The following is a 72,089-nucleotide window of genomic DNA, read 5'->3' on the forward strand; positions in this document are numbered from 1 at the left end:
TTTTTCCCCAGGTTAGGGGAGTCCAAAACTAAAGGGCAGAGGTTGAAGGTGAGAGGAGAAAGATTTAAAAGGGACCTGAGGGTTTTTACGTAGTGTGTGGCGCATGTATGGAATGAGCTGCCTGAAGAAGTGGTAGAGGCTGGCATAATTAAAACATTTAAAAGGCAACTGTATGCATATATGAACAGGATGGATTGGAGGGATATGGGCCAAATGCTGGCAAATGGGACTAGTTTAATTTAGGAAATCTGGTGGTCATGGACGAGTTAGACTGAAGGGTTTGTTTCTGTGCTTGCGTTTCTATTACTGTATGACTCTAAGTTCCTTACTGCTGGAAGCATGCTTGCTAATATGCCTATGCATCCTTCGTAAAGTGTAGTACCCTTCAGCTGAGGCTGAACTAATGTCTTATAGTTGTTACATACTCAGAGAGTGGGAGAAATTGAGGCACGATAGCATTGATAGAAGAGAAATATTCACCAGTTTTAGAGCTGGGTGTAAGCAGCAGAAGTGGGAAATAACTGATTAGAAATATGCTGTCGTAGATCAAGGAATTCCCTTTAAACAAGGATACTTTTCTGAAGAAGGGTCTAGGCCCAAAACGTCAGCCTTCCTGCTCCTCTGAGCTGCTTGGCCTGCTGTGTTCATCCATCTCTACAACCTTGTTATCTCTACTTATTCACACGATTGCTAAGGAAGAAGACAAGGAACCTCTCTTTGTGCGTCATTTTCTGCCGTGAGTACTGGATCAGTAATCACCTCGTGTTCCTTCTCTGAGTTTTAAAGTGTTGCTGGATCAAAATCATGGAGCACCCTTCAGCACATAGATGGCACAGATTTGAGGAGATCACCTGCTTAAGGATTGGTAAACCAATCCCTGGGTGAGGTTTCCCAATTTTCTCAGGATAACGCAAAGTTATTATTCACCTGTCCCCCTCATATGCTTGCAACAAGTTTAATTAAAAAGAATCACTGTGGATACATTTCTCCCTCATCCAAGCCAACATGCGTTTTCAAAACAGTTAACTTAACTAGGCACTTCTTGAGTTAAAGAAAGAATTGGTTTATTAATTACCAAATACAGTAAATAGTAATAATGCTACAAGCATGCACGCAGATTTAAAATGAGAGGTGCATCCAAAATAAATAAAAGTCAAAGGATATACAGTTGTTCATGGAAAGTACATTTTGGAATGCAGTAGCCGTATTATTGGGTGATATCAGTTACACTGCTATTGGTAGTTGAGCAGCCTATATTGAGATCCTCATCTTTGTAGGTTGACTGAGGACTTTTGTCCTGCACCTTTCGATGGTGACTGGTCTATAGCACTAAGCGTAATCTTAAACCTTTCTCTTTTTATCTGTAGTGTAGGGATTTTGAAGAGTCATCCTGAAAGCATAGCACCTTCATAGCACAATAGCACACACACACACACGCATACACCCCCCCCCCCCCCCCCCCCCGCCGAAGGGGTTATAGCTCAAGTTTGTTCTATATATCTAGACTGGTAAGGCAATAAGTACACAGTCTGGAATATAAGCATTAGGATATGCTTTCCTGCTGAGATGAGGTACTTAGATTGCCTTGTGCTTCTGCCTTTTGAAGTTTTGCTCTTTGCAGTTTTTTTGGCACCTTTCTTTATGCAATGGGAGTTTTCCAGGAAATCTTAGCTGCCAACGAATTTCAAACTTAGAGATTACTTTATTGGCTAGACTTAACTTGAGCTCTTTGTCTTGAGAACAACACGTCTTGTCCAAAACTTAAGTATGACTGTAAGCACTTCAGAGGCTCTGATCCATTGTCTCAAAACAACATATGCCACTTTTACCATTTTATGAGCTTTCTTTTAATGACAGTTTCAAAGAAAATGACATGAAATATAACAATATTGCTTGTAACAATAACTTATGTCAAATTCTTTTAAAGGTTAATTATCCTCTTTCTTATGTTAGTTTCTTGTTTGAAAGATTTGGTTAAACCAGCTATGTAGCAGTCGGCAAGAACACACATGGCCATAGATAGAAATGTGCAGAGGTATTGCATACTGATGTACGATTGTGATGAACACATTGCTTCAATTCAATCCAATCTACAGAATGAACAGAGTGCGATCTGTAGGAGTCCATCCTGGCTGTACTTGATAACCTGGCTTTGCGCTCCTCTATTGCACTGCGATCCACATAGAGATGGAGCTACCATACTTCAGATTCAGGAATTTAAGTTGAACCGGCAAATGACACCACAACAGTGTTGGAAGGAAGAATATTGATGGTGCTCTGGCCAAATGTCCTTTCTCAAGTCTAACAGGAGCAGATAGTATTTTAGAATCTTGATCACAAGCCACAGAGGTCTTCATTATTCCTTTCTGAATATCAACCACTTTTATTGAAAAAACTCTTTAGTCTGGAAAAAGATAAACAGCCATCTGTCATGCAATTTAACAACAACATAAATTCATTGATTACCATCAACCCAGACAAATATTCAAACTTTAAAGGGAAGTTAGATGAGGGAGAGAGGAATACAAAGATGGTAATTTGTAAAATAAGATGAGAGAAGGCTTATGAGGGCACATCAACACTGACATAGATCAGTTCAGCCAAACAGCTATTTTTTATGGTGTAATCACCAAGAGAAGATAAATAAAAGGAGTATTCTGTTCAAAACCTTGAACATCCTTTGTCATTCAATTAGATCATTGCTGATCTAATGCGCCCCTAACTTCACTTTTTTGTCTGTTCCCCATAGCCTTTGATTCATTGTCAGTCAAAACATGGCTCACTTGGCCTTGAATATATTCCTTACCCAAACCTGTTCTGCTTCTGGGGAGGGATTGCATTCTAAACACTAATAATTTGCTAAACCATGACGGTTTTAGATACGCTGCATGGCACTTGCCTATTCCCTAGAATAGGGGATTTCAAGATTAGAGGGTATATTTTTAAGGTGAGAAGAGAAAGATTTAAAAAGAGGTGAAGGGCAATATTTTTACAGCAAGTGTTTCATGTGTGGAATGAACTTCCAGAGGAAGTGGTGGATGCAGCAAAGTTATAAGGTTTAAAATATGTTTGGATAAGCTCATTAATAGGAAATGTTTGGGGGAAATTGGCCAAACACACTCAAGTGGGACAAGATGACTCTCCTCATCTCTGAATTAAATGGGAGACCCTTTATTTTGAAACTGTGCTTCCTCCTTTATGAGGAGAAGTACCCTATCCACATTCACCTCGTCATGCTCCCTCTGATTCTTGAATCTATCCAAACTCCAATGAGTAATGGAGAAAAATACTAAATCTTGCCCTCATAAAACGACACCTTTACCTCCTCAGAAGCCAGCCATTGAATTTTTGGAACTGCCTTCAGCATAAATAAACCCCTCCTTAAGGTGATCCAATTATACTTTGTTCTCAGAATGCAGCCTCACTAATACTCCACACAATGTCCCTACTTTTAGACTCCAATTCTTTTACAATAAAAGCCAATATTCTATTTGTCTTCCTCATTTTTGCAGGGCTTTGCATGCAATTGATGCACAAGGACATGTTACAGCTGTATTATTTCATTACAGCTGTATAAGAATTTGGTGAGGCCACATTTGGAGTACTGTGTACTATTCTGGTTGCCCTGTTATAGGAGAGTTGCTATTATACTGGAAAGAATGCAAAAAATAAAAAAAATTACAAGGGTGTTACTAAGATTGGAGGGTATGAGTTATAAGGAGAGGATAGATAGGCTGGAACATTTTTCCCAGAATATTGGAGGCTGAGTTATGAACTTATGGAGATTAGAAAAACCATGATGGACACAGACATTTGGACAGGTCCATGAATAGGAAAGGATGAGAGGAATATGGACCAATTGCAGGCAAATGGGACTAGTTCAGTCTGGGAAACATAATCGGCATGGAGGATTTGGGCTGAGGGGCCTGTTTCCATGCTGTAAACCTGTACCACTCTATGACATTCAGATCTCTCTATATTGCCACATCCTCCCACCATGTGATTTTATGATAGATCATGTTGACGATAATTCACAGTGACATTGATAACTTTTGAACAACGTTTAAATCCAGGTTTGGATCTTGGTCTCCTGCACATGTATAAAATACACACCTGCTCAGGACCACCAGGAGATTTGACATGAAACAATTGATTCATGCCAATGAATGCATTAACTTAAAATAAAATATCTGTCAATATTAATTGTCAGTCATTGCAGGCAGGTTAATCATTAATTTTATACGGAACTCACACTGAGACCAATGTCGTTGAAGCCCAAGTCAGGAAAGGTTATTCTTCCATTACAAAACAACAAAATAAAGATGCTGGACCTATCTGGGGGCTCAGAAATTATCAGTAACCCTTATCACTTGCTTTGGTTTCCTTGACATTACTTTAAACTGGGTTTGAATCAAAGCCAATTTGGAGAAGGTTCATAGCCATCCGAAGCAAACAAAATATTCCCCTCAGCGTCCACTCTCTCTGATCCTTCTCCCCTCCTTCATTATCAGCCCTCATCCTTCCCTGATTCTCTTCCCTCCACTTATCCCCATCCATCAACAAGCTGCATACACCTAGCAGTTTTAAACGAGGATAAAGTACCCAAGGTTCTTTGCACCATTGTAATAAGACCAGAAATAAACTGCCTTCAATTTTAAAGAGGGGGTGGATAAAAATCTGGATGGGTGCAGCTCCAACAAAGCTCAAGCAATTTAAAGCCATCCATCACCATCCACTATCTACATCCTGCAGGTTACCATTGAGCAGAACTCAACTGGCCTTGCCGCATAAACTCAGTGACTACAAGAGTAGGTCAAACACTAGAAAAACTGTGGCAAGTAACTCACTTTCTGCCTCCCAAAAACCTGTCCATAATCTACAAAGCACAAGTCAGGATTGTGATGGCATACTCCCCACTTGCATAGATGAATGTGCCTCCACCAAAACTCAAGAAGATGGACACCAATCCAGGGCACAGTAGCCCTTGTTTGCTTGACACCACATCCACAAGCATCTGCTCCTTTCACCACTGATGCTCAGTAGCGGCAGTGTGTATCGTCTACAAGATGCACTGCAGAAATTCACCAAAGACTCTTGGGCAGCACCTTCCAAACCGACAACCACTTGGAAATGTTTTACTATTCCTTCACTGTAGCTGGATCAAAATCCTGGAATTCCCTCCCTGAGGGCATTGTGGGTCAACCTACACCACATGGACAGCAGCGGTTCAAGAAGGCAGCTCACCACCACCTTCTCAAGGGCAACTGGAGTCAGACACAAAATGCCTATGTCCATGAGTAACTAAAGAAAGTTTGGGTTTTAGGTCTTCAGGTGGATGTTCAGAGGAATTTAGAAAGTTAGAGAGTCAGCAAGGTTCAGCGGCAAGATTGCAAAGCTACAGTCTGAGATAGCAGAAGGGAGGGCAGCCAGTTGTGAGGCAAATGGCTCAAAGGGTCAGATTTGGAGAAACAGAGAGCTCCTGGGAGAGTAGACAATGTCAAGGGATGGGGTGTGTTAAAGCAAGGAGAGTTTTATGTGTGAAATCGGGAATTTTATAATGGAAATGGTGATGGGAGCCCAGGTAGGTCAACAAGCATAGAGCGAACACAGGATTTGGTACAGCTGGGATAATGGTGGCAGAGTTTTGTTAAAAATAAGGTACTAGGGACCCATGTTCAAATCCCACCAAGGCTGACAGTGGAATTTGAATTCAATAAAAATCTGGAAATAAAAGTCTAATGAAAACCATGAAACCATTGTCAACTGTTGGAATAACCTGTCTGGTGAATTATTGTCCCTTAGGGAAGGAAACCATTATCTTTACCTGGTCTGGACTACATGAGAGTCCAGACTCACAGCAATATGTTTGACGATTAACTGCCCTCTGGGCAATTAAGGATGGACAATAAATGCTGGTCTAGCCAGTAATGCCCTCATCCCATGAATGAATTATAAAAAAATGCAAAAAATCTTGTGTTGTATGTTTCACCAGGTTGGGTACCTAATATTTAGCTATGCCCACTGCCCCTGGCATGCCCTACTGCACACTTTATTGAAGCAGGGTTGATCTCCTGGTTTGACCATAATGCCAGAGCCAGGGCAGCTAACCACAAATATGAAAGTCAGGGGACGGTACCCAGAGAGAAGGAATATTTTACAACGCTAACTAGTATTGGAGGTGGGAAGGGAAACTGCCTTGTCTGCAGTTTACTGAGGAAAGGGTCAACAAAGCAAGAAATAAGTCTCAGATGGTGAGAGTCTGGTGAGGGGGCACAGTGGCTCAGTGTTCAGCACTGCTGCCTCCTTGCGCCAAGGACCCAGGTTTGAATCCAGCCTCGAGTGACTATTCGTATAAAGTTTGCACATTCTCCCCGTGTCTGTGTGGGTTTCCTTCATGGTCTCCAGTTTCCTCCAACAGTCCAAAGATGTGCCAGTTCATGGGGAATGGCCACGCTAAACTGCCCCATAGTGTCCAAGGATATGCTGGGTAGGAGGATGAGCCACTGGGAAATGCAGCTTTACAAGGGGTGGGTGAGATGCTGTTTGGAGGTTTGATGTTGGACTTGATGGGCCAAATAGCCTGCTCCTGCACTGTAGGGATTCTCAAAATAGGTGATAAAGGAAGAAAAAGAGATGGGCACTCATGGCTTGGGCAAGAACATAGCAGAGACAGTTGAATGAATTCCAATGATATCCATGTATCAGAAATTGTCCTGGAGTACTGTGCAGATTCCAAAGTGAAAGTTGTAACAGAGATAATTCACAACAGCAACTGATGAACATATCCTGGTGGTTACAGTTTCAGAGAAGCATAATGACGTGCACTTCTGGTGGAAATTATGGTGATAGTTTTGGAGCCAGTGTCTGGATGTTGTAGGTCAGCCTAATGACAAGGAGGTTCACTCAGCTGTAAAGCAAATAGATTAGCGTCACTTGGACTCTTGTAAAAGATCCAGCATTCAATCCAAAATCCAGTTGATGCTGTTCTACCACACTCGATAGCAGTGTATACATTTTGTTTTAAAACAGGCAGTGTGAAATAAGTCAATTGGAGCTGGTTCAGTACTGGAGTTCAGGCACTACACTCAAGTCCATTGTTGCAGAACATATCAGCTACCACACTGAGTTCACTTGGATGATTTCTGGTGTGGAGAGATTGCCTTGTGAGCAAATGTTAAACAGGTTGGGGCTACACTCATTGGAATTTGGAAGAATGAGAGGCGATCTTATTGAAACATACAGGATTCTTAAGGATATTTTAAAGGGTGAATGCCGTTTCCACACATGAGAGAGTCTAGGACCAGAAAGCACAGTTGCAGGATGAATGAATGCAAATTTAAGACTGGGATGAGCAGTAATTTCCTCTCTCAAAGGGTTGTGAGTCTTTGGAACTCCTTAAGGCAGAGAGCTGTGCAGCAGAGTCTTTGTGTATATTTAAGATTGAGACTTATATTTATTCATTTGTGGGATGAGGGCATTGTTGACTAGGCCAGTATTTATTACCCATCCCAAATTGGCCAGAGGGTAGTGAAGAGGCAACCATGTTGCAGTGGATCTGGACTCACATGTAGACCAGGATAACAAAGTGTGAAGCTGGATGAACACAACAGGCCAAGCAGCATCTCAGGAGCACAAAAGCTGATGTTTCGGGCCTAGACCCTTCATCAGAGAGGGGGATGGGGAGAGGGAACTGGAATAAATAGGGAGAGAGGGGGAGGCGGACCGAAGATGGAGAGAAAAGAAGATAGGTGGAGAGGAGAGTATAGGTGGGGAGGTAGGGAGGGGATAGGTCAGTCCAGGGAAGATGGACAGGTCAAGGAGGTGGGATGAGGTAGTCGGTAGGAAATGGAGGTGTGGCTTGAAGTGGGAGGAAGGGATGGGCGAGAGGAAGAAAAGGTTAGGGAGGCAGAGACAGGCTGGGCTGGTTTTGGGATGCAGTTGGGGGAGGGGATGAGCTGGGCTGGTTGTGTGATGCAGTGGGGGGAGGGGAAGAACTGGGCTGGTTTGGGGATGCAGTGGGGGCAAGGGGAGATTTTGAAGCTTGTGAAGTCCACATTGATACCATTAGGCTGCAGGGTTCCCTAGCGAAATATAAGTTGCTGTTCCTGCAACCTTCGGGTGGCATCATTGTGGCACTGCAGGAGGCCCACGATGGACATGTTGTCTGAGGAATAGGAGGGGGAGTTGAAATGGTTCGCGACTGGGAGGTGCAGTTGTTTGTTGCAAACCGAGCGGAGGTGTTCTGCAAAGCGGTCCCCAAGCCGCTGCTTGGTTTCCCCAATGTAGAGGAAGCCACACCGGGTACAGTGGATACAGTATACCACATTGGCAGATCCGGTTGTGATAGACCCACTGCCAGGGGGCTCCTGTTTGTGTTAGGCATGGAGTTGGGGGATCCTAGTTGTTGTAGGCCTGGAGCCTGGGAGCTCCTGGTTGTGATCGGCCCATAGCCAGGGGGCTGCTGTTTGTAGTAGGCATGGAACTGGTGGATTCTAGTTGTTGTAGGCCTGGAGCCTGGGAGCTCCTGGTTGTGATAAACAGGAGCCCCCTGACAGTGGGTCTGTGTTAGGCATGGAGTCGGGGAATCCTAGTTGTTGTAGACCTGGAGCCTGGGAGCTCCTGGTTGGGATAGGCCCATAGCCAGGGGGCTGCTGTTTGTGTTAGACATGGAGTCATGGGATCCTAGTTGTTGAGGGCCTGGAGCCTGGAGCCTGGGAGCTCCTGGTTGTGATAGACCCATAGCCAGGGGGCTGCTGTTTGTGTTCGGAATGGAGTCATGGGATCCTAGTTGTTGAGGGCCTGGAGCCTGGAGCCTGGGAGCTCCTGGTTGTGGTAGACCCACTGCCAGGGGGCTCCTGTTTGTGTTAGGTATGGAGTTGGGGATTCCTAGTTGTTGTAGGCCTGGAGCCTGGGAGCTCCTGGTTGTGATAGGCCCGTAGCCAGGGGGCTGCTGTTTGTGATAGGCATGGAGTCGGGGATCCTAGTTGTTGTAGGCCTGGAGCCTGGGAGCTCCTGGTTGTGATAGGCCCATAGCCAGGGGGCTGCTGTTTGTGGTAGGCATGGAACTGGTGGATTCTAGTTGTTGTAGGCCTGGAGCCTGGGAGCTCCTGGTTGTGGTAGACCCACTACCAGGGGGCTCCTGTTTGTGTTAGGCATGGAGTCGGGGAATCCTAGTTGTCGTAGGCCTGGAGCCTGGGAGCTCCTGGTTGTGATAGGTCCATAGCCAGGGGGCTGCTGTTTGTGTTAGGCGTGGAGTCATGGGATCCTAGTTGTTGAGGGCCTGGAGCCTGGAGCCTGGGAGCTCCTGGTTGTGATCGGCCCATAGCCAAGGGGCTCCTGTTTGTGTCAGGCATGGAACTGGTGGATTCTAGTTGTTGTAGGCCTGGAGCCTGGGAGCTCCTGGTTGTGTGAGGCACAGAGCAGGGGGATCCTCGTTATTGTAGGCTTGGTCGGGGTGCTCCTGGTTGCGGAGTGAATGTGAATCCAGCACAGGACCTGCCCTTCACGCCCCCATCAGCGATGGGGGCTCAGCGACGAAGAAATGGCAGCTAAGACGTTGGTGAGTCCAGCACAGGTGGCAGTGGGAGTGCCGTTGTTCAGCTGCCTCAGGGCTCAGGATCATCGTGGAGGTGGTGGGGCAAAGTCAAACTTTCTTTCGCCTTTATCCTTTTATTCTTGGTGTATTTGAATGGTGCCAGGCTGTGTTGCTCGTTGTAAAGTACAAGCGACAAGAAACCATCACTCATTCAACAACATGGGTTCCATTGCCACATCGGCTGAGAGATTACTGTGAGACTTGTTAATCATCACGAGTCATTTCTCTCTCTCTCTAATGGGACAGTACTTTCTGGGACTGTCGTCTCTTGCAGAATCATTAAACTCCAGCTCTTAGATGTGAGTGCGTTCTTATTTCACAGCATGGCCTGTGAGCCTGAATTAAGAAATTGTTTTTATGGTCTGCATTAATTGCATGGTATCATTTAGTCTATCAACAAGGATCGTACAACGTGGGTAAAGGTAACTAGATTTGCTGTAAAAATAGACTGACAGCACGCCAGTTATCAGGTACATCGTAAGCCGTGTTATTTTCCAACTTCAAATGTCCTCAGTAGTTTACTTCAAAATTTTAAGCTCCTACCTTCGAGGCTGGTGGGAGCTTTCCATGGCTAACGGTTTCTGCAACACAAAGACTACACGTTAAAGTGGCAGGCTGGGTCCGAAAATAATGGCATCATCAAAAACGTAGCGACATTTATTGTACTTTCCCCCCGCCCTCTCCTGGAGGATTTTGCAGCACAGCTTCGTTATATTCAGTGGGAAGGACCTGTCCTGGTTTTCACACTTCATCCAAGTGTTCTTCCACTGTCACTCATCTCACTCTCGTTCCATAACCTTTCATTCTTTCTCCCTTACTTCCCTTTCATGGAAGGTGATGGCCTAGTGGTATTATCGCTAGACGTAATAATCCAAACACTCAGCTCATGCCCTGAGGACCTGGGTTCAAATCCTGTCATAGCAGATGGTGAAATTTGAATCTAATTGAAAATGTGCAGATGACCATGAAGCCATAACCAATTGTTGGAAGAACCCATCTGGCTCACTAATGTCATCCTCACGCTGTCTGGCCCACATGTGACTCCCAACCCACAGCAATGTCATTGACTCTCAGTTACCCTATGAAATGGCCCAGCAAGCTACTTGATTGTTTCAAAGTTGTGAGAAGGAAATGGTTATGGGTCAATGTGCAGCAGTTCTAAAAGGCAGCTCACCTCCACCTTCTCAAGGGGCAATTAGGGATGGGCAATAAATGCCTGGTCAGCCAGTGATTTCTTGCTAGTGAATTTAAAACAAAATTATCCATCTTCCCTTAGGCATCAAAGCTTTTCTTGTGGTAGCAAGATCTATAATCTAAACACACCCTGGATTATCCTTTGTTCGTTTATCGAAACATAGTAAATGGGAACAGAGGTAGGCCATTTGACACTTTGAGCCTTCCTCCTCTATTCAGTATGATCAAGGCTGATCATCTAACTCAGTCCCCTGTTTCCCTCTCTTCCCATTACCTTTGATCTTTTAGCTCCAGGAAATATATCTAACTCCTTCTTGAAAATGTTTAATTATTTGACCCCGAATGCTTTCTGTGGCAGAGAATTCCACAGGCTCCCCACTTCCTGGGTGAAGACATTTCTCCATATCTAAATCCAAAATGGCCTATACCATAATAAAAACTGAAAGAACTGCAGATGCTGTGAATCAGGTAGAAAAACAAAGTTGCTGGAAAAGCCCGACAGCATCTGTGAAGGAGAAAACCGAGTTAACATTTGAGATCTGGTGACCCTTCCTCAGGAGTTTCAGAGGTAGGGTCATTTCTGAGGAAGGGTCACCTGGCCTAAAACGTTAACTCTGTTTTTTCCTTCACAGATGCTGCCAGATCTGCTGAGCTTTTCCAGTAACTTTGTTTTATGGCCTATGCCATACCCTTCAACTGCGACCCCTGGCTCTGACCTCTCCAGTCATTGGGAACATTCTTCCTGTATTTGCCCTGTCTTGTCCTGTCAGGACTTTATAGGTCTCACTAAGATTCCCCCTCCCTCATTCTGTACAGTCCAGGGAAAATAATCCTCGCCAGTCCAGTCTCTCACCATAAGGCAGCCTTGCCATCTATATGAATCTGTCGTTGCTCTCCCTCCATCACCAGAACATCTTTCTTCAGATAAGGAGACCAAAATAGCTCATGATACTCCAGGTGTGGTCTCACCAAGGCCCTGTACAGTTGCAGCAAGACATCCCTGCTCCTGTATTCCAATCCTGTCATTATTAAGGACAACATACCGTTTGCCTTTCTTACCGCCTGCTGCTCCTGCAAAGTTTATCTTCAGCAACTGGGGTGGGAGGCCAGCCAAGCCTCATTGCACCTCTCGCTTTTCCACTCAGAATATAATCTGCCATGCTGCTTTTGCTCCCAAAGTTAGAAAACATTACATTGATCCACACCAGCTATAGCTTTGAACACTCACTCAACTTGCGCAAATGGGATGCAGACATCAATGGCTTGGTCAGCATTTACTACCCAACACTAATTGTTCTGTGAAATGCGTTACTTGAAACGCATCATCCTCCGACACTTCCGCCATCTACAATCCGACCCCACCACCCAAGACATTTTTCCATCCCCACCCTTGTCGGCTTTCCGGAGAGACCACTCTCTCCGTGACTCCCTTGTCCGCTCCACACTGCCCTCCAACCCCACCACACCCGGCACCATCCCCTGCAACCGCAGGAAGTGCTACACTTGCCCCCACACCTCCTCCCTCACCCCCATCTCAGGCCACAAGATGACTTTCCATATTAAGCAGAGGTTCACCTGCACATCTGCCAATGTGGTATACTGTATCCACTGTAACCGGTGTGGCTCCCTCTACATTGGGGAAACCAAGCGGAGGCTTGGGGACCGCTTTGCAGAACACCTCCGCTCGGTTCGCAATAAACAACTGCACCTCCCAGTCATGAACCATTTCAACTCCCCCTCCCATTCTTTAGATGACATGTCCATCATGGGCCTCCTGCAGTGCCACAATGATGCCACCCGAAGGTTGCAGGAACAGCAAATCATATTCCGTTTGGGAACCCTGCAGCCCAATGGTATCAATGTGGACTTCATCAGTTTCAAAATCTCCCCTTCCCCCTGCATCCCAAAACCAGCCCAGCTCGTCCCCTCCCCCCACTGCATCCCAAAACCAGCCCAGCCTGTCTCTGCCTCCCTAACCTGTTCTTCCTCTCACCCATACCTTCCTCCCATCTCAAGCCGCACCTCCATTTCCTACCTACTAACCTCATCCCACCTCCTTGACCTGTCCGTCTTCCCTGGACTGACCTATCCCCTCCCTACCTCCCCACCTATACTGTCCTCTCCAGCTATCTTCTTTTCTCTCCATCTTCGGTCCGCCTCCCCCTCTCTCCCTATTTATTCCAGAACCCTCTCCCCATCCCCCTCTCTGATGAAGGGTCTTGGCCCGAAACTTCTGCTTTTGTGCTCCTGAGATGCTGCTTGGCCTGCTGTGTTCATCCAGCTCCACACTTTGTTTACTTGAAAATCAAGTTTGGAGGGCAGTCAAACACCAACAGCATTAGTCTTGGCCTGGAATCACACCTAAGCTTGACCATGATTTCCTTCACTCAGGGAATTAACTGAACCAGCGGGGTTTTTGTAGTGCTTATGAACTGAATTTAAATTTGTCCGGGTGCCAATGTTGAACCAAAATGTCTGCAGCTATTGACTGGGATGCTAGATTACGAACCCAGTGAGTGATCGAATCCTTACAGTGTGGAAGCAGGCCATTCAGCCCATTGAGCCCCTCTGAAGACCACCCTACCCAATCGAAGCCCCTACCCTATTCCTGTAGCCCTACATTTCCCATTGCGTATCTATTTAGACTACACATCCCTGGATACTATGGGCAGTTTAGCATGGCCAATCCACCCGATCCGGGATATCTCTGCACTGTGGAAGTAAATCAGAGCAAACCCAAAAGGAGAATATGCAAAATCCACACAAACAGTTGCCTGAGGCTCAGATCAAGCTTCGGCCCCTGGTGCAGTGCTTACCATTGACCCACTGTGAAGCCAATGATATCACTGGCTTTTCCCAAACATCCCCCAAACTATTTATTACACTTATTCAAAAGTACCTTATCCTTTTGCACTTCCTCACATTGGAAACCTTATTTTTGCTCCAACCTTATTAAATCCCTTTTTTTTAATCAGAAAGGCCTCTTTCAGTTCACTATTCAGGTGCATCGTTTCGAGAGAAAACAGCAGCAGCCCGTTCAATCCTTCTGGTTAGGGAAACGTTTCAGTTCTGGTATCATTCTTGTAAAGCTTTATTATGTTTCCTTCAGCTTTACTCACTGTCCCTGGAGTACGAGCATCTGAACTGCACACAATACTGAAGAGAGCTCAAGCAGCAGTGCTCTACTTTATAAACCATCAAGTTGATCTGGCATGGCAGTGGGGTCAACAGTTAGGTTTTACAAGTGTCAAGAAGGTCAAGGAGTCTTTGAGCAACTTTTAAACCTGGTGAGATCTCACATTGGATTTACATTCCCTGCTGTGTCAAATCCAAATTCAGCAAATCTTTTATCAATTGGTACCTATTGGACCAGGATTTCTCAAGAAGGGTCTAGGCTCGAAACGTCAGCCTTCCTGCTCCTCTGATGTTGCTTGGCCTGCTGTGTTCATCCAGCTCTATACCTTGTTATCTCAGATTCTCAAACATCTGCAGTTCCTACTGTCTCTAGACCAGGATTGTGCTAGTTTATCAAATATTTCAGTTCCTCAAGAGGTCCACATAATCAATGTAAAAACAGGCACTAAGGATACAAACAAAGGAAGACACATCACTGTATTTACACATTTATACATAAATCACTTAAAAATAATGCAACTTTTAAGAGACTGCTGGACATGTATATGGTCACAGAAATTTGAGGGTGCATACATGAGGATCAATGGTCGGCACAACATTGTGGGCTGAAGGGCCTGTTCTGTGCTGTACTGTTCTATGTTCTATGTTCTATGTTCTATTTGCCTAAAGTTAAGCTTGGCAATAGAAAGCCTTCACACTTGCACCCTCTGAGAGACCGTGGTATTTGAGGAATTACAAAGTCGTACAGCACAGGAAGGGAAACAGACCCTTCCGTCTAACTTGTCCATGCCAACCAGATGTATTAAATTAACCTAGTCCCAATTAACAGCATTTGGCCCATTTCCCTCTAAACTCTGTCTATTCATGTACCTATCCAGATGCCTTTTCAATACTGTAATTGTACCAGGCTCCAACACTTCCTTCGGCAGTTCATTCCACATACGCTCTACCTCCTGCGTGAATAAGTTGCTCCTTACGTCCCTTTCAAATCTTCCCCGCTCACCTTGAACCTCTAGTTTTGCACTCCTCTACTCTGGGGGAAAGACCTTGTCTATTTACTCTACCCATGCTCCTCATCAGTTAATAAACCTTTCCAAGGACACCCCTCAGCCGCCAGCACTGCAGGGAAAATAGCCCCAGCCTATTCAGCTTATCGCAATAGCTCAAACCCTCCAACCCAGGAAACATTCTTGTAAATCTTTGCTGCACCCTTTCAAGTTTCACAACATCCTTCCTCTAGCAGGGAGACCAGAATTGAATGCAGTATGCAAGGCAGACTGGAGATTGAATCAACTGTTGATATTTCATGTGGCCATTCATTGAACAACAAGCATATTTATATTTGTATAAATAAATAAAAATCTATGGTAATTGGACAGAATAATACAGTAAATGCCGCGGTATATATTTTTTGCTGGTTGAATCACGAGTGCTAGTTCATAAGGTTAAAACGAAGTTTGCAGTAATACTACATTTCCCACCAACTTGTGCTGTCAGCTGAGTAATACTGAAAATTTTTGATTACCGTAATGGGAAAGTCACTTCGAATGAGCATTGAAATTACAGTTTAATGATTGCCAGTCAACACCTTGTAGTAACAGAAAGACACAGAAGAACAGAAATCCTACAGCATTTGACCTGGTTAAATCAGACAGAACCCAATGTTAAACAAGGATGTTCTGCACTTAACAATAATCACCAGTTGCTACAGGGGTATTGTTGTTTCTAGTAGAATAGATAACACCTTAAATGCCACAGCAAAGTGAGAGCAGTTCTTTATTAGTGAAATCCTGAAATAGAACATCCACCACTATGATTCCCTTGCAACACTTGCAAACAATTTCACAGAGCCACTATTTTCTACTCTGAAGCTTGATATGATTGAGAGGGCAGTGCCCAACTCTGATTTGGAATCTCAAAGGACACCCAGGTTTTTCGAAAAGGTGATGTGTGGAATTGTTCACTTTCCCCTTTCCAGTCTAGAGCTCAGTTAATAACGGAGTCAAAAACCTGAAATGAGATATCACTCCTTCCAATTCTACGCTGAAGTGACTGCCTGTATGGAGTCTGCATGTTGTCCCTGTGACTGTGTGCTTTTTCTCCCACAGCCCAAAGGTGTGTAAGCTCAGTGGATTAGCCATGGGAAATGCCAGCCTACACGGATGGATGGGTCTGCATGGGATGCTCATCAGAGGGTTGCTGTGGGCTCGATGGACTGAATGGCCTGCTTCCCACACTGTAAAGATGGTACATGCACTGCACCTCCCGATCGTGGGAAATCCTATCCTGTCGAGTGATGGCTGTCAAATTCCAGGTGTGCAGTAGAACAGTGATTTGGATCATATGCTGAAAGGGACAAAAGGGAAATTGCGACACATACCAGCCCTGAATGTAGGCAAGGCTTTTCAGAGTGGCTCTGATTGTTTTCCACACTAGATATCAATAACACACCAGCTCCACACAGGCTGCTCTGATGCGAGTAGAGAATCACAAGTTGTGGGATGTGCCAGAGTGTTAATAAACTTGCAATATAAACTGTACATGGATTACAGTTTTTCAAGAAGGCAGATCACCACTACCTTCTCTAGGAATGGTAAATAAATGCTAGCCTAGCCAGTGACACACACATAAAAATAATATTTTTGAGCATAACCTGATATGGATCAGGTAATTAGTTGACTACTGGAAAAAGCTATATTTATTTTATGCTTTGACCTCCGGATTAAGGTGACTAGAATGACAGTGCACTCCCCTCTGCTTGATTCTAATGATGGCCTCGATAACGGATCCTGCTTTTGTCGATAACACTCCTTTCCTGGCTCTATGCTCTCTTAAATTGTACTCCAGTGCTCATTTACCAGAATAACTCCAACTCTTCAGCAACAGCAAGCTTTTCCGAGCACATATGCGGGTGAAACAAACCTCAGTGTTTCAGAATGTCTACAGTGTGGGGAGCAGGCCATTCAGTCTATTGAGCCGACACCAATCCTCTGAAGAGCATCCCATGCAGCAAAGGCACACAGTCACAGGGAGAACATGCAGACTCCATACAGACAGTCACTTCAGGGTAGAATTGAACGCTGGGATCCTGATGTGAGGTAGCAGTGCTAACCACTGAGTCGCTGTGTCACCTGCGGGAATTCTGAGTGGCTAAGTCGGGACTGAGCGCAGCCATTGGCTCATCAGGAAAGACAAATACACAGGCTTTGATTTATTCCGTGCTAACACTGGGCACATTCTAAGCTATATATTTAATTTCCTGAGACAGGATATAAATATATAAATGAGAGAGAGAGAGAGAGTGAGAGAGAGAAATGATCCTTGAAAGATAATATAAATGCAATTCCCTTGTCCTCTGTTACAATGTAATAATATTGAAATGAATTAATGTCTATCAGAAAAGCTGTAAAACACATTGCATATTGCTAGCTTTGTGGTGGCAGAGAGAAGTTTCAAAATCTATGCATTAGTGCAAGAATAAACAAGGCTGTACTTACAATTTCCCTTATGCTTCTTCTTATTAACTGCAGCATAAAGTGGGAATTCCTTTGATGGCGCTGCAGAGATAATGGAGGTTAAGCTGGAAATACAAACGTGAAAATCTAAAGTACACAGAAGTGCCATTAGAAAACAGTATTCAAAGGACTGTTTCAGGAATTCCAATCATTAGAGTAAAAGAAATAGATCTCTTGGCTCATTGTGTCATGCATGTTATCATGCACCTATTACTCTAGTCCCCTTATCCAGAACTTGGTCCATAGCCTTGTGTACTATGGTGCTTCAAGTGATCATCTAAGGACTTCTTAAATGTTACAATAGCTCTGGCATCTACTACCCTTTCAGAATATTAGTTCCAGACATCCACAGCCCCTCTACTACACTATCCACCAACAGCATTAGCAAACCCCATTGCAAGGATAGGTTGGCCCCACTTCAGCTTCGGGTGTAGGCTACCAGACTTGTACAGATCCCACCTCCCTTGGAAATGAGTAAGGAATAAGCCAGCCATCACTATTAAATATTCAATAACATTGCCATCACTGAATCACCCACTATCAAAATCTTGGGACTAACACTGACCAGAAATTGAACTGCAGCTGCAAAAGCAGGGAGTGGTATAGGAATTCTGGGGCCATTGACTCATTTTCCTTTAGGCCAGTGCCTGTCTATTGCATACAAGGCACACAACAGGAGCATGGTGGAATACATTCTACTTGACTGGGTGACTGTAACTCCAAAAACACTCAAGAAGCTTGACACTACTCAAGACAAAGCCATCCACTTGAGTGGCATCACATCTGCCACTTTAAACATTCACTGCTAATTCACAGTGTGCACTATCTGGAAGATGTACTGCAATCACTCATCAAAACTCCAAACTTTCAACCTCTACTAGCCAGAAGGACAGGGGGTAGCTGATGCATAGGAACACCATTTAGGTGCAAGACCTCCTTCTACGAAACATCCTGATTTGGAAGTCTATTGCCATTCCTTCACTGCTGTGGGTCAAAACCCTGCAACTCTCTTCCTAGCAGCATTATGGGTATCATGATACTCCAAGGACTACAGTGTTTCAAAAACAAAGTTCACCACCTTCACCAGGGCTGGTAGAAATGTTTAATTAATACTGGTGTGGCCAGTTGTCACACAGCACATGAACAAATAAAAATATATATTTTTTGATCATAATCTGATATAAATTAGGCATTTAATTGCCAGTTAGAAATAAACTATGTTTATTCTATGTTCTGACCCATGGATTAGTGTGACTAGAATAACTCCCCTCTCCTTGACTCTAATGACTGCCTCAGCAACAAATCCTGTTCTGGTCTATAACATTCCTTTCCAGGGTTTGAACTCCAAAACTGCACTCTGGTGCTCATTTTCAAGGATAACTCCAACTTTTCAACAAGCTTCACTGAGCCAGTCCCTTCTCTGGTTCTCACTCCTATCCCCACATCCAATGATCTAATTGCCAAAGTTGCTCAGTTATATCCAGCAAATTTGGCTTGCAAGCCCCCACTCTCTCAGTTGCGCTGAAGTATCAATGCTCACAGGCACTTTCCACTTTCTCAGCTCCATAAGAATGCATTTGAGTCCTAACTGCAACTCTTAGCTGCCTGCCAACTCCTAAAACTTCTTCCTGAGTTTGTTCTAACAATAGAGATGTCCAACTGCTCTTCACGTCCAGTAGGATACCAGCCACATGGATTCAGAGTAGGTCAGCTGTTTGTTTTGTTTCAACAATGGAGCTCAGCAATTCATTACGGCATGGAGATTGCTGCTCTTTCTGCTTGAGGTACTTAAAAACCTTCAGTCTTTTCAATTCCTGATCAGTGAACATTGAACTGTCCTGAACAATCTACTGAAAACCGCACAAGTAGCCTACAGCTGGGCAGAATTGAACATTGCCACCAAATAACTCTTTGAAGTGAATGTGAAATGAATGTTGCATTTCACATTTCTTTTCTCCAAGTTATTAATACATAGTTTGAGTAATTCTGTCCCCAGCACTGATTCCTGTGGCATCCATTGCCGTCCTGAAAATGTCTCCTTTATTCTCTGCCTCCTATTAGTTCGGTCAATCCTCTACCCATGCTATTATACAGCATAAAACACCTTAGCCCGATCAAATTAAGAGCAAACTATTGCGTGTGCTGTAATTCTGAAACAAACATGAAGAATGCTGGAGAAACTCAGCAGTTTAATCTTGAAAGGTTCAGAAAAGAATTACAAGGATGTTGTTAGGTTTAGATGGTTTGAGCTGTAGGGAGAGGGTGAATAGGCTGGGGCTATGTTCCCTGGAGTGTTGGGGGCTGAGGCGCAACCTTGTATTGGTTTATAAACTCATGAGGAGTGTGGATAGGATGAAGAGCAAAGGCTTTTCTCCAGGATAGGTAAAGGATATAGGTGTAAAGTGAGAGGGGGAAGATTTAAAAGGAATCTAAGGGACAACTTTTTCATACAGAGGGTGGCGCATGTATGGAATGAAGTGCCAGAGGAAGTGGTGGATGCTGATATAATTACAAGATTTAAAAGGCATCCAGGTGCACAAATAGGAAGGATTTGGACAGATATGGGCCAAATGCTGGCAAATGGGACTGGATTAATTTAGGATATCTAGTCAGCATAGACGAGATAGACCAAAGGGTCTGTTTCCATGCTGTACAGCTCTATGACTCAATGAGGTCTGGAAGCACCTTCTCAAACAATCACAGAAGATTTAACACTTGCCTATTCACCTCCTAGCTACTCATTGTCCAAGGTCCCAAACGCACCTTTCAGGTGACGTAACATTTCCCTTGTATTTCCTTCAATTTAGCCTACTGCACCCGCCACTCACAATGCAGCCTCCTTTACAATGGTGAGACCAAACGCAGAGTGGGGGGTGGGGGGAGGGGTGACCACTTTGTCGAACACCTCTGCACTGTCTGTAGGAATGACCGCCAACTTCGCAGTTGCTTGACATGTTAATAAGCCACCTCACCTTCAAGTTGACATTTCAGTCCTGGGCTTGCTGCAGTATTCGAACCCAAGTTCAAAACACAGCATGAACAGCCTCTGGGATGGGGGATTTCAAGACTAGGGGGTATAGTTTTAAAGTGAGAGGAGAAAGATGTAAAAAAAGACATGTAAAGCAACGTTTTGACACTGACAGTGGTTTGTGTTTGGAATGAACTTCCAGAGGCAGTGATGAATGTTGATACATTTAAAACATTTAAAAGATATTTAGATAACTTAGTGAATACGAAATGTCTGGTTGGATGTGGGCCAAGCGCAGGCAGGTGGGACTAGTTTAGGTTGGGATTATGAACGGCATGCGTAATTTGGACCAAAGGGTCTATTTCCATGCTGTACGACTCAATGCCTCTATAACTTTGGTTCAAAATAAAAGTTTGTGAATCTATGTATAAATACATGTAAAATTGTACTTACATTTCGTTTCTGGATTTTTCTCACTAGTTGTGCTTTGTGCAGGCTGTCCCACAGCAGGGGCTGTGCAAAAATAGGAAAGCAGTTTAACATTCAGCCAAAAAGAATCTGTCAACCTCCTTCCAACAGCCATTTATTTTGCTGTCCAAATGTTGCTGCTCTCAGTTGTAGAGTTGAGTATTCACTTCACCCTGTCTATTGATCGGGGCTAAAAGTGGCCAATGAGAATCATAGGAACATATGAGTTAATAGCCGGAGTCGGCCATTCGGCCCCTCAAGGTTCTTCTTGCCATTTGAAACACTCATGACTCTGACCTGAACTCCATTTCCCTATCTACACCTGATTACCCGTGACTCCTTGCTTGGTATTATTCACAAGTGGAGATGAAAATAAGCGAACATCTAATTATGCAAACATCGTTTAATTGAGGGTTCTCAGTTTAATTTTTCTTCAAGGTCTTCCCTCCCACATTACAAAAGTGCCACTTACTCCCTGTGAAACATATATTTTTTCTGTGTGACTAAAATCTATATGCATTCTTGTACTCATTTCAATAACTTTAGGTGCAATTTGGTGGAGCTGCTGCATAAAACAAATGGTCACAACCCTAGTGGTATTACCACTGGACAGTTAGCCCAGAGATCCAAGTAGTGACCTGGAAAAGCTCAGCAGGCCTGGCAGCAGCTGTGAGGGAAAAAACAGAGTTAATGTTTCGGGTCCAGTGACCCTTCCACAGAAATGATCAGAAATGTTCTGGGGACCTGAGTTCGAATCCTGCCAAGGCAGATGGTAGAATTTGAATTCAATAAAACTCTGGAAGTTAAAATCTAATGATGACAATGAATCCATTGTCGGGAAAACCATTTTGGGTCCCTTGGAAAGGAAATGTCTTATCCTTGGCTGGTCTGTGTGTGGCCTACATTTGACTCCAGACCCATAGCGAAGTAGTTGACTCTTAAACTCCCCTCGAGGCAATTAGGGATGGGCAATAAATGCTGTTCTAGCCAGCAGTGCCCTCATCTCATGAATACAAATAAACAGTCTTCGAGATAGAACATAGAACATAGAACATAGACCATTACAGCACAGTACAGGCCCTTTGGCCCTCGATGTTGTGCCGACCTGTCATACCGGTCTCAATCCCATCTAACCTACACTATTCCATGTACATCCATATGCTTATCCAATGACGACTTAAATGTACCTAAAGTTGGCGAATCTACTACCGTTGCAGGCAAAGCATTCCATTCCCTTACTACTCTCTGAGTAAAGAAACTACCTCTGACATCTGTCCTATATCTTTCACCCCTCAATTTAAAGCTATGCCTCCTCGTGTTCGCCGTCACCATCCTAGGAAAAAGGCTCTCCCTATCCACCCTATCTAACCCTCTGATTATTTTATATGTTTCAATGAAGACACTTCTCAACCTTCTTCTCTCTAATGAAAACAGCCTCAAGTCCCTCAGCCTTTCAGATATATTCAATAAATCAAGCATGCTCATCCATTGTAAACCCACTGTGGCTCATTTAGTCCATAAGGTTAATAATGTGTCCATCAAGGGTTATTGGTGCTGATAGCATTCTGATGAGGGAGATTGTTTTGTTGATCTCACTTCTCCTCTTGAGCCTTAATGAACAAGCCAAGTACATTTTGCCCAGTAAGACTGGGCAGTATCTCTTTGATAACACTATAGACAAATCAGAATTGCCCTCTGGTTCCTCAAGTGTTAGCTTGGACTAGAGAATAGAACAGTACTGGTGCTGGTGCTGATAAATGGCTTGGGATTGGATGTTAAAATTCAATGCCCTGGATAGTTGTAACCTTTCATCATCCATCTTAATTCACCTTTAAATTGTCTTGACCCATCAAGACATTTTCAAGGGAAAATAAATAAACCTTGACTCCAATAAACCATCAAGTACATCAAAATAATGCGGATGCTGGATGTCTGAAACAATCACAGAGAATGCTAGAGAAACTCAGCAGGTCTGACGGCATCTGCAGAGAGAGAAAAAACGAGTTAATGTTTTGAATCTGGCATGATTTTCCTCAGAACTTGGTTCTGAAGTAGTTACAGTCATACAGCATGGAAATGACCTTTCAGCCCAACTTCCCCATGCTGACCAGATTTCCCAAACTGGACTAGTCCCATTTGCCTGCATTTGGCCCATATCCCTCTAAAGTTTCTATCCATGTACCAATCCAATTGTCTCACTTCTCCACTTCCTCTGACACGTTGTTCCATATACATTCAACCAACGTGTAAAAAAGTTGCATCTCAGGTCCCTTTTAAATCTTTCTGCTCATCCGTCTAATTTCAGACTCCCTTACCCTGGGGAAGACTTTTGCTATTCACCATATCTATGCCCCTCATGATTTTATAAGCCTCAATAAGATCACCCTTCAGGTTTCTACAGTCTGGGAAACGAGTCCCAGCCTATCTAGCCTGCTCTTATAACTCAAACCCTTCAGTCTCAGTTACATCTTTGTCAATCTTTTTTTGCACCCTTTCCAGTTTAATAGCATCCTTCTTATAGCGGAGTGACCTGAATTGTACGCAATACTCTAAATGTGGCCTCAGAGTTCTGAAGAAGAGTCAGGTTAGACTTGAAACTTTAATTCTGATTCCTTCTCCACAGATGCTACCAGAGCCTGATGAGTTTCTCCAGCTTAACCCTGTGTTTGCATAAAGCACTTCAGCTCCTCAAAGCAATTACTGGAGATTGGAAATTAAAAAGACACCTCTGCAGATACTTAGCAGGCCTGGCAACAACTGTGGGGAGCGAGAAAAACAAAAATAACATTGCGAGTCCAAAAGAGTCTTATCAGTCTGGAAATGTTAATCTTGTTTCTCTCTCCAACGAAGCTGCCAGACCTGTCAAGTTTCCCCAGTACCTTCTGCTTCCATTTCAGTTATTCATTGCAGTTTTATGATTACCATGTCATGACTTACCACTGGCTATTGATGTCCAGCAGAAATTAATTGCTTGTTGTTGTCCTGTGGTGCTAAACGAAATGAAAACAATTCAGATTCTGCAAAATATATATTTTCAATCTTTAACTATAGAGGATTACTGCCGTTTTACTGTGGATTCAGGACTAGGGAACACATAAGTTTTGGTGACAGAGAGAGTTAGCCAGCAATTTGTGACTGAGTTACAAAAATTACCTCCTAAAATAGATAGAACGGCAGAGATAACTGTTCCAACATATAAATGGAAAATGGTTTTGAAAATGAATTAAAATGGAATGACAGTTCTGCTTGTGGGTACCTAGCTATAACTAAAGTAGTTTAACACAATGCATATCATGCTGGCTGAAATAACTCCATGAAGGTCGTTATCCTGTAATCAAGTTACCCTTTATTTAAATGCGCATAGTACATGACACTGACCCAGTTAGCACAGAGCTGACTCCGAGAGTCAGCAGAACCCTTAACACTCTCATTCATATCTGTCAGCCTGGGGTCCCTGATTGGACCAGATGAACAGCCCTAATCAGGGAAATTGTATTCTAAAAGGTCCACCTGGCCTACTTCATTCCAATCACTACACTGACATGTCCCAGATCAAATTTAGTCACGCAGATCTTTGAGTGTCAGAGTTGGGATGTCATGTTGAGGATGTGCAAGTTGTTTTTGAGGCCTCTTCCGGAACACCATGTCCAGATCTAATTGCCCTGGTATAGGAAGGATATTATTAAGCTGGAGAGGGTTCAGAAGAGAATTGCCAGAATGTTGCTGGCAATGGAGGGCTTGAGTTATAAGGAGAGGCTGGGCAGACTGGGGGTACTCTCACTGGAGCATAGGAGGTTGAAGGGTGACCTCATAGATGTTTATAAAATCATGAGGGGCATAGATAAGGTGACTGGCAGGTGTTGTTTCCCTAAGGTGGGGGATTTCAAGGCTAGGAGGCATATTTCTGAGGTGAGAGGAGAAAGACTTAAAAAGGATATGAGGGCTAATTATTTCACACAGTGAGAGGTTTGTGTGTGGAATGAACTTCCAGAGAAAGTGATGGATGTGGGTACAGTTACAACATTTGAAAAACACCTAGATACCTGAACAAGAAGTGTTTAGAGGAATATGGGCCAACCAGAGGCAGATGGGGCTAGTTAAATTTGGCATGATTTTTGGCGTTGACTATTTGGACTGGCGGGTCTGTTTCTGTGCTGTATGACTCTATGACTGTATGGCTTCGTTATGTGACTTTCGCACAGTGATAAACTGATCAAATACGCTTAATGTTAAATCTGATCACTGAAATCCTGACACTTTCACTGATTGACTATTTCTGATTGTCCAAAGGTTTAAGATTCTCACCAAGTTATCGGATTTACATATATCTCCCTGGATTCCTCTTGCCCCTTATTGCAGCATGCTATCCAGCAATCACACAGTTCTCTGGAACAGAAGTAAGGAGGGTTAAAATATATAACAGTGCTCCTGTTCTTCCTGCTAGACAGCCTCGTTACATTTACAATACTGGAAAATAGGTTTTCAGTGACTTATCTGTGTAGAGAATGAAGTATTAAACTATATAAGACAGGCAGAGAACACTGACCGGGATCTGCAATGGGCAATTTGTTGCATATTGTTTTCAAATTACACCAAACAGGAGAGTTTGAGAGAAAGGGATAAAATGTGATAACGTCAGAGAGAGGAAAGAGCAGACAAACACAAGCGAGCTTCAATATTGACTTAGCACCCATGCAGACCCTCTCTTTCGATGCTAGCCCGATTGTCACACAAACTGGAATTCCACACAACAGCCAGAATATACCAGCATCCCACAATTAAAAGGCCATCAAGCACTGGTGATGTGCTGGCAGTCTGGAGTTGCCATAGAGTCATAGAGTACAAAAACAGGCCCTTCAGCCTAACCTGCCCATGCCGACCAGGTTTCCAAAACTAGTCCCATCTGCCTGTATCCCTTTAACCCTTTCCAATCCATGTATCTCTAAATGTCTTTCAAATGTTGCAACTGTACCAGCCCCCACCACCTCCTCTGGCAGCTCATTCCATACACGTACCAGCCTCTATGTGAAAAAGTTGCCCCTTAGGTCCCTGTTAAACCTTTTCCCTCTCACCTTAAAACTATGCCTTCTAATTTTGGCCTTCCCTACCCTGAGGAAAAGACCTTGGCTGTTCACATTATCTATTTCCTTCATAATATTATAAACTTCTACAACGTAACTCCTCAAAGTCACATGTTTCAGAGGAGAAATGTCCCAGCAACTCAAATCCTCAACTCTTAGTAACCTGCTCGGAAATCTTTTTAGCACCCTTTCCAGTTTAACACCCCCATACATTTGTAAACACTTCGAATTATAGAATCCCTACAGTGCAGAAAGAGGCCATTCAGCCCAATAGATCTGCACAAATCCACCAAAGAGTACCTTACCCAGACCCAGGCCATTGCCTATCTCTATAACTTGCTCATCCCTAACCACGCTGATGTCCAATCACCAGGCTGGGGTGAGTGAGTAAAAATGATGCCGGGACAAAGACATGCAAGGTGCAGACACCACCACATAATCTTGTTCAGACATCGCTAAATTCCTGTGAAGCAACAACCAGATGAAGGGAGGGGAGAGAGTCCGATACCTGGTTTTGTAGTATTCCTGCGATTGTTCATCCTTTTCAAATCCATGGTCACAACATGACAGCCACAACCCACGAAAATTGCTGTGAGCGAAAAAGATACAGATCATCACCCAAACCAGCCCTCCTTCCATTGACTCCATCTACCATTTCTCACTGCCTTGGGAAAGCAGCCAATATAATCAAAAACTCCTCTTCCATTGGGCGGAAGATACAAAAGTTTGAAAAAATGTCCCAACAGATTCAAGAACAGCTTCTTTTCCATGGTTATCAGATTTTTGAAGGGATCTCTCATATATTAGAGTTCATCTTTCTCTGCATCTTCTCTGTAGCTGTAACGTTCTATTATAAATTCTGTTCTATTACCCTGAATTACTTATGATGTGCCTGGATAGCACACAAAACTGTACCTTTCACTGAATCTCACTCTGTGTGACAATAATAAATCAAACTGAATCAAGTATAAAGAAAGTTGAATGTAGAACAAGATAGTAGCAACTGCAGAAGCTGGAGAATCTGACATAACAATGTGTAGAGCTGGATGAACACAGCAGGCCAAGCAGCATCAGAGGAGCAGTGTAGAAAGTTTTGAGGAAGGGTCACCAGACCCGAAACGTTAATTCTGCTTTCTCCTCCACAGATGCTGCCAGACCTGCTGAGCTTTTCCAGCAACTTTGTTTTTGTTTCTGATTTACAGCATCCGCAGTTCTTTTGGTTCTTATGAGTGTAGAACGTTCAGTTGATAAGTCCCTTTGGTGATGTGGGGCATTTTTTGTTTCAGACTTTGACTGTTTCAGAGCCCAGCATTTGTTCTGACATCAATCACAGCTAAAGTTTCTCACATACTTCTGAAAAGATTACTCATGATGGTTTCCTTATGACCTCTCGTGAATGAATGTCTTTGAAGACACCAGCGACAATTGCCTGCGTTTAGTGACACACCAGCTATGCATACCAGGACTCTATTGACAGATATCGTCGATGTTTCAAACTCTATTCTTTTCGCCTTCAAGGACTGTGGGGCATGGATAGAGTGAATAGCCAATTTTCCTTTTCCTCAGGTGGGGGAGTCCAAAACTAGAGGCAGAGGTTTAAGGTGAGAGGGGAAAGATTGAAAAGGCACCTAAGGGACAACTTTTTCACGCAGAAGGTGGTGCATGTATGGAAAGTGCTGCCAGAGGAAATGGTGGAGGCTGGTCCCATTACAACATTTAAAAGGCATCTGGATGCCGATGTGAATAGGAAGGATTTAGAGTGATGGGCTAAATGCTGACCATTGGGACTAAGTCAGATTGGGATGTCTGGTTGGCGTGCATGAGTTGAACCAAAGGGTCTGCTTCTGTGCTGTATGACTCTATGGCTAGCAACTACATTAAAAAAAAAGATTTTTATTTATGCAAGGTCAATTTTATGACTTTATATGTTTCAGGTTATTTGGAAAGTTACTTTAATATTTTCAACAGTGTTTTAATCAGTTTTGCTTCTTTATCAGATAAGTCCTGTTTTCATAAAAAGTAATCAATTTTGACGTTTCTTAGAGGATTTTATTTTAATACAGAATCCCTGCAGTGTAGAAACAGGCCCTTTGGCCCAACAAGTCCACTCTGACCCTCAGAGCATCCCACCCAGATCTATTCCCCTATAACCCACCTAATCTACACATCCCTGAACACTATGAGTGATTTAGCATGGCCAATCCACCTAGCCTTCACATCTTTGGACAGTGGGAGGAAACTAGAGCATCCAGAGGAAACCAACACACACACACACACACACACACACACACACACACACACACACAGGGAGCAGGAAGGCTGAAATTTCTGAAGAAGGGTCTAGGCCCGAAACGTCAGCCTTCCTGCTCCTCTGATGCTGCTTGGCCTGCTGTGTTCATACTGCTCTACACCTTGTTTTCTCTATGCCACACTTGACAGACTTTTTTGTTCAAAACCATGCACATAATTGGCCATATCTATAACAGGGCAAAACATTTAATTTTACGTTGTCATCAGTGGATTAATGAGATTAGAAAAATGTAGAACCTTCCTCTAGCCTCAGTCAATCATAACAACCTGAAGAAAATGTTGATAAACTGGAATTTAAATAGGGTAAATTAAATCAGGAAAACTAAAAGTAAAAACTGTTACAGAAAGCCCATTATTTCAATTAAGTATAATTAGTAACAGTCCGGATTTTAATAATAAGTTTGTTTTTCCTGAATGCTTGATTCCAGTCAAAATGAATACATTTTTCTCAGGTGAATTTCACAGGAGAAATAATTAGTAGTATCACACAGGAAATCTCAACTTTCATTGCAAGCCTAATAACATTCCTCTCCAGCAATAGTATCCATTCATAATGAGTCAGTGACCTGAAACATTAATTTATGCAATTTCTCTGCACAGAGGTTAACTCAATTGCTGAACTTTTCCGATGCTTTTAAGATAAATTTTATAAACATTCACCTGGTTTCGATGCTGTCCTTCAATCTGGTTTTGCAGCAGGACATCCACGTACCGCAACAATGCCTTCAGAACAAACACACGTTTCAGTAAGGTACAAATGTAGCTGGCTTTGCCAAGTAGTCGCAGGCATTGAAGAAACAACTCAAACAAAGGCAGCCATTTGAACTGAGTGCTCTAAAACCTACGCAAAAAGGTTTCGAATTGATTAAATTCCAAAGGTGAACAGGAACGCTCTGGAGATGAGCTGGAGAGATTTGTAAAGGATGATACATCAAGTGTCATTCATGTCAAATTCATTCAACCTCCTTCAAATCATTGAGTTACCTAGGTCTGCACCATAGAAAAAGGCCCTTCGGTTCATTGATTCTGCACCAGCCAAAAACAGCACCTTACTATTTTAATGTCAGCACTTGGCCCATAGCCTAATAAGTATTGGCATCACAAGTTTACATCTAAATACATCCTCAAAGCGTCTCCCACCCTTACAGGCAGTGAGTTCCAGATTCCCAACTCCCGGGGAAGAAGCTACTCCTCACATCTGTAAACCTTAAGACCTTACCTTAAACCCAAGCCTCCTGGTCACTGATCCCTGCATCAAGGGGAAAAGTTTCTTCCTGTCTACCCTACCTATGCCCATCATAACTTCATACATCTCAAGTGCATGCACAACGGGCAAGTGGATGAATCCAGTGGGGAACTGAGGCACAGTAGACTCTGTGTTTCATTCTCCTTCTTTCCTCCGTTAGGACAGTAAAGAGGGCACGACTGACTTGAGAGCCTTTGGTTTTAGGGATACTTAGCAAGACCTTCCATTTTCGATAAGTGGTTGGTGATCCCATGCTACAAGTGACACCTCAGATCCTGAAGCAGCCCCTGTCCAAATGCAGTAAGATCTGGATAATATCCAGGCTTGGACTGACAAGTGGCAAGTGACATTTGCACCACACAAAAGCCAGGCTGTGACCATCTCCAATGAGAGACAATCTAATCATTGCCCCTTGACATTCAATGGTATTGCCATCACTGAAACTGATTTGATTTAATTTGTGGTCACATGTGCGTAAGTACGTGAAGAACTCTGCTTCTGGGCAGTACAGGCAGAACATAGTCAGCAAGGACATACAGATCATCGGGTGAAAACAAATCTCAGACAGAGTGAGGCCTCCAGGTTATGTTGCCATCCCAGACAGTATGAGGGCTAGGCCTGTATTCCCTTGAGTTTGGAAGATTGCATTGAGGCGACAGCATTTTTAAAGGATTCTGCACGGTGGTCACAGAAAGGGTGCTTCCCTTGGCAGGAGGTTAAAACAAGGGGACATGGAGTCTGAATAAGGAGCAAGCCATTTTGGACTGAGCTGGAGAATTTCTTCATTCAGAAGGTGATGAATATTTGGGACTCCGTAGCACCAAGGGCTGTAAAATATCAGTCATTAAGTCTGACCATGAAAGGGATCAACTGGGCATATTGATGTCATAAAGGGATTTGTAGAGATTTCAGGAATTTGGTGTTGAAGTAGTGAAACAATCATGATCTAGAATAACAGGGTTAAGGGGCTGAATGGTCTCCTCTGGTTCCTGTGTATTTATGTTTTGAGATAAAATGCTTGAGAAAGCCCAACTATTTATTTCTGTTGATAATAGGTGGCTCATAGCCATTGTTGAATACCAGTTTATATATGGATAACAGTCACCATTCAATAAGATGACTTGCTTATGTTTCAAATTCCATATTCACATCATACTTGGCAACATTTACACTCCATTGCCTGACAAAAATATTTAAAAATATATACCTATCCCATTCCACTGCATTTAGAGGGAGATTTTTAAGAGAAAATATTTCTCCACATTGCCATTCTGAACGGACAAGCCCTATTTTCAAAAAGTGCTTCACATTTCTAGGCCTTCCCATGACAGGAAACATTATTTCTACTTCTCCCTGTCAAGACCATTCAGAATCGTACATATTCCAATAAAATCACTCCTCACTCTTCTAAGCACCAGATAGCAGGAGCCAAATTTGGTCAACCTTTCCTTCCAAGACCATCCACTTATTTCAGATAGTGAGCCAGAAAACTCCTTGGAATGTTAATGAAATTGAGCATGCCCCCTTTCTGGATGCATTACAGCTCGGTACAGTGACTGCTCTGCTCAGGATCACAAGAAGTTACAGAGAGTTGTGAATACAGCCCAGTCTATGATGCAAACCAGCCTTCCTTCCGATGATTGACTATGTTTCCCACAGCTTCAGGGATGCAGCCATCATAATCAAAGGCTCCTCCCACTCTGGTTATACTCTCTTCCATCGGGCAGAAGATACAAAAGGTTGAAAATGCATATCAACAGATTTAAGAAAGCTTCTTCCATGCTGTTATCGGACTTATGAACAGACCTCACACACATTGGAGTTGATCCTTCTCTCTGCACTTTCCCTGTGGCTGTAACACTATATTCTGCATTCTACGCTATTAGCCTGATAGAGTCATAGAGTCAGAGGCACAACATAGAAACAGACCATTCAGTGCAACTTGTCCATGCTGACCGGGTACCATAGATAAATCTGTCCAATTTGCCAGCATTTGGCCCATTTACCTCCAAACCCTGACTGTTCATATATCCATCTAGATGCATTTTAAATGTTGTATTTGTACCAGCCTTCACCACTTCCTCTGGCAACTTGTTCCTTACATGGATCACTCTCTGTATGAAACTCTTGCCCCTTGGGTCCCTTTAAATCTTTACCCTCCTGCCTTAAACATATGCCGTCTTGTTTTTAACTCTCCCCACATGGGGAAAAGATCCATGGCACTCATGACTTTATAAACCTCTATACGGTCCTCCCCTCAGCCTTCAACACTCCAGGGAAAATAGTTCCATTCTATTCAGCCTCTCCCTACAGCTTAAACTGTCCAATCCTGACAACAGCCCTGTAAATCTTTTCTGAACCATTTGAAGTTTTAAAACATCATTCCTATGGCACGGAGACCAGAAGTGTACACAGTATTCCAAAAGTGGCCTTACCAATGTCCTGTACACCCGCAACATGGCCTCCCGACCACTATACTCAATGTCCTGCCCAATAAAGGCAAGCATGCCAAATGCCTCCTTCACTATCCCATCTACCTGTGACTCTACTTTTGAGGAACTATGAACCTGCACTCTGAGGCCTCTTTGCTCACAACACTCCCCAATATATTGTCATTGAGTGCGTAAGTCCTGCTCTGATTTGCCTTTCCAAAATGCTGCGCCTCACATTTATCTAAATTAAACTCCATCTGCCACTCCTCAACCCATTGGTCGAACTGATCAAGACCCTGTTGTACTCTGAGGTAACCTTTCTCACTGTCCACCACACCTCCAATTTTGGTGTCATCTGCAAACTTACTAATTATACTTCTTCTGTTCCCACCCAAATCATTTACATACGTGATGAAAAGCAGTGGACCCAGCATTGATCCTTGTGGCACACCTGTGGTCACAGGCCTCCAGTCTGAAAAGCAAACCTCTACCATCAACCTTTGCCTTCTACCTTTGAGCCAGTTCTGTATCTGAATGACTAGTTGTCACTGTATTCCATGTGATCTAACCTTGCTTACCAGCCTACCATGAGGAAGCTTGTTAAATGTCTAATTGAAGTCCATATAGATCATGTCCATCACTCTGCCCTCATCAGTCTTCTTTAGTATTTCTTCAAAAAGCTCAACCTAGCTAGTGAGAAAGGATTTCACACACACAAAGCCATGTTGACTGCCCGTAATCAGCCCTTGCATTTCCAAATACATGTAAATTCTGACCCTTAGAATTCCCTCCAACAACTTGCCCACCGCCGATGCCAGGCTAAACAGTCTATAGTTTCCTGGCTTTCCCTTACCACCTTTCTTAAATAGAGGCACCACATTAGCCAATCTCCAGCCTTCTGGTGCATCACCTGTGGCTATTGATGATATAAATATCTCAGCCAGGGGCCTAACAATCACTTCCCTAGCTTCCCACACAGCTCTAGTGTACACCTGATCTGATCCCAGAGATTAATCCAATTTTTTGCATTTTAAGACATCCAGCATCTCCTCCTCTGTAATTTTTCAACGTTTGTTTCTCAACATTCAATATCTTCCATATCTTTCATCACAGTAAACACTAATGCAAAATATTCATTTAGTATCTCCCCATCTGCTGATCTTTAAGAGGCCATGTTCTCTTCTGAGCTACCCTTTTGTCCTTTATGTATTTCTAAAATCCCTTTGGATTCACCTTAACCCCATTTGCTAAGGTTAGTTCATGCCCTTCTTTGCCCTCCTGTTTTCCCCCTTAAATATACTTCTACTGCTTTTGTGCTCTTCTAATAATTCATTCGATCTCTGCTGCCTATTCCTGACATATTGCTCTTTCTTTTTCTTGACCAAAACCACAATTTCTCTTGCCATTCAGCATTCTCAACACCTATCAGCCTTGACCTTCACCCTAACAGAAACATACTGTCCCTGGACTCTGGTTATCTCATGTTTGAAGATCTTCACATTTTCCAGCCATCCCTTTATCTGCAAACATACGCCCCCAGGCAATGTTTTAATGTTCTGGCCCAATGCCATCAAATTTGGCCTTTGTCCAATTTATAACTTTAACTTTTAAATCCAGTCTACCCTTTGCCATCACTATTTAAAAACTAATAGAAATATGGTCACTGGTCACAAAGTGCTCCCCCAGTGACACCTCAGTTACCTGCTCTATTTTATTTCCCAACAGTAGGTCCAGGTTTGCATCTTCTCTGGTGGGTACATCCACAGACTGAATCAGAAAATTTTCTTGTACATTCTTCACAAATTCCTCTCCATCCAAACCTTTATCACTGTGGCTGTCCCAGGCTATGTTTGGAAAGTTAAAATCTCCCACCATAGCCACCCTATTATTCTTGCAGATAACTTGAAATCTCCTTACAAATTTGTTTCTCAATTTCCTGCAAAATATTGGGGAATTCTGTAATACAATCCCAATAAGGTGATCATCCCTTATTTCTCAGCTCCACCCAAATAACTTTTCTGGATGTACTCCCAGAAGTATGCTCCCTAAATGCAGCTATAATGCTATCGCTAATCAAACACATCACCACCTCCCCTCCCCCTCCTCTCTTGTCTCCCCTTTCTATCCCTCCTAAAGCATCTGTACCCTGGAACATTAAGCTGCCAGTCCTGACCATCCCTGAGTCTGTAATTGCTATGATATCCCAGAGTCATGTTCACAACCCTGCCCTGAGTTCATCTGTCTTACCTCTTATTACTTATGTAAGGTAAGATTTGTCTGGATAGCACACAAAAGAACACGTTTCACTATATAATACAATATACAATAATAAATCAAACCAAATCAAAATCAAAATGTCTCCAATGCATTTATAAATTTCCTTAAATAGAGAACCAAAACTGCACTCATTATTGAAGATAAGGTCCCAGCAATGTCCTGTATAACTGAAGGTTGACATCCAAGGTAAAGGATAGCATTGCCTTAGCTTTCTTAATTAGTTGTTGTATCTACACACTAACCTTGTGTAACTCATGCACTAGGCCTTTTTGCTATAATTGCTCGCACCTTGGAATTCTGTAGCTAAGGCCCATTCATGTAAGACTCTGTTATTGCATTCTCCCTCGCAAAGTAAATAATTTTACATTTCTCCATATTATCCTCCATGCAGCCACTCCCTGAATCTATCTTTCTCCACCTACACCCTCCTTTTTAAATATGTGCAGAAACTCTCACTGACCACTTCTACATTTCTAGCTAGCCATCTCTCACTCTACTTTCCTCCTCTCGATTAGCCTTTTAGTTTGTCTGTGTTTTTTTTTCAAATTCTGACCAATGAATCGGTCTGTCATTGAACTTCATACAATTGTCTGTTTTTTCCTTAAGTTAGATATGTTTTTTTAACTTTCTTAAGTAACCACGGATGATGTGCACTCCCCAGGAATTTGTTTTCTACAGTAGGGGGAAATGTTGAGGAATTCCAAAATGAGACCCTCTGATTCCCACGGAATGAATTACTTTGGCACGCGAGAATATGCAGGAGGGAAAGGCAGATTCAGCGAGCCCATTTTACCATGAACCAGGCTGTTAAATCAAAGAATTCAAAGGTTTTGGTTAAAAGAAAAATAAGTAAAACAATCTTAACTTTTACCTTGACCCCTCTGATTCATCTGGAGACCTGCCACTACAGCAAGACAGCAAGATGCCACGATAACTCCTGGAAAATAGTGTCAAATCTGGTTATTTCTGAAAGGGAGCCATGGTAAATGTCAGTTACCAGTGCAACAGACAACCAAGCAACGGAAGAACTGCAAAATAAAATAACGGGGGTAAAGAAAATGCACAGATAAAGATTTTCAGGTAGCATTGAATCCCTAGAAGTGTGGAAGCACACCACATGGCCCATTGAGCCCACAGCACTGCTCTGAACAGCATCCCACCCAGACTCACCACTCCTGCCCATTCCCATGATTCCACAGTAAACATGGCTAATCCACCCAGTCTACATATCCCTGGACACTATGGGCAATTTAGCATGGCCCATCCACCTAACCTGCACATCTTTGGACCGTGGGAGGAAACCGGAGCACCCGGAGGAAACCCACACGGACACGGGGAGAACGCGCACACTCCACACAGGCAGTCACCTGAGGGTGGAATTGAGCCCGGACCCCTGGTGCTGTGAGGCAGCAGCGCTCAGCACTGAACAACAGTAGCAGAAAGTGACTGCTCAAGAGTGCACATCAGAGGAAGTAGGTACAAATTAGCAAACAACATAAATCTTCTTGTAGAGCAGGAGGATATGGCTGAGGTTCAAAGTGAGTATTTTGTGTTTGCCTTCATGAAAGAAGAGTCTGTGACTAACATTCAAATAAGAGACTTGACCATAGAGAAATTGGATAGGACAATAATGGGGCACTGTGACAGTAAAAGTTGGCAGTGTTGGAAGTAAAACTGTCACTCCTAGCCGGCTTGTGTGCACCAGAGGTTAATAAAGGAATTAAAGATGATCAGAATCTTTCAATTTTCCTTGGATAAGGTGATGGCATCAGAGGGCTAGAAGAGTGTAAATTTTACATTCTCGATCGAAACAGGACAGAGTCATAAAGTCATACAGCACAAAAGCAGAACCTTCAGTCCAACTTGCAAGCACTGACCAGATTTCCTAACCTGACCTAGTTCCATTTTGCCAGCAGCTGGCCCACATCTCTCTATTCCCCTCCTATTCATGTACTCATGCAAATGCCTTTGAAATGTTTTAACTGCACCAGCCTCCACCACCTCCTCTGGCAGCTCATTCCATACGCGCACCACCCTCTGTGTGAAAAATAATTGTCCCTTAGGTCCCTCTCTCACCTTAAAGCTATGCCCTCTGGTTTGACCCCCCCAACGTAGAAAAAAGATCGTGTCAATTCACACTATCCATGCCGCTCATGATGTTATAAAGCTCGATGAGGTCACCCCTCAGTCTACGATGCACTGGGGAGAAAAAAAGTCCTAGCCTATTCAGCATCTCCCTCTAATTCAAACCCTCCAGTCCCAGCAATAGCCTTGCAAATCTTTTCTGTGCCTTCTCAAGTATGACCACATCCTTCCTATTGATGCTGCTAAACTTGAGAGATGGAGAACCAAAAGTTTAACCCTCGACCAACATCATCGAAACAGATAATCTGACTACTATTTCACTGTTGAGACACTGTTATGGTCAAAAGGCTCCTCTATCCTTTATAATTCATTCATGGGACGTAGGCATCGCTGGCTGAGCCCACATTTATTACCCATTCTTGGTTGCCTCCAAGAAGGGTGACTATTACAACTCTGAGAACAGTTAATGCTGCCTGTCCTGTAAAATGCATTCAGAGCTCCTGAATTGGTGTACAAATACTGAGGCGTCAAACCTTTGAAATGTGGTGATCAGTGAGGAGTATAGTAGCAGATTTTGGAAGTGTCTAAACGCACCAGTGAGAAGGGTCTAGGCCCGAATCATCGGCTTTTGTGCTCCTCAGATGCTGCTTGGCCTGCTGTGTTCATCCAGCTCCACACTTTGTTATCTCAGCGTAGTGTGAGGACTGTGTATGGATAAAATTTATATATAGGGTGAAGTGCTTTTCTTGATGAGAAATAAAAACAGCGTTGACACTGTAAGGAAGATGATACAATCTTACTGGCAAATTTGGAATTTCGAATCTTTGAAGTTGGTGGAATATCTTGCTGAAATAAAAATGTACAACTCCCCCCGGCTTTCTAAATAGGGGCAACAGGACAAAAGCGAATGAGTTATTTAAACCCTTAATGAAATTTATTGTTTTGATCTCAGTTGGTGTATTGTGTCAAACTCTGGATACCACATATTTGTAAGAAAGAAATGATCTTGTATAGGGTGCAAGGGACAATTATTGGCATGAAATGAAGGTGTATGGCACTTCAGGCACATGGATTGACTTAAGAAATTGGGATTATTCTTCACTGGGCAGAAATATTTAAATGGATAGTTCACTGAATTAAAAATTACAAGAATGAATATAGTTTGGGTGGCTCAGTGGTTAGCACTTGGGCAACTGTCTGTGTAGAGTTTACACATTCTCCCTGTGTCCGTAAAAATTTGCACCAGGGGTTCTGGTTTCCTCCCACAGTCCAAAGATGTGTCAAGTTTGCTGGATTGGCCATGGAAAATTGCCCCATAGTGACCAAGAATATGCAGGCCAGGTGGGTTAGCCTTGATTTGTATAGGGTTACAGGCAAGGGGTGGTGAGTCTGGGCATGATGCTCAGAGGGTCGGTGCAAACTTGAATGGTCTCTATCTGTGCTGTAGGGGATTCTAAGATATTAAAGAAATATAGAGGCAGGGCAGATAGAAGTGGCTTACATCAGGGAATGCATGTGAGGCACAGACTTACCAAATGAGCAGCTACCACCATCCAGAAAATTCAAGGCAGCAGACACATTGGAAAGCAACCATCTGATCCCCTCCAGTGCACACACTAGCAGATTTGGGGCTATACTGCTGTTCCTTCACTGTCACTGTGTGTAAAAACTGGAACCCCACCCTCACCCTTCTTTGAACGTCACTGAGCATCTCACACATCTGACAGATTGCACCACAGTAAGTCAGTTCAGCATCACCCTTTTTGACAGAAATTGGGAATGTGCAATAAATTCAGCCACATCCAGCCTTCGAATGAATGAAAATAACAGAAAGAAAAACTTTCTACGAGTGAGGCAACAGCGAGCGATTTAGTTTAAGTGCATTTCTGTCTGCTCAAATTGAATCAAATGACACATTTTTGCTCCAAAGTTAAAACTTACTTTGTGTTTGTTTCATCCTGGAATTCAATCTTGTCTCCTATTACACTGCTGCAGCAAGCCAGGGAAAGACCACTCAGGGCCCTGTGTGGGAAAGGATGGTCAGTGCATGGTCCTTGTTGCCAAACAGTATTCAAAGGTGGACACGCTTACAGTGTTACAACATCTGCGCCAGCATACGGTCAGAGGACTGATGGAAAGTGACGAACTTGGAAGGCCACAGAGGTAGGGCTGGGGAACAGGATTGGCTGGGTAGCTCTTTCAGGAGCTGGTGCAGACATGATGGGCCGAGTGGCTTCTTTCTGTGCTGTAAAATTCTATAATTGATGTGAAGGAGGTAAACACATTCAGTCTTCAGACTGATTAAGCCAATCATCGGGGGTTGTTGGGGAGGGTGGATGCAGGGGCAGCCTGGAAAATGGAACTTGTCAAGCGAATTAATATACAAACAGAGAAAGGCAAATGTGCTTGTTTAGAAGCACAGGTCTAGCAATATGATTGGGAACAGATGTGGAAGTGACTGCGGATTATTCACTGGTACAGTGTATTCAAAGCTTTTAATGATGTGCTGGGATCTAAATCCCTATGTTGATTTCCAACTTGAAAACAGTCGTACCAATCAGGCGAAGCACTGAGTAAAACTGCAGTGTTTAAACTTTTAACTTTATTTCTTTAGTTTTCAACTTAAAACTAAGAAGGACTGTAGTGTTTAACTTTTAAGTTAATTTCTATTTCTTTCTGCCTTGTTCTTAAGCTTTTGTACCTAAGATGGAGCTGTGTGCAGTAACATTAAAAACTTTTCACTGTACTCCCCTGTGCTTCTGTACTTGAGTGCATATGACAATAAAGTTTAAATAAATAAAAATAATCTTGGAAGTGCACAGACAAGTGCAAGTGTGGATTAGGCAAGAAATAACATCATTGATGAAGGCTCTAATTAAGTTCACCAAACCGTAGTATGGTAAATCTCTCAAAATGATTAAGAGCTCCGCTCAGTATAATGTGCAGTTTGAAAATGGTAGGTGGCATAAAGATAGAACCAAAAGCAAAAGATACCCCAAACACAACATGCCGTGGATAGTGACGAAGGAGGCTGTAGGTTGCAGAGAGACATCGATAAGCTGCAGAGCTGGGCTGAGAGGTGGCAAATGGAGTTTAATGCAGACAAGTGTGAGGTGATGCACTTTGGTAGGAGTAACCGGAAGGCAAAGTACAGGGCTAATGGTAAGATTCTTAGTAGTGTCGATGAGCAGAGAGATCTCAGTGTCCGTGTGCACAGATCCTTGAAAGTTGCCACCCAGGTTGACAGGGCTGTTAAGAAGGCATACGGTGTTTTAGCTTTTATTAATAGATGGATCGAGTTCCGGAACCAAGAGGTTATGCTGAAGCTGTACAAAACTCTGGTGCAGCCGCACTTAGAGTATTGTGTACAGTCTGGTCACCGCATTATAAGAAGGATGTGGAAGCTTTGGAAAGGGTGCAGAGGAGATTTACTAGGATGTTGCCCGGTATGGAGGGAAGGTCTTACGAGGAAAGGCTGAGGGACTTGGGGCTGTTTTCATTAGAGAGAAGAAGGTTGAGAGGTGACTTAATTGAAACATATAAAATAATCAGAGGGTTAGATAGGGTGGATAGGGAGAGCCTTTTTCCTAGGATGGTGACGGCGAGCACGAGGGGGCATAGCTTTAAATTGAGGGTTGAAAGATATAGGACAGACGTAGATAGATAGTAGTATTCGCCAACTTTAGGTACATTTAAGTAGTCATTGGATAAGCATATGGACATACATGGACTAGGGGAGGTTAGACGGGCATGAGATCGGTATGACAGGTCGGCACAACATCGAGGGCCGAAGGGCCTGTACTGTGCTGTAATGTTCTATGTTCTATGTATGCTATACAGCAACCATGGAAACTGAAATGGAGTTTAACAATTCAGGTTGATGGCTGTGTATTAGTACTCAGACTTGTCAATTACTTTAACTGTTTGATACTTCACCAGAAGCTGCAAGACCTGCTAAATGCTTTATACTTTTCTTTCAGAGTCCCACTTAGCTTTTATTCTACAAATGCGTTTATGTGAACGGGTGAAAACGCTGCAGGCAATCCAAATGGTGGGAACGTTCAGAATTTTGAATACGTCTGCATATACACTGACAGGTTCATGTTTATCACTGTTTTAGTAGGCATTACCTGGGTTCCTCAATGCAGGGTGAGTCATACTCTTTTTTCACTCTCGCAGAACAGCATGCCATCCAAGTGCCTGCAAGATTGCTGTTAAATAGAGAAACATATGTCCTGTTATTCTGTGTCCTTGACAGATTGAACACAAAAGATCTCCATGCATACCTTAAAATGCTGCATGCTTCTGCCAGTAATCACAACTTAAAATTGCAGAATGTGATAGCCATTTATTGCATGCTGGTGGATACAGCCTCTTGTACCCCTGACAACTCCATACCTTATATATACATGGGATAAACAAAGAAACATGACACATAAAATGTAGAAGCAGAAATGAGGCCATTCAGCCCATTGAGTCTGCTCTGACATTCAATGACATCATAATTGATCTGACAACCTTCAACTCCACCTTCCTGTCATTTCCCCATAGCCCTTGATTCCACTGACCGATTGAAAATCTGTCTATCTTACCCTTTAATATACTTAAGGGCCCAACCTTGTCAGTCCTTCATGGTAAAGAATTCTACAGTTCACTTCCTTTTGAGAGAAGAAATATCAATGTAGGCCAGGTCTCAGAGAATGACAATACAGAATAAAGGAAAGAGATAGAGTGTTAAGTGGCATGGTGTGAAGACAACACTCTCTCTATTAACGTCAGCAAAACAAAGGTTGTTAACTGGTTGTTGACTTCAGGAAGCAGAGTATTAGGCAGGTCCCTGTCTGCATCAACGGTGCTGATATGGAGATGGTCAAAAGCATTAAGTTCCTGGGAGTGATGATCTGTACTGGCCCACCCATGTTGTCACAATGGACAAGAAAGGATAACAACACCTCTACTTCCTCAGGAGGCTAAATAAATTTGATATGTCCACAAAGCTTTTGACCATTTTTTACAGATGACCATGGAAAGCATCCTGTCTAGATGCATCACAGTGTAGTGTGGCAATTGCTCTTCCCAAAACTGCAAGAAACTGCCGACAGTTGCGAACACATTCCAGTCCATCGCACAAAACAGCTTCCATCCGTCGGCTCCATCTATACATCCCACTACCTCGGAAAAGCAGCCGACAGAATCAAAGACCCCTCCCACACTGTTTATATTGTCTTCCACTCTCTTCAGTTGGGCAGAAGATATAAAAGGTTTCATATGCATACAAACAGATTCAAGAGCAGCTTCATCATACCATAATCAAACTTTTGAATGGACCTCTCAAATGTTAATTCTGATCTCTCTCTCTGTGCAAATTCTCAACAGCTCGAACACCATATTTTGTACGCTGTTCTACACGCACTGGTGCATTTTTTGGTACAAGCTGCCTGGATGCCATGCAAAACAATATTTTTCATTGTATCTTTCAGATCCTGTGCAGATCTAATGGCAGAGGTATTCACTGACATCTTCAACTCTTCCTCCTACAAGCTGAAGTCTCCACCTGCTTCAAGAAGTCCACCATAATCCCCACACCCATGAAAGCATATACAGTATGCCTTAATGACTACCACCCAATGGGTCTGGCTTCAATAATCGAGAAGTATTTTGCAAAGGTTGGTCATGGCCCACATCAACTTCAGTCTCCCAACGTGCCTCAATCCCCTACAATTTGCCAACTGATATAACAGATCCACAGAAAATGTCGTATCGCTAACCCTGCGCTCATCCCTGGAGCATCTGGACAGCAGAGGTACCTATGTCAGGCTCTTGCTCATTGACTACAGCTCTGCCTGCAACACCATTATCCCCTCCGGACTGATCTCAAAACTGAGTGACCTTTGCCTCGGCTCCATCATCTGCAATTGGATCATCAGCTTTCTAACCTATGGGCCTCAATCGCTGAGGATAGGTAAGTGCACCTCCTCCACAATCACATTTAACACTGGAGGCCACCCCAGGATCTTCCCTCAGGCACCTACTGCACTCACTGCTCACTACTGCTAAATTCCAAATGAACACCAAGTACAAGTTTGCTGAAATTCTGACAGGATATTCTGTTCTCACGAGTTGGTATGTCAGGGTTTGAAATTTCATGATTGCCAGCAAAAGAGCTTGGAGTGAGATAAGGAAGAATTTAGTGTCATATAGCACAGAAACAGTCCTTATGGTCTCACTCATCCATCCTGACCAGCTTTCCCAAACTGAACTGGTCCCATTTGCTTGCATTTGGCTCATAACCCACTAAAGCTTCTCTCTCCATCCTTTTTCTTTCTAAATGTCTTTGCTCAGAGATGTTAGGCTTTGGAATGTGGTGCCTGGGTGGGTAGTGGAGTTGGATTCCATTGGCGGTTTCAAAAGAGAGCGGACACGTATCTAAAAGTATTTAACTTAGAGGCCTACAGAGATAGTACTGGAGAATTGGGCAAGTTGGGTAGCTCTTTGTGCAACTGGAGCAGACATGATGGGCTGAATGGCTGTTTCTAGACTGTAAAATTCTATGATTGGAAAATAATGAGGCTCTGATCAAATAAAATCCAGGCTCTAAGCTAAATTGGACAGCACTTTGTCTTACAGCTAGAACAACAGAATAATACTTAAATTTCCCCTTTAATGATATCAGTAGAGAGCGAGAAAGAGATCCACTGCCTCTCCTGGGGACAAATGTCCACAATGTTTTCATTCCTTCAGAGCAACGGGCATCTGTTTAACCAAGGTGCTACCACTGGTGTCAAACCTAGACAGCAAAACATTTGCATTGCAAAAAATCTCACTGGGCCCACTCTGAGCTTCAGACACCTTGGCAATATCACAGTGACCTGGATGGAGTAATCCCTTTGGTCTGGATCTTCAGCTCGCCCTGTGAACTAACTTTATTTTCACAAGCAGAATAGCCTTCTCCCACACAGAAAGGCTCTCTTACCCTCTTTCCTTATTGTCAATGTTTTTCTCTGAAGCATTTTTGTTACAGCACGACACCCAGCAATAAAATATGTACCTGTTGGAGAAAAGAAATGTATCTTTTGCAGCATTAAGTGTTATAAGCATTAGGATAATAATACAGATTGTTAACATGGAAAAGAAATTGTCCACAAATTTAATTTTATTACAAAGTTTAACTGAGGAATTATTGCTCTCTTTTGACAGAATATCAGCCATACCTATGCTGACAGTAGCTAAAAGATCCCACAACTGAAGTACACTTTTGATTGCCCAATATTTAATGAATGTGTGCATGCAAGTGTATGTGTGAGTGTGAGTCTGCGTCTGTGCATGTGTGTGTGTGTGTGTGTGTGTCTCTGCATGTGTCTGTGCATGTGTGTGCACACGTGTGTCTGTGCGTGTATGTGTCTGTGCGTGCACGGGGGTGTCTCAGCGTGCACCTGCATGTATATCTGTGTATATGTGTTTGTGTCTGTACATGTGTGTGTCTGTGCATGTACCTGTGCGTGCGCACGTGTATGTTTGTCAGTGTGCCAGTGTGACTGTCTGTGTGTGTGCATTTGTGTGTGATTGTGTCAATGTATGTATGAGTTTGTGTGCCTGTGTGTAAGTGTTCACATGGGTGCAGTGTAAATGTGTGAGTTGGGGCATGTGCATGAGTGTGTATGTGTGTGACAGCATGTGTGCGTCTGTGTGTGTGAATGTGAAAATCTGTATGTGTGCGTGTGTGTCTCTGTGTGTGAGTGTGAGTGTGTGCGTGTGCGTGCAAGCATGTGTGGCAGTATGTGCTTGTGTGTATGCGTGAGTATATGTCTCTATGTGTGCAAGGGTAGCAGCTTGAATGTATTTGTATGTGGTTGGCAGATTGTGTGTGTGTGTGTGTGTGTGTGTGTGTGTGTGTGTGTGTGTGTGTGTTTGTGTGTTTGTGTGTGTGTGTGTGTGTGTGTCTGTGTCTGTGTGTGTCTGTCTGTCTGTGTCTGTGTGTGTGTCTGTCTGGCTCTGTGTATGAGTATGTTAGTGTGTGTACATGTCATTGTGTGTGTGCACGCGTGGCCGTGTGTGTGCATGTCTGTGTGTGCATGTGAGAGAGAGAGTGTTGTGGCAGCGGGCTGGTGCATGTGAAGGGAAGAGTTGTCGCCTTTGATTGGGAGCTGTGGTATCTGCGCTACATTCTGAACAACACCTTCCCCTGACCCTCAAAAGTATTTCTGGAACAATTGAGGCAACACCAATCTAGTTTAAAATTGATTCATATTTTCACTCAGTAATCAAATTACTTAGTGCCAACAAAGGAATGTTGCTAGTTAATATCGACTAATCCCTATTATCAGATTGCTTAGAACTAATTGTACAAAAATTTGCTCCGGGCCCCCGTTTAAGATGCACAGTTGTCTCCGCCAAACCTCGACCATCAAACCTCATCATCACAGCTATTTGTCACTGTCCCCATCCTATACTTATCTAGACTTACCTTAAATACATCCATTCATACTCTAATCATCTTAATCACTCTTCATGCAGTACTGAGTTCCTTATTCCACCACTCTCCAGATAAAGGCATTTCTCTTGACTTCTCAACTGAATCAACTTGTTTAACTTACAGTCCATAGTGTTAGATTCCACCATAAGCTGAAATGTCAAATTTCCTAATCATTTTAAAGATTTCTATTAGAAGGAGCTTCTCTTTACTGAGGAAAGAGCCTGAAATGTTTAATTCGCCTCAACAGCTTTAGCCCCTAGTTCTCATGTGATTCTTGTAAATTAATTTCACACTTGTTTTTTTTACTAGAAACTCTGCATTGAGGAAGTAGGCCATTTGGCCAAAAACGTCCACACTGACCCTCCAAAAAGCATCCCACATTGATTCATTCCACCCACCCCCCCACCAGACCCAAGCCCTGTAACCTTTCATTTCTCACACATCCCTAAACACTGGGACTAATTTAGCATGGCCAATCCACCTAACTGGCAAATTTTTGTACTGTGGGAGGAAACTGGAGCACCTGGCAAAAACCCACACAGACAGAGGCAGAACATGCAAACTCCACACAGTCACCCAAGGGTGGAATTGAAGCCAGGTCCCTAGTACTGTGAGGCAGCAGTGCTAATCACTGAGCCACTGTACCACCCACTTGCATTACGCTCTTGGTATCCCTCCTTGTATTATGAAAGCTAGAGGACCCTAAATATGATCCAACCAATGTTTATTTATGTTGATGTTTCAGATGAGATCTGGTGAAATGGAGATGGAAAGTGCATTTTGTGAAATATTTAGTTAGGGGCGGCACGGTGGCTCAGTGGTTAGCACTGCAGCCTCACAGCACCACGGACCCGAGTTCAATTCCAGCCTCGGGCGACTGTGTGCATGGAGTTTGCACATTCTCCCCGTGTCTGCATGGGTTTACTCCGGGTGCTCCAGTTTCCTCCCACAGTCCAAAGATGTGCAGGTTAGGTGGATTGGCCATGCTATATTGCCCCCATTGTTTTCAGGGGTGTGTGGGTTATAGGGGGATGGGTCTGGGTGGGATGTTTCAAGGGACAGTGTGGATTTGTTGGGCTTAAGGGCCTGTTTCTACACTGTAGGGAATCTAATCTAAAGTATTTGGGCTGCACGGTGGCTCAGTGGTTAGCCCTGCAGCCTCACAGCACCAGGGACCCAGGTTCGATTCCAGCCTCGGGCAACTGTCTGTGTGGAGTTTGCACATTCTCCCTGTGTCTGCGTGGGTTTCCTCCGGGTGCTCTGGTTTCCTCCCACAGTCCAAAGATGTGCAAGTTAGGTGGATCGGCCATGCTAAATTGCCCGTAGTGTTCAGGGGTGTGTGGGCTATAGGGGGGTGGATCTGGTTGGGATGCTTCAAGGGGCGGTGATGAATTGCTGGGCCGAAGGGTCTGTTTCCACACTGTAAGTAATCTAATCTAATCTAATCTAATCTAATTTACTTCCATAACAATTCCATGATTGAAACAATTGGAAGAACAGAGAGGAAGACGTGGTAGGTCAGAATAGCATTGACTTGGGCAGGATGATGTGTTTAAGAGACTTTAGGTAAGTATATGAGATTGGGCAGAGGTCCTGATGAAATATTAATGTTAGCACAGCCCCGTCAGATAGAAGAGACTGGTTTTCTCTGCTTCACATTTAATGCGAATTACTCTTTCCAATCTGTTTGCACTGACATAACATTTGATGCAACACTCATAGAGGAGTGGGAGTCAGCTATTCAGCCTTTTGAGCCATTCATTATGAGCGTTGCTGACCATCCAACTCCACAGCCTGCTCCCACTTTCTCCTAATATTCTTTGTTCCATTTAGCCTCTTATACACAACTTCTTCTTGAAATTGTGTGATGTTGTGGCTGGTTTCTGTGGTTGGAGTTCCACGGACTCGCCACTCTGTGGGAGAAGAAATTTCCCTCAAAATAATTTACCCTGTGTTCTTCGACTGCTACCCCCAGCTGTAAACTCCCCTATTGTGGGGAATATTCTTCCTGTCCAGTCCTGTCAGCATTTTATTTGTTTTTATGTCCTTCGTCATTCTCCTGAGCTCCAACGAATATAACCTTAATCAATTCAACCTCTCCACCAATGTCAGTCCCGCCATCCCAAGAGTTAGTCTGTTAAAACTTCAACACACTCCCTCAACCGCAAGAACATCCTTCCTCAAATAAAACAAAGCTGCACACAATACACCAGCTGTGATCTCATCAAGGCCCTGTACAATTGCAGCAAAACATTCCTGCTCCTGTGCTCTAATCTTTTTGCTATGAAGGACAACATACCACTTGCCTTCTTCACTGCCTGCTGCACCTACAATGACTGATGTACAAGGACTCCCAGGTCTAATTGCACCCTGCAGCCATATGGTATCAATGTGGACTTCACCAGTTTCAAAATCTCCCCTTCCCCCACTGCATCCCCAAACCAGCCCAGTTCATCCCCTCCCCCCACTGCACCACACAACCAGCCCAGCTCTTCCCCCCCACCCACTGCATCCCAAAACCAGTCCAACCTGTCTCTGCCTCCCTAACCGGTTCTTCCTCTCACCCATCCCTTCCTCCCACCCCAAGCCGCACCCCCAGCTACCTACTAACCTCATCCCACCTCCTTGACCTGTCCGTCTTCCCTGGACTGACCTATCCCCTCCCTACCTCCCCACCTACACCCTCTCCACCTATCTTCTTTACTCTCCATCTTCGGTCCGCCTCCCCCTCTCTCCCTATTTATTCCAGTTCCCTCCCCCCATCCCCCTCTCTGATGAAGGGTCTAGGCCCGAAACATCAGCTTTTGTGCTCCTGAGATGCTGCTTGGCCTGCTGTGTTCATCCAGCCTCACATTTTATTATCTAATTGCACATTGTTACTTTTTGAAATTTCAAATTGTTTCTGCAACACGCTGTCTGCTCACTGATGTACTCACAGGTTGAAAATCTACAGCAATGCTCCGAAGAAATGTGATTCTCACCTGCTGAGAAAGGAGCAGGAGCATTGCTGATCACAACAGTTTATTCTGTTCCTGGTGAAGACTGCACAGCATCTGCAAAGATCAGAATGAAGCAGCTTAATTACCTTTCCCACATTAGAAACGTTCAGCATGATTACGCGCAAGCTTTCTGTTGACTTGAATGTATTGCTTTGAGTAAACAGTGCTGCTAAATTGTACTGCATAATGTGAACCAGGCGGGAGTTACTTACATCATAAGGCATGGTGCGAGTGCAGCAAAAATTATAACAACCCATTTCAGTGTGCTTTCCTTTGCATTGGAGTGATCTGTAAAAGAGGTTCATTGCATTACGGATCAAAGTGCCACCATTTAGTCGAAAGGCTGGTGCTGTAGTGGTGATGTTACTGGGTCAGTCATCCTGACCGCCAGCTTATTGTTCTGGGGCAAGGTCAATTCTATTCTATCCTAGGTTCAAATCCCACAGAGGCAGATGAATTTAGTTTTTAGAAATCTGGATTAAAAAACTAGCATTGGGCCCTGTTTTGGTGCAGTGGTAATATCCCTACCCCTGGAATGGGAGGCCTGGGCTCAAGACCAGAGGAGTGTAATTTCATCTCTGAATGTGGTGATTAGAAAAATAGGTTAAATTAAAAAAAACCCTTAGCATAGGGCCCTCTTGAGGTACTGTGGTAGTATCCCTTCCCCAGTCTAGGAGACCTAGGTTCAAGTTCCACCAGCTTCAGAGGAGTGAAATAATATCTGTGATAATATTGATTTCAAAAATAGGTAAATAAATAAAAAAAAATTAAAAGTTAGCATAGAGTCCTCTTTTGGTCAGTGGTAGTCCCTAATCATGGATTGGGAGACCTGGGTTCAAAACCTACCTGCTCCAGAGGAGTGTAATAACATCTCTGAACAGGTTAATTACAAAAGAATAATAAAAAAAACTATCCTAATGGCAGCATGCATCCCATCTATGTTTTTTTTCAGAAGGGAAATCTGCCTCCATGTGACTCCAGGTTCATGGCAATTCCCCTGTGGGCAATTAGGGACCAGTGATAAATATTGATTCCATTAGCAACACCCACGTCTCATGGGCGAGCTGAGGAAAAAAATCTGAGTGTGCACAGAAGTGTTTTGTTGTAATACCACAAATGTGTTTAACCTTCTTGCAGAAGGCTAAGCAGGTCCATCTCAAATGCTTTTTTCACATTGAGAAGAATTCAATTCACATTGAATCATATTTCACCAACCCGCACGGTGACCTAGTCAAGTGGTCTACATGCACTTTTTTGAGAAGCTATCTTGATTTTATTTTGGATTCTTGATAATACACTTCTCTCCGAATCAGAACACTATGGGTTTAAACTTCATTTTATCAAATTATTTACAAAATCCTGTTTCTCACGTTCCCTTGCAACAAAAGCTGACATTCCCTTCACCTTCCTGTAGCTTGGTTAAGCCTTTGGTGACTTAACAACAAGGAACCTAGATCCCTTTGCAAATGTGTACGATCCACAGGCTAACCCAAGACATCAGAAAAGTACTGAGGGAGTACTGTGATCTTTATGAAACATTTATGAATCCCAAATCTTGGATGTTCTCTCAAGTGGGCACAAAAGACTCTGCTCAAAGATGGGGAGGAGGGTAGTTCAGAGCTGATTTAACTCCAATTTACTTTTACTCTTGGCCATTATTTTCACTTCTTTCTGAATCATAGCATCTAGAATCCCTACACTGCAGGTTACTCGGCCTATCGAGCCTGTACTGACTCTCTGAAGGATATGCCATGCTATCTCTACAACACCACATTAACCATGGATACCTGACCTAGCCAGTACATTCCTGGACACAACAGGACAATTTCCTGTGTCCAATCCACCTCACCTGCGCATCTTTGGAATGTCGGAGGAAACTTGAGAACCTGGAGGGAACTCACATGGCCATGGAGAGAATGTGCAAAATTTACACAGACAGTCACCTAAGGCTGGGATCAAACTCAGGTCCCTGGCACCGATGGCAGCAGTGCTAACAACTGAACTACAGTACCACCCAGCTGGTAAGGAAATGAAACATTGATCCCAACATTGAATAGGGTCCTTGAGATTAACAGGATAGGTCAGGGTGGATAAAAATAAACACTTTCCTTTGGGAGATTCTATAACTAGGGGACATAGTCTAAGAATTAGGACTAAAGCATTCCAGAGAGATGTTAGGAAGCACTTTGGCCCTTCTTCTCTTTCTTGAATACAGTTCATCTATATCTTTGTCGAATCAAATGCTCAGTTTTTTTTTAAGAATCTCTACAGTGTGGTAACAGGCTCTTCAGCCCAATAAGTCCACACTGACCCTCAGAACATCCTACTGAAACCCATCCCTGATAATCCACACATTGGAAATTTAGCATGGCCAATCCACCTAGCCTGCACATCTTTGGGTTGTGGGAAGAAACCAGAGCACCTGGAGGAAGCCCACTCAGACAATGTGCAAACTCTACATAGACAGTTACCTGAGGGAGGAATTGAACTCAGCTCCCTGGTGCTGTGAGGCAGCAATGTTAACCACTGAGCCACAGTGCCACCCTATTATGTTGAGTTTGCCCTGTCATAAGAAGGAAGTTGTCTAGCTGGAGAGGGTTCAGAAGAAATTTACCAGGATGTTGCGAGGTACGGAAGGTTTTGTTATAAAGAAAGGGTGGATAGGCAGGGACTTTTTCACTGGTGGGTAGGAGTTTCAGGGCAAACAGATAGAAGTTTACAAAATAATGACAGGTATCAGTAGAGTTAACAATAGTTGTCTTTTCACTAGAATGGGGGATTTCAAGATTGGGAGTACATTTTTAAGGTGAGTGGAGAGAGATTTAAAAAGACACAGGGCAATTTTCTTTACACAGATTGTCGTTCACGTGTGGAATTAATTTCCTGAGGAAGTGGTGGATGTGGGTACACTTGCAACGTTTTAAAGACATTTGGATAGATACATGAGTGGAAAATGTTTGGAGGAATATGGGCCAGGAGCAGATAGATGTGAGAGAGATAATGGGAATTGCAGATGCTGGAGGATCCGAGATAACAAAGTGTGGAGCTGGATAAACAGAGCAGGCCAAGCAGCATCTTAGGAGTGCAAAAGCTATAGATGTGACTGGTTTAATTTGGGCTTACTGGTTGGACCGAAGTGTGAAATGTATGGCTATGGCACACAAAAAGGTGGGAAAGGTTTGGGCCTCTTCCACAAGTGGCAGTGGATGCTGGATCAGTTGTTAGTTTTAAATCCGAGACAGATGAGACTTTGTTGAGTAAAGGTGTTACAGGCTAAAGCCATGACATCAACCATTGAATGGTGGAACAGACTCGAGGGACCAAATAGCCTACTTCTGTTCCGATGGAGATACTTCACTGGCTTCAACTCACTGACATCCAGCAGGTCCTGGAGCAGGGATTTAAACTGGACAGTATAGGAATGGAATTTGATATAAAATGCTGGGAGACACAAGTTGTTACTGATGGGAACAATTTATAATCATAGAATCACTACAGTGTGGAAACAGGCCCTGCGGCCCAACAAGTCCACACTGAACCTCAGAGCATCCGACCCAGATCCATCCCCCTATAACCCACCTAACCTAAACTATCTAGCCAATTTAGCATGGCCAATCCACCCAGCCTGCACATCTTTGGACTGTTAGAGGAAACCAGAGTACCTAGAGGAAACCCACACAGACACAGGGAGAATGTGCAAACTCCACACGGATAGTCGCCCAAGGTGGAATTGATCCCAGGTCCCTGGTGCTGTGAGGCAGCACTGCTAACCACTGAGCCACCAGTTGTATGAATCTGTGATTGCAAATATAATGCCCCCAGGAGCTCACACTGCTAACACATAGACTATAGCACTTAACTGTTAATACAAATTGATGTGAATCTACTTTACTCACAGTCCAATGTTAAGAAGTAGGGTTCACTTTCTTTTTCACTCACAGGGCTCTGTGCAATACACTGATAGCTGCCAATATGGCTTGAGTCAACATTAATTATCATCAATGTAGCATTTTCTGAGGAAAGCTTTATCTTCCCATTGCTGTTGACAAGGCTCCCATTGAAGATCCAAGTTATTTCAGTCCAATATCCAAGCACATGGCATGTCAGGATAACTGTGTCATTCTCTTTCACTGCTTCTGAAACATCAGATGTAATGGACACAGAGGAGATTGGCACTGTGAATATAATTGGAAACAGAAAAATTAATCACCAACCGTGGATAGAATATGAAATAAATTATTTTATTTTAATTGAATGGCTCCACCTATAGATTAACATTCAACATGCTAATATGATATTTTTTAAAAATTTCCCTGTTATCAGGGTAGGTTCTCACTTGCCTGCAGATGTAAAGCTGAAAAACAGACTTCTTTTCTTCACAGAAAGCAATGGAAATGAGAAACAGTGCAGTTCCAGAAATAGACAACTTTCAGCCAGGAGGCATTTTGATATTTAAGGCCAAGTAACTGCATTCAGGTCTTTAACTCATTTGGAGTATTGTACCAAATATGTGACAAAGGTAGTTGGTCTAAAACCTCTCCATATTAGGCTGTATTTTGGCTCTGCACTGGAGAACTTTTGTCTTCACAAGCCTACATAGCGAATGGAAGCACATTGATTTCTGGTTTCTCCTGACTCCTTGTCCAGTTCACCCAGGACATTGATTGAAGATCATTGAAGAATTCCCTCTCCCATTTGGCCTTCAACGGGAGAGGTTTTTTTGGTTCCTATGTTTAATTCCGTTGACCATAATTCAGCCCGTTTGAAAATATCAACCCAGACATCGAGATTCTGGAAAGCAGGGATGCATGCTCAGAATAAAAGGAATACTTCCTGCTGATTTATTTTATTCGCCTGTAGGGCATGGGCATCACTGGCTGGCCAGCATCTACTACCTGGCTATAGCTGCCCTTGAGCTGAGTGGCTTACTAAGACATTTCAAAGAAAGAGTTGAGAGACAAATACATTGATGTTGGTTTGGAGTCACAAATGGGCCAGACCAGGTGAGGATGGCAGACTTCCTTCACTAAAGGTCAGTAGTGAACCAGACAGGTTCTTCTGACAGAATCAATGGTTTCATAGTCATCAATTTTTTTCTTAATTCCAGATTCCTTTTAAAATAAAAATCAATGCAAGGCTCCGCTATCTGCCATGCAGAATTTCAATGCTAGTCCCCAGAAATGTTAGGTGAATTTCTGGAGTAATACTCAAGCAATAATACCACTAGGCCATCATCTCTCCTTCATCATATTGGCCAGTTTCTTGGGCATTTCAATTGTATTAGTGTGTTCATTTTCTTCTGGCAAATAGTGCATTAGATCTAACAGCGATGTGATGTTAATTGCTGTCTTCAAAGATCCTAGTGTTACAGAGGGGGAGTGGCTCATCCCCTCTGATAATTAAAGCAAAACATAAGCCCCAATCTCTTATGAAATGAGTAGAGGCTCAAATAATTATCCCCAAAACACCCAGAAAAGTTTGCCTTTCCCCTTGTAATCACTTAAAAGAGTGGTTAAAAGAAAGAAAATCCCTGATAATGGGAACTGCAGATGCTGGAGAATCCAAGATAACAAAATGTGGGGCTGGATGAACACAGCAGGCCAAGCAGCATCTTAGGAGCACAAAAGCTGACGTTTTGGGCCTAGACCCTTCATCAGAAAAGGGGGATGGGGAGAGGGTTCTGAAATAAATAGGGAGAGAGGGGGAGGCGGACTGAAGATAGATAGAGGAGAAGATAGGAGGAGAGGAGAGTATGGGTGGGGAGGTAGGGAGGGTATAGGTCAGTCTGGGGAGGATGGACAGGTCAAGGGGGCGGGATGAGGTTAGTAGGTAGGAAATGGAAGTGCGGCTTGGGGTGGGAGGAGGGGATTGGTGAAAGGAAGAACAGGTTAGACAGGCGGAGATGAGCTGGGCTGGTTTTGTGATGCAGTGGGGGGAGGGGACGAACTGGGCTGGTTTTGGGATGTGGTGGGGGAAGGGGAGATTTTGAAGCTGGTGAAATCCACACTGATACCATTTGGCTGCAGGGTTCCCAAGCGGAATATGAGTTGCTGTTCCTGCAACCTACGGGTGGAATCATTATGGCACTGCAGGAGGCCCAGGATGGACATGTCATCTAAAGAATGGGAGGGGGAGTTGAAATGGTACGCGACTGGGATGAGCAGTTGTTTACTGTGAACCGAGTGGAGGTGTTCTGCAAAGCGGTCCCCAAGCCTCTGCTTGGTTTCCCCAATGTAGAGGAAGCCACACCGTGTACAGCGGATGCAGTATCCCACATTGGTGGATGTGCAGGTGAACCTCTGCTTGATGTGGAAAGTCATCTTGGTGCCTGGGATGGGGGTGAGGGAGGAGGTGTGGGGGCAGGTGAAGCACTTCCTGGGGTTGCAGGGGAAAATGCCGGGTGTGGTAGGTTGGAGGGGAGTGTGGAGCGGGCAAGGGAGTCACGGAGAGCAGACAAGAGTGGGGATGGAAAAATGTCTTGGGTGGTGAGATCGGATTGTAGATGGCGGAAGTGTCGAAGGATGATGCGTTGCATCCGGTCTTAATAAGACAATGATAAATTAAAACTTAACCTCTTCAAGTTCGCACAGACTATCTCCTGGTACCCATTTGCCTTCTCTAGCTTTCTCCTGTCGATTTCATGTCACAAATGCCTTTCTTCCACTGATTCTTCTGCCAGGGATGTTTTTCTCTGTAATTACTTCTGTAAGGACTTTCAGCTAGAACTGCCATGGTACCTTTTAATTAGTTGGTGCTTTCTCTGAGAGCTAAAAAGTATTAGCTTCTTGGCAGTTGGCAGTTGACTCCCTGATTTTCCAAATGCCCTCATCTTTATATCCATGATGGCATGACAAGATTTCTTACAGAGGATTGGTTCAATGCAGTTAACCATATCAGAATTAAATTTGATACATTTTTAGTATCTAAGGGCTTGGTTTAAATTGTTTGGCTAAATTTGAAAACTGTTGTCTTGGTAAAAATGCTGCTTGGCTGTTTGACACAAATGTTTTCATTTGGGTGCTCTCTCTGCGCAACTCCTTGCAAACACCCAAGCACAGAGAGAGCACAATCTCTTAAAGGGACCATACACTGTTTTTCAGTTCATGAGTATGCTACACAACTTAGTAATGCTAGTGACCAAAATAAATATGCATCAGAAGCTGATGCATTGGCCTTGTAACCCCCATACAGTTTCAGGTGGGGGCAACGATGGCCCAGTGGCATTATTGCTAGAATATAATTCCAGAGTTTCAGGAAATGCCCTGTGGATTTAAGTTCGAATGATTAAAATTCTGGAATTAAGAGTCAAGGAATGACAATGTAATTATTTCTAATCATCAGAAAAATCCATCAGGTTCACTAACGCCATTTAAGGAAGGAAATCTATTGATCTTGTGCGGTCTGGCACCAGGACCACAACTACGTGGTTGATACTTAATGGTCCTCAGGGTAATTAAGGATGGGCAATAAATGTTGGCCTAGCCAGTGATGCCCACATCCTGTAGGTGAACTATTCTCTTAAAATTGAGCCTGCCAAGTAGTGGAAAATAAATTAGCTCACATAAATCTGCTTTTTGAAACTATTCCAAATGCTACCTGTATGTAGAGATGTGTGTATGTGTAGAGGGGTATTTATAGAACATAGAACATAGAACATAGAACAGTACAGCACAGAACAGGCCCTTCAGTCCACGATGTTGTGCCGACCATTGATCCTCATGTATGCACCCTCAAATTTCTGTGACCATATGCATGTCCAGCAGTCTCTTAAATGTCCCCAATGACCTTGCTTCCACAACTGCTGCTGGCAACGCAGTCCATGCTCTCACAACTCTCTGTGTAAAGAACCCGCCTCTGACATCCCCTCTCCACTTTCCTCCAACCAGCGTAAAACTATGACCCCTCGTGTTAGCCATTTCTGCCCTGGTAAATAAACTCTGGCTATCGACTCTATCTATGCCTCTCATTATCTTGTATACCTCAATTAGGTCCCCATCTCCTCCTCCTTTTCTCCAATGAAAAAAGTCCGAGCTCAGCCAACCTCTTCCACCCCAACAGTACAAGAGAGCGTAGATAAAAATAAACTATTTTCACTGGTTAGTGATTCTAGTTCCAGGGGGTATCATCCTGGTGCCAGAATATCCAGGAGAGATATTAGAAAACATTTCTCACACAAGGAATGGGAAACATTTGGAATTCTCTCCTGCAAATGGCAGTGCATGCTAGATAAGTTGTTAAGTTTAAACCTGAGATGGATATATTTTTGTTGAACAAACATATTTCGGATATGGGCCAAAGGAAGGCATATGGAGTTAGAGCATAGATTAGCCGTGATCTCATTGGAATAGGCTTGAGGGGCTGAATGGATTACTCATAATCCTATATGCTTACGTTCCTAACCCCACCCTAGTAAACACCACTCCCAGCCATATTTCATAGATGAGAAAGGGATTTCATCACATCCAACTCATTTTACCATCAGTGCACTGGAGCATCAGATTATAGCCATCTACAAGGCATACGACAGTAACTCACTGAGGCTCCTTTACCTGTGCTTTCTGTGACCTCTAACATCTAAAAGAGGGAAAGCAAAAATGCAGAAACATAAGCCAACTGCAAGTTCCTCTCCAATTCACATGTCATACTGATGTGGAACTATATTAACACACCGTCATTGGGACAAAATCTGTGAGTCCCCCTCCCTAACAGCACAGTGGTTACAACTAGAAGCACAGACAATGTTGATTGATGAAGGCAGCTAACTTTCACCATCCCAGGGCAACTGGAGGTGACAGCAAATTCTGCTGATGTGGAGGAAGAGCATACAGACTCCTGAATGAGTTGTAGAAATGAGAAACAGTAGGAGCTTCAATTCCATGGAACGTTCCTTTACTTTGGTCATGTAACTCCCTTATTAACCGCTTTCCCATGAGCCAAAAGCCATGTCAGCTCTAAAGATTCTAACAGCTTCAGTTTATGTGATTGTCATTCATGCAGAGCCTTTTTTTAAGTTTTCCTTGGGATTCATCACTCAAATTTCAACATCCACTTTGGGTGTCGATGTCACAAAGAGTCAAGGAGATTGTTCAGGCAGGATCTGCGCCTTTAGAAGCTACCTCGACTCTTACTGTTTAAGGTACTTTTATGTTTGAATTTCTTGAAGTATCTTGTCCCAAAAGACTGCAGAAGGCTAACGAGGCTAGGTCATTCAGTGTAGCAAATTGAGGGGTCATCTTATAAGATCATGAGGAGCATAGATAAGGTGAATAGTTAAGGTCTTTGACCCTAGGATGGAGAGTTCCATACTAAAGGGTAGAGATTTAAAAGGGCCCTGAGGGGCAACCTTTTGACACAGCAGGTGGTTCATTTGTGGAATGTACCAGAGAAAATGGTAGATGCAGAAATTTGGACAGGTACATGAATTGGAAAGGTTTGGAGGGATATGGGCCAAATTCAGACAAGAAGTACTTCCTTGGTTTCAGAAACTTGGTCAGCATGCTTAAGTGAGGCTGAAGGGCCTGTTTCTGTGCTGTACAAATCTATAGCTCTATAAGGTAGAGGTTTTTAATCTTAATCTGAAAATCCAAGAATTCCTTTCCTGACAGCATTCTGGAAGCCAACCGTGCCTGGGGAGTACAACAGTTCATAAAGGCTACCTCCCACCACCTTATCCAGGAACAGTGGTGTGGGCAACAAATGTCAGCCCAATTCATCAGTCAGTTATAAAAGAATCCTCCAGCACTACGAGAGTTTGTCTCCCCTACACTGGCTGGGGGAGAGAGCTGATCAACAATGGGGAGAGGAGCTAAACTGAGGAGATAATGGTCACTGTTTTCAAAAGAGTGTTTGATGGAGCTTTGGAGAGTTACTGCAGAGCATCTTGTAGATGGTTGCAATCCGTGTGTAATTATGTACTGATGGTGCAGAGGCACTAAACGTTACTCATCAAGGGCATTTCTCAATGGTTCCATTACTAGAATTCAGCTTCCTGGATTGACAGAGTAAATACCTCAAACCAATGTGTTCCACGCGCAGCCTGTGAACAGGAGGTGCATTAATGGATATGGGAAATGCTCCTGTTACTCACCAAATACAAGAAGGCTCATTGCTGCTTCCGCTGAATGACCAGTGAAGGCATTCATGGTAACACTGTACTCTCCGCTGTCTGAAGCAGTCACTGATTTGAGCAAGAGAGAGGAGTTACTGTGTAAGAACTCCACCCGTCCTGTGTAAAGATTGTTAATATCTGATGTTTCTCCAATCCACGCAAGGACATCTGACCCGTTGTGTTTCCAAGTCCCACTCCTCACCTTCTCCGATGGTCTGACTGACAGGATCACAGGGTTTCCGACTGCTGCATGAATCAGCCTCTCACTCACTGAGATGGTCAAAGCCTCAGAGTCAACTACAAGGGGAAGGAGAATCCCAGGTTAGCGTTCAGACAGTTAAATTGTAAATGGAGACAGGGCACAGGTTATGAAATCAGTCGCTGAGGTTGTATTTAATTTATCCTCACCACCATCCCCTCCCACCCCACAGCCTTCATGTCTTTTGGGAGAAGATACTTCAATACCAATGTGAGAAATTCACTCTCACCAACAGATAGAAGTGAGCAGACAGCAAGGGTAGCGAGCCGGGCTCTCTCCATCCTGACAGAGCAGTGTTGGTTCCTGTTCTAGCCAGTGTCCCACCAGCAGTCCCTGGTTAATGAACCAGATTAATTTTTAACTAAAGCAATCAGTCAAAAGCTTACCTCACTGAGTGGAACTGTATGGAGACGATAACAGTTTTCCATTTCACTGACCGATGGAATGCTGCTGGAAGGACATTCACGCTGTCACTCTCCTCCTCTTCCCCAGTTTTCAATCCTTCAGCTGTCGATGTGATGGCAACTGTTACTGTGACAGGGGAAGGCCAGGCCTCCATTAATCCAACCAGTTTTCCCATTCTCCAAAGTAATCTGATTGAGAGGAGACTGCAACAAGTCTCAGTGTCTCCTGGGTCACTGTGCATCCATGCACACAATGGCCAATAGTGATAAAAGGACATGTAACCAAGTGCAATCATTTTTTTCCCTGAGTGGCCTAGCATTCTCACTTCAGGCTGAGGATGGTGAATTGAAAGCAGTCACACTGTCAGAATGCAGTATGTTTCTATATTAAGAAAGTCTGGGGCTGGAAGGGGAGCTTGCAGTTGGTCATGTCACCCTGCACTTGATGACTTCGCTCTTCTGTGCGGTAAAAGGTGCAATTCACAACATTCTGTCGCAGAAGCTTTGGTTTGGGTTGCAGTGAACCATGCAGATGCTATGCAATGCGGCCACAATGATGGATGCAGTGCCAGTCAAGTGGGCAGCTTTGTCCTGGATGGTGTTTAGCTTCTTGAGTGTTTTTGGAGCTGCACCCATCCAGGAAAGTGGGGAGGTTTGCACCACGTGGATGATGGACATTGCTCTGAAGATTTTCTCAAAACAGAATTCCAAAATTCTGAATAGCCTTGCACCCATGGTACTGATGCTGCTGGTTGTGTTCAGTTCATGGCCAATGGTAATTCTGCTGGATGTTAATGATGGGGGATTTCACAATGCTATTGAACTTCCTTCAGCAACTGTAATTGAGTATTGGAGGAAGTTTAGAGAAGGCTTACCAGATTGATTCCAGAGATGAGAGGTTTGCCTTATGAGCAGCGTTGATGACCTCTGCAAAGGAACCATGTAGAACACAGGGATTATGACACAGAAGGAGATCATTCATTGCAGCAAGCCCACGGTGGATTTGTAGATACAGTCAGACATTTTCTGCCAAGCTATCTCTGTCACCCTGTACGTTTATTGCCTTCAGGTACCCATCCTATGTACTTTGGAAATGACTCACAGGGAGTGAGTTCCAAAGCATTATCACTTGCTGTGTTAAAATGTTCTTCCTTACATGCCCTGTGTGTCTCTTGCACAAATGCTTAAATTAAGAATATAAAAGCTTGGAACAAGAGTAGACCATTTAGCCCTTCCAGCCAGCTTTGCCATTCAAAACAATTGTGGCTGATCTCACCTTGATCTCAACTCTACTCTCCTGCCTGTTCTCCATAATCCTTTAACTCATTGAGAATTACCAATCTGTCTACCTCCTCCCTAAATTTACTCTGTGTCATAGCATCCATGGGCTAGTGAATTTCACAGATTAAGAGAAGTAAACTTTCCTCATCTCTGTTTGAAATCTGTTGACCCTTATTCTAAAACTGTGAGCTCTCATTGCAGATTGCCCTGCATGAGGAAACATGCTTTCCACGTTGACTTTGTCAATCCCTTTGGGCTCTTACATCTCAATTAGATCTTCCTCCATTCTTCTAAACTCCAGAGAATACTCTGGGCTTAAACCATTCAATCTCTCTTTACAAACCCCACATCTCTGGAATCAATCGAGTGAATCTCCTCTGAACTGCTTCCAATACTGCATCCCTGCTCAAGGAAGGGGACCAAAATTATAAACAATACCCCAGGTGTGGTCTCACCAATGCCTTGTGCAATTGTAGCAACACCTCCCTACATTTATATTCAGTTCTTTTAGTGATTACTGTCAAAGTTCTATTTGTTTTTCTGTTATGTACTATACCTTCAAACTATTTCTCTGTGTTTCACACACAAGGACATCCACATTACCCTACATCAAAGGACTCTGAAGTTTCCCTCCATTTAGATTGTAAATTCTCTTTCTATTCCCTGACCTCATCCTTATCCATGTTAACTCTCAGCTGTCATGTTTTGTCCCATTCAGCTAACTTGTCCATAGTGATTTGCAAATATCTCATTTCTTCATTGCAACTTAACTTTCCACCTATTTCTGTGTCATCAGCAAATCTGGCTACAGACTGTTAATAGTTAGGTCTTGAGGACTGAACTCTTGGCTACTTGTTATTTGCATTATGCCAACCAGAAATTGGCCCATCTACCCCAACTTTGTGTTTTCTATCAGTTAGCCAATCCTCTATGCAAGCTAATAAGTTACCCCATATCCATGCGATCTCACACTTGGTGCAGTACCTTATCAAATGTCTTCTGAGAATTCAGATACACTACATCCACAGGATTCCCATTATTCACATAGCTTCATACATCTTCAAAGAGCTCTAGCAAATTAGTCAAACATGATTCACCCTTCATAAAATCATTCTGTCTCTGATGGATTGTGTTTTGACTTCTGGAATGACCTGTTACTATTTCTTTAATAATGGATTATCAATGACTCAAGTTAAACTAACTGATCTGTTTCCTACCTTCTGCCTCCCTCCCTTTTTAAATAAGGGTGTTATGTTAACATTTTTGCAATTTACTGGAATGTTTCCAGCATCCTGGGAATTTTAGAATATTGTAACCAATAGGCCCACTAACTCTGCTGTCTCTTCCTTTTGGAACCTAGGATATGGGGCATTAGTCCCTGTGGACTTGTCTGCTCCCAGTAGTTTGCTCAGTACTTCTTCACTAGTGACAATGATTGCTTTATGTCCCTCCCTTTTGAATACCTCTATGCTACTTGTTCCTTTCGGGATAGTACTAATATTTTCCTCCCATGAAAACTGAAGTAAAATATTGATTTACCTACTCCATCATTTCTATGTTCCCGGGTATTATCTCCCCTGTCTTATCCTGAGGGACCAACATTCATTTTAGCTACTCTCTTCCCTTTTATATACTAACAGAAGCTTTTCCTTTTTATATTTTGCACTAGTTTTCTTTCTTAATTTACCTTTTTACTTGTTATGACGTTTTAGGAACCTTTGTGATCTTTAAAAAATTCTCAATCTTTCAGCTTGCCACTCACCTTTACAAAATGGTAGCCTTTAGTTTTTGTTTGTATATTATCTTTAACTTCTTTGTTAAGCCGTGGATGGTTTTCATCCAATTTACAATCTTTCTTCCTTTCTGGAATATATTTTAGTTCAGAACACTTGAGTATCTCATTAAACATCTGCCACTACTCATCAACTGCCCTACCTTTTAATCTCCCACAGAGATCAGTCGGGCCAGATCTATCCTTATGCCTATATAATTATCTTTGTTTATCTTGAGAATGCTAGCATAAGATTCTACTTTATCATCATCAAACTGAATTCGAAATTCTGGCATGCTGTGATCACTCTTCACTAGACATTCCTTCAGCCTGACATCGTTACTTAATCCCACCTCAAAACACATTAACAAATCCACAATAGCCTGATCCTTGGTTGGCTGGTTCTGCAACATATTGCTCCAAGAAACAACCCTTAATACTGTCAATGAACTCTGCATCAAGACTATCCCTGGCTATTTGATTAATCCAGTCCATGTGCGTGTTAGAATTATCCATAATTATTGTTGCACTTTTATTACTAGCTGCCTGTATTTCCTGATTTATACATTTCACAACTCCAAGATTACTGTTTATGGGCTTAGATTACTCCCACTAGGGACTTCTTCCCCTTGCTAATTCTTATTTCTACCCAGAATCATTCTGCCGATCTCCATTGATCTCCACCACCAATATAATTTCTCATTACCGCATGGATCTCCCTATTTACTTAAAAAGCTACACCACCTCCTTTTCCTTTTTGCTTATCCTTCCAAAACACTGTGTATCCTTGAATATTCAATTCTTAAATCTGGTCTCCCAGCAACCATGTCTCAGTAATTGCTGCCAAGAAAACATTGTGGCATGTCTGACATTACCATTGTAGACGCCTTGAGAAAGCCTGCCCAAAGGAAGAAGGAATAAGGCTCAGAAAGCTTGTGCTTTCAAATCAACCTGTTCAGCTATAACCTGATGTTGTGTGACTTCTGAACAGAAGAAGAAAATCCAAGAAGAGGAAACTTTTTCAAGAGCAAAGTGCGACTGATCATTGCATTTCGTACAGGAGTTGGTGTGTAATGTTGCGGCTGTACAGGGGAGTGGCTGAGACACTTTTGGAATACTGCATTCAATTCTCGTCTCTGCCATAGTAAAGATGTTGTTAAATTTTAAAAAAAGATGCAGAAAAGAGTTACAAAGATGCTGCTAGGGGTGGAGGTTTGGAAATTTTGGGAAAAGCTGAATAGACTGGGGCTATTTTCTCTGGACCGTCAGATGCTGAGGGGTGGCCTTATGGAGGTTTTTAAAATCATCAGGGGCTTGGATAGGGTGAATACCCAAGGTCTTTTTCCCAGGGTAGGAGAGCCCAAACTAGAGGGCATAGATTTAAGGGGAGACGGCTAAGATACAAACGGCTACTAAGGTTCACCGTGTTCACACAGTGGGGTATTTTGTGTATGGAATGAGCTGCCCAGAGGAAGTGGTGGAGAGTGGTACGCTTACAACGTTTAAAAGGTATCTGGACGGGTAGATGAATGGGAAGGGTTTAGAGGGATAAGGGCTAAATACTGGCAAAAGGGGTGAGACGAATCGAGAATATCTGGTGCATATGGACGAGTTGGAATGTAGGGTCTGTTTTCATGCTGTACAACTCTACGACTATTCTAAATTTTGTTCCGTTTAATCTTTCCTGGGATGTGTGCACCACTGGCAAGATCAGCATTTGCTACCCAGCCTTAATTGCCCCTCAGTTGAGTGGCTCGCTGGACTATTTCAAAAAGCAGAGATAACAAAATGTGGAGCTGGATGAGCACAGCAGGTCAAGCAGCATCTTAGGAGCACAAAAGCTTTTGTGATCCTAAGATGCTGCTTGGCCTGCTGTGCTCATCCAGCTCCACATTTTGTTATCTCGGAATCTCCAGCATCTGCAGTTCCCATTATTTCTATTTCAAAACGCAGTTGAATTAATGCAAATATCCTTTGACCTAAAGGTGGTGTGTATAGTTTTGTGCTTTCTCCCGTGCTTTTGAAAGTTGTTTTAATGCTGTAAATAGAGAAATCATTATAAGCATGTGTGGATTTTATTAGCTCGTCCCGGTCGACGTACAACAATCCTTGGCACCTCTCTATCTCTACTCACTTAGGTATCTCACCAGACTGGAACAGTTTAGGGGGTAGAGACCTGGCTGTTGTAGCTGGTGAAAATGGAAGGGGTGCAATAGAGGGAACTAATGGAAAATAATTCCTCATTATTTTCTGTGATCTCTTGCTGATCAAAATGAAAAGTACAGCTACGGGCTCTTCAAGGGGACAGGGAGGGTTTTGTATGAGGATACACGGTGAGGAATGAATACTTGGAGATGATTGTGCATGAGGCCAAACATTCATTCTAAGTAATTCAAAAACAAGAAGTGAAGTCTTGTTCAAAAACCTAAGAGAAACAGGTGGTGAAGAATTGTGGCATTTGGTGCTGAATCATCGGGGGAATTTCACTCGTGTATCTCTTGTGTTTTGCTAACAGATTAATCATTTACTTGAATTAAACATGGTTAAAGGAAGTATTGATCCACACCAAAGCTGAACCATTGCATTAGTAATCCTTCATTGCAGTAGTTCCTCTTTCGGCTCAAAGGGAGAGGTCAAGGTAGTCAGCTTACTGAAAATACCCATGTATGTACTGGATTTATAGTGTCTGACTCATGAACTAGAGGCGAGCAAGAGCCTGACATCTCTGTCTCGCACTGAACAATGCTACACTGTGTTAAGGGATGCCTGAACAAAAACAAACAAATAAGTCTATGGTCAAGGTCCACATTCAAATCACTAAAAAGTGCAATATTTCCTGTTTACAGATATTGAAGGAATCTGGAAGTTAATATATTAATTAAAAGTTTGGTATATACATACAATTAATATGGAGCAATAAGCAAGTGAAACTATTCAAAACTAAGAATTTAGCTTAGGAATATTACGATCCCATGCCTTCTCTAATTCTGAGACACTATCGGTTTTACTCGGCAATTCCAGAACCAGCGGAATCTGTATCTGTTTTGATGAGGTTGAGGCAGAGGCATGTGATTTTGATTTAGCCTGAAGTGAGATGCTGAGGGAGACCATCAGGGATGTGGGATTAGTCTTATAACCATGCAAAAGCGCTTACTAGCTGAAGCCCAACTGGACTTCAACAGGCACTATGACTGGCTATATCATGAGAAACTGCAGTGAGTGGAGTTTACGAGCTACAGGGCATGCTGACAGAGATGAACATCCTGAGGGAAACAACACGAGTAAAAGTGGCTACTTAGCCTCTTTCAGGACATATCCTGAATAGATCTGCCCACAGCAAACCCCAAAACAAAGCCAAACCTCAGCCAAAATTTTCTCAAGGACCCAGGCCAGCAGGTTACTGTCGTTGCTGCCAGTTCTGGATGTGAGTTTGCTTGCTGAACTGGAAGGTTCATTTTCAGGCATTTCGTCTCCATTCTAGGTAACATCATCAGTGAGCCTCCAACGAAGCACGTGTTATGTCCCGCTTTCTATTTATCTGGTTGGGTTCCCTTGGGTTGGTGATGTCATTTCCTGCATTGGTGATGTCATTTCCTGTTCTTTTTCTCAGGGGATGGTAGATTGGCTCCAAATCAATGTGTTTGTTGATGGAGTTCCAGTTGGAATGCCATGCTTCTCGGAATTCTTGTGCGTGTCTCTGTTTGGCTTGTCCTAGGATGGATGTTTTGTCCCAATCAAAGTGGTGTCCTTCCTTATCTGTATGTAAGGATACGAGTGATAGTGGGTCATGTCGTTTTGTGGCTAGTTGATATTCATGTATCCTGGTGGCTAGATTTCTGCCAGTTTGTCCAATGTAGTGTTTGTCACAGTTCTTGCAAGGTATTTTGTAGATGTCGTTCATTTTATTTGTTGTCTGCCTAGGGTCTTTTAAGTTCATTAGCTGCTGTTTTAGTGTGTTGGTGGGTTTGAGGGCTACCCTGATGCCAAGAGGTCCGAGTAGTCTGATGTCACAGTAGAGCGAACAGTCAATGGGGAACTTCAAACCAGCGTCTACAGGAAAACAACACATAGGGACCAAATACTGAACTACAGGAGCAACCATCCCAACACCCACAAACAAAGCTGCATTAGAACATTATTCCAACGAGCCACCACGCACTGCAGCACAGAGGAACTATGCAGAGCAGAGGAAAATCACCAATATAGCGTATTCAAAAAGAACGGGTACCCAATGTACACAGTCCGCCGATTTCTCAGCAACAAACCCAAACAAACAGACAAAACGGGCTCAGAAACCATAACCATTCTCCCCTACATCAAAGACATTTCCACAATGACTGCCAGACTACTCGGACCCCTTGGCATCAGGGTAGCCCACAAACCCACCAACACACTAAAACAGCAGCTATTAACTTAAAAGACCCTACACAGACAACAAATAAAACGAACGTCATCTACAAAACACCTTGCAAGAACTGTGAAAAACACTACATTGGACAAACTGGCAGAAAGCTAGCCACCAGGAAACATGAACATCAACTAGCTGGTCGGCACAACATCGTGGGCTGAAGGGCCTGTTCTGGGCTGTACTGTTCTATGTTCTATGTTCTAAAACGACATGACCCACTATCACTCGTATCCTTACATACAGATGATGAAGGACACCACTTTGATTGGGACAACACATCCATCCTGGGACAAGCCAAACAGAGACACGCATGAGAATTCCTAGAAGCATGGCATTCCAACCGGAATTCCATCAACAAACACATTGATTTGGAGCCAATCTACCATCCCCTGAGAAAAAGAACAGGAAATGACATCACCAATGCAGGAAATGATATCACCAACCCAAGGAAACCTAACCAGATAAATAGAAAGCGGGACATTACACCAGCGCTTCGTCGGAGGCTCACTGATGATGTTACCTAGAATGGTGACGAAACGTCTGAAAACGAAACTTCCAGCTCAGCAAGCAAACTCACATCTAGAACCTCAACCTGAGCTACAAATCTTCTCAAAACTCATTGCTGCCAGTTTCTGTACCAAGACAACAAAAGCGTCCCACTAGGCCTGCATCGAGTAAGAGAACTCCAGAATCCAGGAGAGTGCCTGACCTGCAAAGTCCACCGACAGCTGGCTTGGAACAGTTAAATTGTTCGGCAACATCTAAATCAGAACTAATCAAAATAAACCTTTGGTTAAACAGTCACCCAGTTCGAATGGAGGTTGATACTGGGTCAGGTCTATTGGTGACTGCAGAACCAGACTTCAGTCTGGACTCCTACCCTTAAAATGCATAAGATCTCGGCAAGGATGAGAACCTAGAGCAGGTACCCGACAGATTAAGGGTACAACTATTGTTGCAGTCTCTTATGAGAAGCAGCCAGTTCAGTTCCTACTAGTTCCTACTAGTAGTGAAAGGCTCAGGCCCAAGCTTCAGGGGGCAAAAATTGGTTGAGGAAGATTCACCTTGATTGGCTCAACATTTTTCAATTGAAAAGTAGCTGCCTCAGTGTTCTGAGGAAGAGTCACCGGACCTGAGACGTTAACTCTGTTTTCTCCTCCACAGATGCTGCCAGACCTGCTGAGCTTTTCCAGCAACTTTGCTTTTTTGCCTTAGTGAAGTCCGGATTAAATGCCCAAAAACTTTTCAGGAATACCAAGGGAGCCCAGGCCACCTTACATTTTGGCCAAGAAGCAATTCCACGAGAGGCAAAAGCAGAGACAGAAATCAGGAGGCTGGCAAGCGAAGGAATCATCAAATCAGTCCAGCTTGCAAAATGGGCAGCAGCGGTCATACTGAAGCCCAAGGGTCGGTTCGCCTTTGTGGCATTTTCAAACAAATGGTAAAGTGATTTTCATAGCTGAATAAATGCCCAATTCCTGACATTTATGTGTAAAACTGCAAGGGGTCTTGACATTCATGAAGCTGGACATGAGTCCAGAGTGCAATGAAGGATAAATAAGGACAAAAACTGCCTCCGGCAACTCTACTACATTTGTGGAAATGGCCAGGTAAACCCTGGGCTCAGTTACATGTTGATTATGCCAGTCCTTCCACGGGCTCTGTGTCCTTATCCATTGTGAATGCCCATTCAAAGGAATGAATGGGCATAGAATTCGATCGTTAAACACAGAGATGATGATTTAAATGTTCTGAGCATTTTTTTGCAACACGCGGTCTCCCAGAATTGTTGGTCACAGACAGTATCATTTACCAGCAGAGAATTTGAGTATTTCCTAAAGTTGAATGGTACTTGACATTTAAGGACAGCTCCACACCGTCCATCATTCAACGTTCTGGCAGAAACAGCAATCCAAACTTTAAAGACAGGCTTAAATAAACAGCCTTCAGTTATACTCAATACCTAATTGTCTCAGCACCTATCTGATTGTAAGACTGTCCGTCACGCAACTACAGGGACAGTTCCAGCAGAGGTGCTCTTGGGGAGAAAACTGTCTCCAGGTTAAGGTGGATGAACACAGCAGGCCACGCAGCATCAGCGGAGCAGGAAAGCTGACGTTTCGGTCCAGACCTGAAACGTCAACCTTCCTGCTCCTCGATGCTGCGTGAGCTGTTGTGTTTGTCCAGCTCCTCACCTTGTTATCTCATACTCCAGCGTCGGCAGTTCCTACTATCTGATCTTCTAGTACCTGAGGGGTGGAGGGTGAACTGACATCAAGAACACCAATACTGGACACAAGATTTCTCTCAGTGAGAGACGCAGCTTATTTCACGGGACAGGGTTTGGTGCCAATATGTCCGGTGCACACCACCCGTATCTGAGGTAGAGTTGGAGGATGTGGGCCTGGTGCAAAAATGCCCTAGGACAAGCCATAGGAAAAAAGAATAGCCTACATCCCAGGACTTACTGGGGGAGGGATGTGGGAATTGGAATGAAGTCAGCTGGGTGGACCTCATAGAGTCTGAGTTCCCTGATTGGGGCTGTTAATCTGGTCTAATCAGGGAGCCCTGGATGACAGATGTAAACAGGCGTGTCAGAGGTTCTGCTCACTCTGAAGTCTGTCTCTGAGGAAGCCGGACCACTGTCAAATAGAATGCACGTGAAAATAAAATCTGACCTGATGACAGGATACCAGACTCTGTAGAGTTATTTCACTTTGAGTACCACCTTCTTAGTGATTCAATGCATTTCAATTGAAAAAGCCTTTGAATTTAAAAACAAATCTTCATTCACAAGATATGTATGTGTCACTGGGGAGGCATTTATTATTAGAAGGCAGTTAGGGATCACAAGTAGGCCACTCCAGGTCAGGACAGCACAGACTCTACAGGAACATTAGTGAAGCCAATGGGATTTTCCAGTCATCATCATTTGATTCTTACTTCTTCATCTTTTTGTTGCCCCCAACTGAATTCAAATTCCACTATCTGTTGCAGTGAGCTTTGAACCCCAGAATTTTGCCTGGGTCTCTGAATTAATAATCTAGCAATAATACCGCAAGGTTATTGCCTCCCCCAGCAGGTTTGTATTTGTTGCAGATATCACACTCACATCTTTTTTTGACCTGTGAGGGAAATTGAGGAAATGTTTTCACCAGAAGTTGAAACTTAATTGATGAACTTCAGGAAATTAAAGTTAAAAAAACAAGCTGCGCTGCCAATTGTTCAAACATTGGAGGAATATTTGCTTATCCCAGTTTCAAACACCCTACTGAACCCTGAACAGGACACCTAATTGAGTAATACCTAGAATAGCAACTGATCTAAAATTTGAGTTGTGCACCTCTAATATTCGTTCCTGCTAGCGAGTTTTGAGAAGATTTGTAGCTCAGGTTGAGGTTCCGGATGTGAGTTTGCTCGCTGAGCTGGAAGGTTCGTTTTCAGACGTTTCGTCACCATTCTAGGTAACACCATCAGTGAGCCTCCGACGAAGCGCTGGTGTTATGTCCCACTTTCTATTTATCTGCTTAGGTTTCCTTGGGTCGGTGATGTCCTTTCCTGTTCTTTTTCTCAGGGGAAGATAGATTGGCACCAGATCAATGTGTTTGTTGATGGAATTCCGGTTGGAATGCCATGCTTCTAGGAATTCTCGTGCATGTCTCTGTTTGGTTTGTCCTAGGATGGATGTGTTGTCCCAATCAAAGTGGTGTCCTTCCTCATCTGTATGTAAGGATACGAGTGATAGTGGGTCATGTCGTTTTGTGGCTAGTTGATGTTCATGTATCCTGGTGGCTAGCTTTCTGCCAGTTTGTCCAATGTAGTGTTTGTCACAGTTCTTGCAAGGTATCTGCATCGTTCCTGCATCTGGAAATTTTTTCCCTCTTCCTTTTATTTATCATAATGGTTGTATTTCTTTCAGCCTCCAATTCTGAAAGTGGGTCCTGCTTCAAATTTTTAACTCGCAATTCTCTGTACTCCTGTGAAAAAAATTTAGTAAAATTCATCCTAAAAATATTTGAGTACATTTACATTTGTTGCTAATATGTCAGTTGTGACACCCTGTATTCATGATCGAGATTGGGGTTGTTTATACTGTTATGTTATATCATCAGGAATAGGAGCAGAATTGGACCATTCAGCCCATCGAGGCTGCTCTGCCATTCTATCACGGTTGATATGTTTCTCAACTTCATTCTCCTGCCTTCTAAAGTGACATGCCTGAAAGGTGAGAAATGGCAATTGCAAACACGAACACAGCCGTTGCATTGCAGACTGTGAAATGACATGCCCATAAATATCTGCACATTCGGGCTACTTATTACTCTTTTATTCAGTAATTGATGTTTTGGTGTTAAGTGATACTTGGTAACTGTTGGGAGCAACCGGAAAATCAGACACAGACACAGGCACAGCCAGTCATACTGGGGTGGCAGTTGAGGTGGGAAACCTCATAACCTTTAAAAAGTATGTGGATGAGCCCTTGAAATGTTTCATATTCAAAGACAAGGGCCAAGTGATGGTAAGTGGGATTAGTGTAGATAGATGGGTACAGACTTGCTGGGCTGAATGGCCTGTACTGTGCTGTACGACTGTACAACAAAGAGCATTTGTAAGCTCAGTCAGGATCCTATCACACTGAACTAGGTTTAAAAAATTAAGCAATTTTCTGAGACAACGTTTTGATAGCAAATATCACACCTCGCCCGATTTGGCGATTAAAGGGGAACAAGGAGGAAGTGTGCAGAAATCATGAGAGTCTTAGTTGTGGGGTTGATAGTAACATTTTGATAGTAACACAGGAAGCTACTCAGCAACATTACAAACTGAAAAGATCAAAATAAGATTTCCAAAAAATTCTTTCTCAGACTTTATCTGTCAACCATTCACTTGCCCGATCGCAACATTGAATTAAACTTAATGCACACTATCTCCTGTTATTACAGACAATCTATATAGTTCCAGCTTAAAAAAAGCAGTTCTGGACAAACTGCATGATTATAGAGACCGGTTGGAGAAGTTAAAACCATTTGTCTTGGAGAGGAGAAAGCTAAGTAGATATTTGGTGGAGGAGTCTACAATCATGAGGGGGCTAGTGCAAAGTTAAAAGGGGAATTATCCCACTCAAGACAGGATAAAATCCATACAGTTTGGAAGCAGACCATTCAGCCCATCAAGCCTGCACCAACCCTCTGAAGAGCATCCAACCCAAATTGAACCCCACACCCCCATAACCCTGAATTCTCTATGGCTAATCCACCAGTCTGCACATTCCTGGACCCCGTGGACAATTTAGCACGGCCAATCCACCTAACCTGCACATCTTTGGACAGTGGAAGTAAACTGGAGTACCCAGAGGAACGCCACACATACATAAGGAGAATGTGCAAACTCCGTACAGACAGTTGCCAGAGGCCGGAATCAAACCTAGATGCCTAACACCATGAGGCTAACCATGCCACTCCACAGGTGATAGAGAAAGTACTGACTTAACTTAGTTGGTAAAGGAAGCAGGAGCAGCGGAGGGAAATGGTTTACTCATTGGGAGAAGGGTTAGGCAATGGGATGTACTCACCCAGAGTGCAATGGAGGCAGATTCCACTGAGGTTATTGGAAGGGGATGGGATTTGTTTGTGAAGGAATGTGCAAGGTCACGGGGAAGGGAGGGAGACAGCAGTAAGGGAGAAGCTCATCGGGACAGCAAATACAGACATGATAGACTCGCCTGTGACATATTAATTCCATGATGCTTTGTGGCAGTGCATGTTCCCCCCACCCAAAACACCATCCAATTCTACCAATCCTGAGGGCAATTAAAATACAGTCAAAGTACAGAACGACCGGCAGCAGCAACAAACCTCAGCTACAGCTCTGCAACATTAATTGCTCCCAAGAGCTAAAATATATCGGAGACATGAGGAGTCTGCCAGAATGGGCAAGAGTCCCGGCTTCGCACACTGTGAACATCCTGTAGGGCAACCCCACATGCTTACCATTGTGGCTGTGTTTTGATGAAGAGAGGGAAAGGTGTCTGGATTCATGTCAGACCAAACCATTGGCCAACATTTCAGGTTGTAGATTGC

General features: G+C 43.3%; 1 protein-coding gene across 3 annotated transcripts; it reads right to left on the reverse strand.

Annotated features, from left to right (window-relative positions):
* Window positions 1–1,485: 1,485 nt before the first annotated feature.
* Window positions 1,486–58,445, reverse strand: LOC125448540 (uncharacterized). Of its 3 annotated transcripts, none has more exons than XR_007246725.2 (17): window positions 58,375–58,445; window positions 57,866–58,183; window positions 51,675–51,953; window positions 47,991–48,066; window positions 47,761–47,832; window positions 43,280–43,354; window positions 40,437–40,517; window positions 38,248–38,328; window positions 35,093–35,158; window positions 28,927–28,989; window positions 26,465–26,545; window positions 25,181–25,261; window positions 23,813–23,865; window positions 20,861–20,920; window positions 17,422–17,504; window positions 10,139–10,176; window positions 1,486–2,404 (listed from the first exon to the last, which is right to left on the reverse strand). XR_007246725.2 is itself a non-coding variant. In XM_048523905.2 (17 exons), coding segments are annotated over exons 1-16 (1,500 nt in total). In that variant the 5' UTR covers window positions 58,427–58,445; the 3' UTR covers window positions 1,486–2,404; window positions 10,139–10,174. The 3 variants fall into 3 exon arrangements, 2 of the variants coding, with proteins under 2 accessions (XP_048379862.2, XP_048379863.2); XM_048523905.2 differs by having other exon boundaries at window positions 17,422–17,481; XM_048523906.2 differs by lacking the exon at window positions 1,486–2,404 and adding an exon at window positions 6,520–6,907 and having other exon boundaries at window positions 17,422–17,481.
* Between the last annotated feature and the right edge of the window lie 13,644 nt (window positions 58,446–72,089).

The sequence above is a fragment of the Stegostoma tigrinum genome, chromosome 41, assembly GCF_030684315.1.
Source record: "Stegostoma tigrinum isolate sSteTig4 chromosome 41, sSteTig4.hap1, whole genome shotgun sequence".
NCBI lineage: Eukaryota > Metazoa > Chordata > Chondrichthyes > Orectolobiformes > Stegostomatidae > Stegostoma > Stegostoma tigrinum.

Bases quoted from the DNA above. Each gene is read 5' to 3' on its own strand.
- LOC125448540 (XM_048523905.2), bottom strand. From the start codon at position 58,426: ATGGAGAGAGCCCGGCTCGCTACCCTTGCTGTCTGCTCACTTCTATCT. The intron at 28,990-35,092 runs GTAAAAGTTAAG...TTTGTTCTGAAG, and splicing joins GATGAATCAGAGGGGTCAAG to GCATTGTTGCGGTACGTGGA. The intron at 26,546-28,926 runs GTGAATGTTTAT...TTTCGCTCACAG, and splicing joins AAGGACAGCATCGAAACCAG to CAATTTTCGTGGGTTGTGGC.